General features: G+C 34.8%; 2 protein-coding genes and 1 long non-coding RNA gene across 4 annotated transcripts; all 3 read right to left on the bottom strand.

The window, feature by feature from the left end:
* Positions 1-15,088: 15,088 nt before the first annotated feature.
* Positions 15,089-30,748, bottom strand: LOC109162755. The gene is made up of 3 exons (XR_002051141.1): positions 30,415-30,748; positions 24,335-24,339; positions 15,089-15,101 (listed from the first exon to the last, which is right to left on the bottom strand). It is a non-coding gene; the product is annotated as an uncharacterized LOC109162755 (long non-coding RNA).
* Positions 30,749-34,657: 3,909 nt separating this feature from the next.
* On the bottom strand, positions 34,658-38,111 carry LOC109162600 (probable arabinosyltransferase ARAD1). 2 transcript variants are annotated; one of them, XM_019311280.1, is made up of 3 exons: positions 38,013-38,111; positions 35,829-37,177; positions 34,658-35,427 (listed from the first exon to the last, which is right to left on the bottom strand). In XM_019311280.1, exons 2-3 carry the CDS (start codon positions 36,804-36,806, stop codon positions 34,900-34,902), a joined length of 1,506 nt encoding a protein of 501 aa, XP_019166825.1. In that variant the 5' UTR covers positions 36,807-37,177; positions 38,013-38,111; the 3' UTR covers positions 34,658-34,899. The 2 variants fall into 2 exon arrangements, with proteins under 2 accessions (XP_019166825.1, XP_019166823.1); XM_019311278.1 differs by lacking the exon at positions 38,013-38,111 and having other exon boundaries at positions 35,829-37,361.
* Positions 38,112-64,851: 26,740 nt separating this feature from the next.
* On the bottom strand, positions 64,852-68,478 carry LOC109162627 (gibberellin-regulated protein 6-like). The gene is made up of 3 exons (XM_019311317.1): positions 68,267-68,478; positions 67,896-67,929; positions 64,852-65,336 (listed from the first exon to the last, which is right to left on the bottom strand). Exons 1-3 carry the CDS (start codon positions 68,363-68,365, stop codon positions 65,155-65,157), a joined length of 315 nt encoding a protein of 104 aa, XP_019166862.1. The 5' UTR covers positions 68,366-68,478; the 3' UTR covers positions 64,852-65,154.
* Between the last annotated feature and the right edge of the window lie 3,611 nt (positions 68,479-72,089).

Raw genomic sequence — 72,089 nt, 5'->3', positions numbered from 1 at the left:
CAAATCCAAAAATTACACAATATAACTCACCACCCCCAATGGTGTATTTCCGAACACTGTATGGTGTTTTTACTCACACCTAATGGTGTGTTTTTGGTGATGCGTATCTAATTTGTCTCTTTTTTTATGGTGTATTTTCCTAACGTTGATGGTGTATATTTGTTGAACTATTGGTGATGCCGCAACGTAAGACACCGCCGGACCTGAACTTGCATATATATATATATATATATATATATATATATATATATATATATATATATATATATATATATATATATATTATTAAATGACACCAAGAATCCACCTTGTGACTGATGTAATTTCTGTCGTAGTTGTTACATCAGACGCCACCGCCATGGCTTCGGTGGAGATGACTTGGCAAATCATCGTCGGGGCTCAAGGCTATTGGTACGTATGCTACTTTTAGTTGCCCTAGCTTTAATTTAAATTGGAAATGAATTGGAGTAGGAATTGTGATTTTTGCATTCAATTGGTGTTACACCGTTTATACTTTTGAAAGGAGCCTGCGCGGCATTTATTGAAAATACGTTGAAATAGAGTCTGGCGGACCAAAGTCCGAATACATGGGTGCTGAATAATTAACGGCCGAAGTAGCTAAAACATGTGCTAAATAATTATCTGATCTAGGAACAAAACTGACTGAAACATAATCAAAGGAAACCATTCGGTTTCTGCAAGTATCAATGGCATAGCCGAGGTACGAACGGGGTGATTCCTTGGCAAGTGTTAAATATTGTTGTAATGTCAGAAAATCCGTTAGGATGCCTACCGATCTCTCTCCACGATCCCATAACCAAGATAACACTTCCTTACACGCAATCGTTTCTGCCATAAGCGGGGATAAACAGTCTATCAACGGCGCCTGAAAAGCTGAGATATACGATCCGTGTTCGTCTAGGAGTATTGCCCCAACAGCGGCCTTATTTGTGGTATGGGAATACGCCGCATCAAAGAAACATTTATTCCGTATAGCTCCATGAGTTATCCGTGGCAAGGTGGCCATGTGTGGTGCGGCAGTCACGGCAGCAGACTGCCTTGCCGGCCCTTGGCGCTGTACGGGTGTTACCGTGGCCGGTCCATGCGGATGTGGCTGGGGCCGTACGCGGTCCGGGTGTGCAACTTGCCATGCCCGGGTCGCTGCGATTACAGCTGCAATTATCTTCTGTGGTCTGGGCAAACATGCATCCCACACAGCACCATTTCTCGCCCGCCATATATAATATAACAGGCCCACTGCAAAAATAGTTCCATCATCATCTAGAATGTTTAATATTTCATTAAACCAAACATGGAAAATATCTGTGATAGTATTGGGAATTGGAAGGTGAGATTGTGCCCAAATGCTCCTTGTATAATCACATCTGACCAAAGAGTGCATAACATCCTCATGCATAACCCCACACATAGCACATGTTGGGCTAATCTCCACTCTCTTTATAATGAGGTTCCTTGTTGTGGGTAGTATATCATTCAAGGCTCTCCATAAGAATGTTTTCCATCTCGGGGGTACTTTGAGCTTCCACAATTTGGGCCATTTATCAAACATCCCTGTCGTTTGAACATAATTCCCCACTATTTGTCTATATCCACTTTTAACCGAGTACTCCCCTGTTATATCACCATACCAATACCACATATCCTCATAATCCGGTGCCACAGGTATTTTCAATATTCGTGCCACATCCTCCGGAGCGAAAATATCTATTAAAATATCATGATCCCATGTCGCCGTTTCCTGATCTATTAACCCCATAACAGTTGCCTGAGCCAAGTATGGTGGTTTCTCAGTCAATACTTTCGCGTCATTTTCATCCTGTAGCCATGGATGATCCCATACAAGAGTAGTCTTCCCATCCCCAATCCTGCGCCTAACTCCTCCACAAATTAAATCCTGTGCAGCCATAATACTACGCCAGCAGAAACTTGGGTTATTTCCTATACAAGCATCAAAGAATGTCCCCTTAGGATAGTATCTGGCCTTAAATATTCTGGAAACCAACGATTCAGGTTTGGTGAGCAATCGCCAGGCCTGTTTTCCCAACATAGCTAAATTAAAGGCATGTAACTCCTTAAAGCCCAATCCCCCATACTTCTTAGGGATACATAATTTATCCCATGCCTTCCAATGGATGCCCTGGTCATCTTTAGATCTCCACCAGTATCGATTCATAGCTCTCTCAATAGCTGTGCAAATATTCATAGGTAGTAAAAAGACGCTCATAGAAAAGGTGGGCATAGATTGTGCCACACTTTTCAACAAGACCTCTTTTCCCGCCTGTGAAAGTAACTTCTTATTCCATGACCCAATACGCTGCCTGATCTTATCATCAATATATGAAAAAACTGCTCTCCTATTCCTCCCCACAAACGATGGAAGTTCCAAATACTTTCCAAAATTCGGAGCCTGCACCACTCCCAAGATACTGGCAATCTCCTCTCTGTGTTCATCCCGCGTGTTCTTACTGTAACAAATACTTGACTTATAGTAATTCACTGCTTGCCCGGACATTTCCTCATACAGCGACAAACACTGTTTAACCACCCAGGCCTCCTGCGCAGTTGCTCTAAAAAAGAGTAAACTGTCATCTGCAAAAAATAAATGGGATATAGGGGGGGCTCCCCTAGCTACTCTGCACCCATGTAGATCTCCCCTCAACTGCGCCTGTTGTAGCAGCAATGAAAGACCCTCAGCACAAATAATAAAGAGATAAGGTGACAGTGGATCACCCTGCCTCAATCCACGAGTCGGCATGATCTGCTCACTTCGCATTCCACCAACCTGTATACTATACGAAACTGAGGTTACACATAGCATTATCAGTTCCACCCACCTCTCATCAAAGCCCAAAGCTATCATCATACTACGCAAGAAGGGCCACTCCACCCGATCATAGGCTTTCGCCATATCCAGTTTCAAAGCCCCCCATCCTGTGATTCCACATTGCTTTCTGTTCAGATAATGCCCAACCTCAGCAGCAATCAAAATATTATCTGTTATTAACCTGTCAGATATAAAAGCACTCTGGGTGTCTGATATAATCTCCCCCATAAGTGGTTTCATCCTGGCAGCTATAACCTTGGCCATAATTCTGTATACCACATTACTCAGCGCTATTGGTCTATAATCCGAGACCAACTCAGGGGATTTCTTCTTGGGGATTAATATTATATTCGTATCATTCAGACGAGCAAGAAACGAGCGGGTATTAAGACAATTCACAATATGGGCCGATACATCACCACCCACTACATCCCAAAAATGCTGGTAGAACCCCGGATTCATTCCATCCGGTCCTGGTGCCTTGTCAGGAAACATAGAAAACAGTGCACTCCTAACCTCAGTAACATCAAAAGGCTGCAGGAGCGACACATTCTGCACGTGCGTTACACGAGAGGCTATACTTCCAAAGAATTCCCCATTACCACTTGGAGAGCCGGAGGTAAAGATAGTCTTATAATAATTGTAGACAACATTCCTCATGGCCTCACCCTCCACCCAATCCCCACTATCATTCATAATTTTCAAAATAGTATTCTTTTTCTTGCGATGAGATGCATACCTGTGGTAATACTTCGTGTTTGCATCCGCGTTCTTAAGCCAATGCTGCTTGGCCCTCTGCCTCCAGTATGCATCCTCCTGGGCTTCAATACGACACAGGCACTCTTCCAACCGCTGGAACTCAGCTAATGAGGCCGAGTCATTACACCCCCTCAGACGAAGTTGCTCCTTCCGTAAGTTCCTAATCCGCTCACCAAACTTATGAAACCGTTCACCTCCCCAACGCATCAAACGATTTCCACAGAGAGAGATACACTCCTGCAACCCCCTTCCTGCACCTTCACTCCATGCCTTCTCCACCACACCTCTACATCCTTCATCGTGGAGCCATGCCATCTCAAATCGAAACCCTCTCCTCAAACCACCCGTTCTTTCCTGAAGATTCAGAATCCCAAGGAAAAGAGCAGAATGATCGGACTTTCGGGTTAGAATATTCTGCAAACTAGCATCCGGCACATTCTCACGCCAACTCTGGCTAGCTAAAACTTTGTCTAATCTTTCCTCTATCCAATTTGGTGTGCCTTTTTCTTTTTCCCAAGTAAACGGATATCCCATCATGGGCATCTGCGCTAGGCCACACTCCTCTATAGTCTCACTGAAACCATGCAACAGTCTCTCAGGGTGAGGGTTTCCACCTCGCTTCTCAGATTGAAATAGTAAATCATTAAAGTCTCCAATCATCACCCACGGAAGATCCGACCTGCCAGCTAAAGATCGAATAAGGTCCCACGAGTCTCTCCTTTGTCCCCTCTGTGAAAAGCCATAAAATCCAGTCATTCTCCACTTTTCAAACCCCGGTATAGTCACTTCAACATCCACATAGTTTGTGGAGTAACTTATCAATCTCGCTGTATTATTTGCCCTCCACAACAGAGCCAATCCACCACTGAACCCAGAACTATCAATACAAAAAAGCCCATCAAAACCAAGCTTAACCCGAAGCCGCTCCGCATGATCCCGGTCAACCTTGGTTTCTATGAGGAATACAAAATCGGGTTTCTTAGAGGACACCATGTCCTCAATCTCGCGAACTATCTGTGGATTACCCAAGCCACGACAGTTCCAACATACGGTACTCATTGGGACCGGCGGACCTGATCCACAGGTCCCGCCATAAATAAAGAATCAGAATCCACAACCATATTCCCATTCAAAGCACTCACCTCTCCACCCTCCATCCTCCGTCTTTTCGGATCAACCCGCACTCCCTCTCCCTCACCACCAACACCCTCACCGCCCACTCCATCCACACTCCTATTTCCCGAAACCACCCCACCCGTAGCCATGCCAACCTCCACCCGAGACTGCCCATCCCCTCCAACCCCAACACCCACTGCCAATCTCCCACCCTCACCCCCATAGCCAATCTCCCGTCTCCTTTCTTGGCCCAGCCGAAACCATTTTTCTCCCAATTCCTTCGCCGGGCTCGAACCCCCCGCCCTCATCGACACCCCAAACGGATACTGTTCCGGCTTCAACAACGACCGGCGAGCTTGCAAACAAAACTTATCCGTGTGACCCATCCTACCACAGAAGAAGCAAAACATGTGGAGGCGTTCATATTTAAAATTAATCCATGTCGACGATCCATCCCTCAGAATCATCTTCATCCTCCGTTTTAAGGGTTTTGAAACATCATGGGTGATTCTAACTCTATAGAAGGAAGTCCATTGCCGCTCAAAGTTTCGTTCATCATACCGCAAGAAAACCCCAACATAGTCCCCAATTCTCTCCAAAACTTTCACTGTGCGGTATCCCTTGGGGATGTCCGAAACTTGTACCCATAAATCCACGGAATTCAGACTAACCTGTAGCGGATCATCACCATCGTTCAAGACTTGGCATAGCAGCGTCGCATTCTCAAACGCCCAAGGTCCCTCCTCCATAACACGCCTCATGTCCGGCTCATCAAAGAAGGTGAACAAAAACAAATTAGGCTGCACATCCGTTATCTCAATACCCATGAGAGGCTTCCAAGCCGAAGCCATAACTCGCTTCATCACCTCGGTTTTGAGAATTCTATCCGTTAAAAACCGACCAACAACGGTCCACGTCTGCCTCGACGCCGGCAGGGTTGGGTCGCCGAGCTCCTCATCCTCAAACCGGACGCCTTGCTCTTCTTCATCCAGCGAGATGTCAGGAGTATGTGTTATTATTTCCTGGACGTCCATCGAAGCTTAACCAACAACTCCAATGGCAGAAACGTCGCATGCACGTACGAGGAAACCCTAGAACGCAGGGAGAGACGGAGAAAACCCTAGGTCACAGGGAGAAAAATCTTAGATATATAAGTTTACACCGTTTATACTTATTTGAAGTAAAAATCATATATTTTGGTAGGGACTCATTTATTTTTAAGAGCGGGGCCACAAAAATCTAAAAAGACCGGCCCTGGTAGCCAATTGACTTGATAACCACAATGTTTCAAGTTTAATTCTTCGTGTATGGGAGTTGCTTATTGGACTTTTTTTGTATGAATTGATTAGCTATGACGATTACGATCACAAGGCGGGTTTCACCAAGGCGGGCTTTGTTTTAATCCTAAGCCCTTTTTATGTTTTTGTAGTCTTTTTGACGCCTAGGATCATCACAAGGCGAGCTTCACCAAAAGCGCATATTCAGATAATGACTACAAATTTTTCTATAAATCAAAGTTATATTATACTTATTACTCTTTATTTTATTTTGTACGTACTCTTTGTTAATATGACTAAGTGTCAATTGGTACCCAAAAAAAAAAAAAAAAAAAAAAAATTTCTCTTTCATTATATCTAACCCTTAATTCTTTATTTTTTTTTCTTAGATAAACTAACCCTTAATTCTAACAGTATTTTTAATTTTTTTTTTTTGTTAATCTTTCACTCATTTATAATTACTATAGAAAAATAGTTATATGATAATAGATTTTTTGAAAGCACAAGTAATATTTATAATTTATTCTCATAGTTCGCTATCCAAAAACTACAAGTGCATCACTCCATCTCAAGTTACTCTTATAGATTGGTTTTTGTCGCTTGCAACGACCATTAGTAAACGTTGAAAACTTGCCTTTTAATTTTCATAAAATTACAATCCCCAAAATTGGAATTTTCTCTCAATGGCACCCTTCTCTAGATCTACTATGCACAAAAGAGGAAATAAACACAAATTAACTCAAAATTAAGTCTAATAGATTTTTGTGTTTCAGTAGGTTGAGAAAATATATAAACAGATACTACATTGTAATAGAGCCAGTAGCATTCAAAAAAAAGTCTAATAGATCTAGAAAATATTGTAATTATGCATCAATAGTCAATACGGCAAATTATGCTGTGCAACCGTGTGTACCATGCATAATGCCCACTGTTGCAAAACGATGTCGTTCCAAATTTAAAAAAAAAATCATTTTTTATTGTCGTTAACGGCGTTAGGCGGTTTTCTTTCGCATTCAACATTTCATTCTCTCTTCGCAATCACACAGTTTAGAAATTATGAATCTACAGTATAGAAATTATGAATCTATAGTATTAGATTTGTGAACATGTGATAGATCAGAGCTAGCTATATTTTCTTAATTTTATAAATATATGTTCATAATTATAGTATATGTTTATAATTTTCGATGTTCATATTCCCAATTGTTGAACTCTGTATTCACGAATCACAGAACTATATGTTCATAATTTGATAACTATACAGTTTAAAAATTATGAATCTACAGTACAGAAATTATGAATCTACATTACAGAAATTATGAATTTGCAATATAGAAATTATGAATCTACTGTATAGAAATTATGAATCTTTACTGTATTTAAATTATTACGATTTAGAAATTATGAATCTACAGCATAGATTTTATGAATCTACAATATAAAAATTATGAATCTACAGTATAGAAATTATGAATTAGAACCGTGCGCACCTTACATGGTGCACACGATTGCACAGCATAAGGTTCCAGTCAATACCAAGGTCATTAATTAGAGAGCTTTTGTAATGATATTTTCAATCAGTTTTAACTCCGTAAAAAGTATAAGATTTAATTTTAATATATATATATATATATATATATATATATATATATATATACTAATTTTTTACGCGCATTGTGCGAATGGGGTTGTTATATCGTCGACCGCGGTGCACATGCACCGCGGTCAAAACGGTGCCGTTTCTTTAAATAAAGAAACGGCGCGCCGTTAGTGTTAACGGAGCGCGCATTGTTTTTTATGTTAATTACTGAAAAAACCCGTGTATCTTGAAATCAATTTAACACTAAGAATTCTACTTGATTTTATATTACGAGACAATTTCGCTGTTTAATTAAATCAATTTAATCAACATATAGATAACGAAATTGAAAGTGTAAATAAAGTAAAGACACAGTAGAATTGTTACGCAGTTCGGAGCTCCTTCTCCTACGTTTGCGGGGCAACCCACGTCTGCCCAATCCACTAGATGTTCACCACAGAGTATTACAAGAGGTAACTACAAACGGCTCATAGCCTTTACCACTACAACTCTTCTAAAACACCTACTCAGGACTGAACCGTGCATGCCATAACCATCTTTGGTGTAGCACTTCAGCTGTCACAGGTACTGATTTGTAGTACAGGTTTAAATCACAATTAATATAATCAATATTAAAGCAGTAATGTAGGAAGCTTGCAGATGAGATCAGAATTTCAGAATTGGCCACTTCCTCTTTCGTTTTCCCTTCCTTATATACTGTACGCAACTCCCATTTCACCAAGCCTTGATTGTAGCTTCATATGTGGCTTGAATTATTCTCAACCACTCATTCATTAAATGAGATCTTCAGACTTGCTTCTTTGTCCAATTCATTAACAATAAATCTCCACCACACATTTTAGCTTGGTCCAATAATACTAATTACAAATCAATTTTAATTAATATTACATATTAATAAAATAAACTAATAAATTAGCCAATCTAATGTGTACTATTTTGTACACTTACAATCTCCCCCTTTGGCAATTTATTTGGTAAAACAATAGTATCATTATACTTTGGGAAAAGGAATGAATATTTTATTAACATCCCATAGTATACGTACTGAACATATAAAGAAAACAAATGTGAAATTAAATTCTCTTAAGACTAGACCAAAGCTTATTTGTGTGTGGGATTTTATTTTGAATCTTGGTTGATGTTGACTCTCATACTTCATTCAATTAATAAATACTGAATCATGCACAAATTTGTATTGTATCAAACATACCATATATGTCACGCTTTCCATACTGTAATTTGAATTACTCCCCCTAACTTGGTGCTTTCCTTTCTTCATATGCATTCCAAATAAACCCAATTCATACCATGCAGTCAACATACCAAATATACCAAGACATTCATACTTTCATACTTAATTCATTCATAGTCATCCCAAAAATATTTATATAGTACCAAATTATTAATATACCATCCGAACCAGGGATTAACATCCATACCAAAATATATCAAAAACCAAAAAACTTACCAAATATCCAAACATTCCAAAATACTCCCCCTTTTCGCCAATACTCCACCTTTGTTTATGCCAAATAAATGACAAACAAACCGGTGAACATCATTTTAGTGGATTGGATTAACTTGCAGACGAGGTGCCCGGCTCAGATTCATCACTCTCAGAAATAGAACCAGTGCCAGCGCCAGGGTTAGATCGAATCCGAGCATAGATAGCCTTCATTCTGGCGATTTCCTCCAACTGAGCACTCAACAATTGTTCTAAGCCATCAATGGTTATTTGTTGAGAAGCAACCAAGGTTCGGACTTGTGCAATTGACGTTTGAAGAGTAAGAACAATTTGACGGCGATCCATGAACGTCGGAGGTTCCTTGATAGCTGTCGTAGGACGGGGATTCGGTGCAGAGGCAGTGTCAGCTGATGATGCAGGGGCAGACACAAAGGGCGTGGCAGTTGGTGCGCCGGTAGTGATCAAAAGCGTAGCTCTATCATCATAGTGATCCTTGTTCGTCAACCGATCATCATATTTATAGACTGAGGCATTAGCAATCACCTCCTCATCTGTGTAGGGCTTGAACCCGTGTTCCTGTAGAAGTCCAAAAATGAGACTAGGAAACGGTAGGTGTACCTTAGGTTCCCTATGTCGCACAAATTGAGCAAGATGGCCAAAGATGATTTCTCCAAGATTGAGTGGGAGCCGGTTCCTGATCTTGTAAAGAAGGGCAGCAAGCTGGTCAGACACAAGATGATGACGAACAGCCGGCATCCAATTTGTTGAGGCTAGCCGTAACAGAACAGAGTAGACCGTGGTGAGCTTTAAGCTTTCAAGTCCGGTGTTTGGCCAAGTGACGATCTTGTTGTGAGTTAAAGCAGCGGCTAGGAGATTAGGACTCGGGTCTGGAGCAGCTTAATGATTTGGAGTACCCAAATAGGAATTAATCGCTGCCGGACTTAAGGGATACCATTTATCCCGAATAAAGACTTGTTGAAATCGCGGTGACCCCTCCGAAAACGTATCCAAAGTTAAATTCGTGTAGAACTCGGCAGTTAGCCATCTGGAATACGGGCCAATATGGACAAGGGAGGCAAGTAGGTATTGATCTCGCAAAATAGGTACAATGTTGCATTTTTCTGTCAATTCCTCCACATTGATGGATTTCTCCAGAATAAAATCCCTAGTAGCATGAACATTCCAGTCAGAAATCAAATCTGGAGACAGTAAAATAGGATGATATTTCTTCTTGGGTTGTTTCATCTTTGAGCCAGAGCGGGCAGTAGCAGCTGCTGGAGCAGGGGCCGGACTAGGTACTGGGCCTGAAACTGATCTGGACCTTGTCATTCTGGGTGGCAATGTGGACCCTCTTTTTGATTGCTTGGACCCAGACAAGTAGACAACGTCCTCCAATGCTCCAATTTTTATTTTCTCGGCTGTACCTGAAACAGTAATTTTTTCTTTCCCTTTTCAGGAAGATTTGCCCACGGGCACAGAGGTAATGGGAACAGAATCATGTGAGGTGGGCACAGGGATGGGAACCTCTACAGATTTCGAGACTGGAATAGTTATGGGAATAGAAAATGCAGCACACGCCATGGGAGACACATATTGGTTAATATTTCGAATGGTGAAGGGAGATGACACAACATGCATTAAATCAGATAATGGCACAAGATTTTCAGGTAATTTATGTGAGGAAGAATCATACGGATCACCTTGTAAAGGAATGGAAGGGGCACACAAATCACTCGAGGTAGACACAAACTGATTTGGCATAGAGATATTGAAAAACTTTCTAGAAGCAAAAACTGATTCATCTAAAGGTGAAGATACTACCATGGTTTCCGGGGATGAGACCTTCAACTCAGATTGTGGCGGAGGCGGTTTGGTTGATTCGGCCGGAAAAGTCCACGGCTCCACAGATATGAACTTAGCTAGAGCTTGGATCTGTTTGATTTCCCTGTCCGAGAGTCCTTCAAGAAGGCCTGCATGTTGCTTGATCGTTGCGAGAACTCGATCCGTATCATCAGATGTAAGCGGAGATTCATCGTTGATGATGTGTCGAAAAAGCTCCAATCTTTCGGATTTGGTTGTGAAAATGGCGAAAGGATTGTCGTCTTCCATTGTTGAAGGTTCAATGTTTGAGAGTGGTAAAGATGAAGATGAATGGTGTGGGTTTGGCGTGTAAGAGCAAGAAAGTCAAGAAGGCTTTTTAATTAATGAGCTTCTTAAAAGTTGTGATGGATGGGATGAGTGATGTGACTAGTTTGTAGGGGTAGTAGTAGAGTCATACTAGGAGAGAGTGATGGAAGAAGTTTGAAATTAATATTTCAATACATATTATGTAATGGTGGAATTAATATATAGATAAATAAGGTAGCCGAGCCGGTTAAGGAAATAAACAGGTATATGGGCGAGAAGAATTAAAACTAAGTTGGAGAGATTTTAGAATTTTCCTGCAACAAATAACCAACAACTACGTTAAAGAAAATTAATTAGAGATTATTTGTTGTACCTGGTGTTGATGATTAAGCTGTAGGATTGCAAACACCAAGAGCAGCTCTAAGCAGTTCAAATCTCAATTTGTCTAACGGCTTGGTGAATAGATCTGCAAGATTTTTATCTGTTGGAGTATATTCCAAGATAATTTCTTTCTCTTCGACTAGCTCACGAATGAAGTGGTGTCGAATGGCTATGTGTTTCGTCCGGGAATGCTGGGCTGGATTTTTTGAGATGTTGATTGCGCTGGTGTTGTCACAGAACAATGTCATACTTTGTTGTTCTATACCATAGTCAGTTAACATCTGACGCATCCAGAGTAATTGTGTACAACAACTGCCTGCCGCTATATACTCAGCTTCAGCTGTGCTGAGTGAAATCGAGTTCTGCTTTTTACTTAGCCAGGCGACTAGATTTTTTCCGATAAAGAAACATCCGCCTGATGTACTTTTTCTGTTGTCAGCATTTCCTGCCCAGTCAGCATCACTATATCCTGCAAGATTCAGATTAGTATCGTTCGAGTACCAAATACCATAATTTATCGTACCTTTAACGTATTTTATAATATGTTTTACCGCCTTTAGGTGTGACTCTTTTGGATCGGCTTGATAGCGTGCACACATACCAACACTTACCATAATATCTGGTCGACTGGCTGTTAAGTACAGTAGGCTGCCTATCATACTTCTGTACATAATAGAGTCTACAGATGTTCCTTTTTCATCTTTGAACAATTTTGAAGTCGTAGAGATAGGAGTACGGGCATCTTTTGCAGATTCAAGCCCAAATTTGGATAGAAGATTTTTCGCATATTTTTCTTGTGAAATAAAAATCCCTTCTGTAGTTTGACTTACTTGTAGTCCAAGAAAATAGGTTAGTTCGCCTATCATGCTCATTTCAAACTCTTGTTGCATTACCTTGACTAGTTGGTCTGTCTCTCCTAGTTGTGTGGATCCAAAAACGATATCATCTACATACACTTGAGCAATTGTTATGTGTTTACCTGATCGTTTTATAAATAACGTTTTGTCTGATCCTCCTCTTTTGTAGTTGTTCTGAAGAAGATATTGAGTAAGTCTTTCATACCAGGCTCTTGGGGTCTGTTTTAAGCCATAGAGAGCTTTTTGTAATTTGTAGACATATTCTGGATGATGGGGATCTTCAAACCCTTTTGGCTGAGCAACGTATATGTCTTCTGAGAGATAGCCATTTAAGAAGGCTGTTTTAACGTCCATCTGAAACAACTTGAATTTTAGGGCACAGGCAATCGATAGGAGTAGTCGTATTGACTCTAGCCGTGCAACAGGGGCAAAAGTTTCGTCGTAGTCGATTCCTTCAATTTGGGAGTAGCCTTGGGCTACAAGTCGTGCTTTATTTCTAGCAATGTTGCCAGCTACATTGGTTTTGTTGCGAAAGATCCATTTGGTACCTACAACATTGACATTGTCAGGTTTGGGAATTAGAGACCATACCTTATTTCGTTCGAACTGCCCCAGTTCTTCTTGCATGGCCTTGATCCAGTGTTCGTCTGTTAGAGCTTCTTTGACATTCTTCGGTTCGATTTGTGAAGTATAACAAGAATATCCCGCTAATTGAAGGTAATCACGTTTCGGTTTACCTCTGGTTTTTACGCCGGAACTAGGATCTCCAATTATGTTTTGTATTGGATGAGCTTTCTGGATGCGAGTAGGGATATCAATGTTACCATGATCAGTGTCAGATTCAGACTCAGACTCAGTTTCTTGCTCTGGTTGAGTTGACATGGGAGATGGCATAGGAGACTCTGGATTAGGTTCTGGACAACTTGTGTCAGGTTCTGTCATTGGTCCAGGCTGAGACGTTGTGATAATATCACTTGGTTGATCATCGATTACAACATTTGTGGACTCCATAATGGTTTTGGTAACTTTGTTGTATACACAATATGCCCTGCTGTTCGTTGAATAGCCGAGGAAGATGCCTTCATCGCTTTTTGTTTCAAACTTTGCGACAGGTTTTCGATCCTTCAAGATAAAACAGCGTGATCCGAAAATGTGAAAATATTTAATGTTTGGTTTCTTACCTTTCCATAATGTATACGGAGTCTGATTCGTGCCTGGACGTAGATAAACCCGATTGATGATGTGACATGCAGTGTTCACAGCTTCTGCCCAAAATTTTTGAGGTAGTCCTTTGGCATTGAGCATAACTCGTCCCATTTCTTGAATTGTGTGGTTCTTCCGTTCAACAACTCCGTTTTGTTGAGGTGTTTTCGGAGCTGAGTATTCATGTGTGATTCCTGTTTGGTTGCAGAAGGTATCGAACAGATTGTTGTCGAATTCTCGTCCGTGATCACTTCGGATTCGAATGATGGGCTCATTTCTTTCTTTTTGGAGTTTTAATGCCAAAGTTTTGAAAGCTTCAAGGGTCTCAGACTTGTCCCTGAGAAAGGTAACCCAAGAAAAACGAGAATAATCATCTACACAAACGAGTATGTATTTCTTACCTCTAACACTTTCTGTTTGAGTTGGACCAATGAGATCCATGTGGATCAGTTCCAAGCAGTGACTTGTGTTTATAGTGTGCGGCGCTGGATGAGAGGATTTGGTTTGCTTTCCTGCTTGACATGCACCACATATGGTTGGTTTGACTTTCAGCTTGGGTAATCCACGAACACCTTCGATTTTCACAAGTTTGTCAAGAAGTCTGTAACTTAGATGTCCTAGCTTTTGGTGCCAAAGCTCAGTTTCATCTACATTGATCCTGCAACACAAAACATTGTTAGTAAGAATATAGCAATTGTCAGTTGACCTTGTACCTTCCATAACACATTGATTTGCTTTGTCTAGGACATTGCAACTATTTTTGTTGAAGCTCACGTTCCAGTTCTGGTCACATAGTTGACTTATACTTATAAGATTTGCATGAAGTCCTTTGACTAGTAGAACTTTCTCCAGTTTTGGCAGACCAACTACGTTTAGCGTGCCTATACCAGTGACTTGTCCTTTTATACCGTCGCCAAAGGTAACTTCACCTTTGCTTGTGTTTACGTTACTCAGAAATTTAGCATTTCCCGTCATGTGACGTGAACACCCACTATCGAAGTACCATTTTTCTTCTCGGCCTGTACTCTTAGAGTGGAAAGATACGAATGAGATATAATCTGTCTTTTTCACCCAGATTTGTCTTGTAAAGGGTTGAATGTTCTTGTGTTTGAATTTCTCGATTCTTTGATCCTTGTAGAAGTAGTAGCATTCCGGTCTGGTGTGACCCCATAACCTGCAATAATGACATACTGGGTTATAGGATTTATAGTACGGCTTGAGTGATCTTACTGTACCAACGCGATGTGTCGTTGTGCTAGATTCTGGAATATCTCCTCGACCAGGACCTGACGCTTTGACAAACACTGTTTTATCCTTTGAGCTGTTTCCTGTGAATCCTAGACCAAATTTTGTAGATGTCTTTCTTCCAGACTTAAGGATCTCATCAAGAGTAGACGTGGTATCCATCATTTGGATTTGGCGTTTGTAGGTGTTCAGCTCCTGCTTCAAAGTCTGTACCTCTTGTTTTAGTCTTTCTTCTCGGGCCAATGCCTCTTTGAGAAGAAGATCCCTGTCAGCTATTTGAGTTTGATACACTTTCTTTGTGTTTGTTACAATCCCTATTTCACTAGTTAATCTACGATTTTCTTTTCTTAGTGCTGCCCATTTGGGATACAATTTATTAAACTCAATTTCAAAAGATGATTCACTTGACTCTAAATCTTCTGCAGAATTATACTCGCCTCCTTCTGAGTCAGCAACATCTTCATGACACGGTTTAGCAGCCATATGTGCAGTAAAGGCAACAAAATTCCCAGAAATTTCGTCTAAGTCAGATCCTCCTGTTTCACCGTCCGAGTCATTATCACTCCAAGTAACTGCTGACATGGATTTCTTGCGTCGAAGATAGGTGGGGCACTCTGCTTGTACATGTCCGAAGCCCTCATATTCATAGCATCTGATCCCTTTACTGGTGGATTTCTCTTTGGACTGTCCTGGACGTGAACCAGAAGACTTGAAGGTTGATGAACCGGATTTAGAACTCGCTTTAGATGATGACGCCCCCTTTTGCATATTTTTGTTTCGTGAACCTTTTGACACCTGTTTCAAAAGTTTAGAAAACTGTTTAGTAAGAAATACAACTGGATCATCACCTATTTCATCTAAGTCAGGTGCACAATTATTTTCTTCAGCGGTAAATGCTACTGTTTTTTTTTTTGTGATCTGTTAAGATTTCCATCTCATAAGTTCTTAGATTCCCCATTAGTTGTGTTACAGTTTTTTTCTCCCAGTTGTCATGTTCCTGGATTGCTGTAACTTTCATCCGGAACCGAGGTGGCAGTGATCGTAGAATTTTTTTCACCAACTTTTCTTGAGCGAACGATTCTCCGAGGACCATAGCTCGATTTGCTAGCTCTTGCACACGAGTGTGGAAGGTCACGATGGTTTCATCTTCATTCATTTGGAGCTCCTCGAAGTCTGACTGTACCAGTTGCAGTTTCGATTGTTTTACCGACGATGTGCCTTCATAGGTAGCCTCTAGTGCTTCCCATGCGCCTTTAGCTGAATCATGGCCTGCAACAATAGGGAATTGACTTTCATGAATTAGCCCATAAATAATATCTAGTGCCTTATCGTTGTGTCCAGCACTTGTTTTCTCAGTTTGGGTCCATTCATTTTCAGGTTTCGTCACTCGAGTTTCATCTTCACTGCTACTGGCTTTGGTTGGATGTTCCCAGCCTGTTACAATTATACACCATACTGCTTCACCTTGTGCTTTGAGATGAGTGCATGTGCGCACCTTCCAATACGCATAGTTGTCACCGACTAGCTGGGGAAGAGCTTTAGTGTGCTCCATTCTGTAACACTCAATAACCCGTGAGATCGAACAATTTAACAGAATTAGAAATAATAATACTAACCGCTGAAGGATTGAGATCAAGGGGCACGGAGTAGCCCGATCGTCAGACTAATAACTTAAGTCTGGAGGCTCTGATACCAAATGAAAAGCCCGTGTATCTTGAAATCAATTTAACACTAAGAATTCTACTTGATTTTATATTACGAGACAATTTCGCTGTTTAATTAAATCAATTTAATCAACATATAAATAACGAAATTGAAAGTGTAAATAAAGTAAAGACACAGTAGAATTGTTACGCAGTTCGGAGCTCCTTCTCCTACGTCTGCGGGGCAACCCACGTCTGCCCAATCCACTAGATGTTCACCACAGAGTATTACAAGAGGTAACTACAAACGGCTCACAGCCTTTACCACTACAACTCTTTTAAAACACCTACTCAGGACTGAACCGTGCATGCCATAACCATCTTTGGTGTAGCACTTCAGCTGTCACAGGTACTGATTTGTAGTACAGGTTTAAATCACAATTAATATAATCAATATTAAAGCAGTAATGTAGGAAGCTTGCAGATGAGATCAGAATTTCAGAATTGGCCACTTCATCTTTCGTTTTCCCTTCCTTATATACTGTACGCAACTCCCATTTCACCAAGCCTTGATTGTAGCTTCATATGTGGCTTGAATTCTTCTCAACCACTCATTCATTAAATGAGATCTTCAGACTTGCTTCTTTGTCCAATTCATTAACAATAAATCTCCACCACACATTTTAGCTTGGTCCAATAATACTAATTACAAATCAATTTTAATTAACATTACATATTAATAAAATAAACTAATAAATTAGCCAATCTAATGTGTACTATTTTGTACACTTACAATTACCAACTGACACTACAGTATATCTAAACCGACACTGCCTAACGTATTATTTTTATATTATCAAATAAAACTGCAGTTATATCAAAATGATACTGTAGTTGTGGTGAAATTAAACTACAGTGTATATAAAATGAAACTGAATAATATTTTACATATTTGAGTGTATATTGTACAATGAAGCTGTAATTATATCAAAATGATCATGTAGTTATGTTTTAATAAAACTATAGTGTATATAAAATAAAATTAAACAATACTTTCACATATTTGAGTCTATAAATATCGAATGAAACTGTAATTATATCGAAATGGAACTGTAGTTGTGTTGAACTGAAACTGCAGTGTATACAAAAAGAAACTGAATAACAGAGTTACTTTTTGCGAAAGGGTGCGGAGCGGTGGGAAACGGATGCCGTTTCTTTTCATTAAAAAAAACGACGTCGTTTTGATGTGCAGTGCAATATAATTTGTCGTGCGAATGTACTAATGACCAATGTTTATATTTAAATAAGTATTTCAAAGTATATCAAAGTTATAAGATTATATAGGAGAAGTTCATACATAGTTAATTAAATGTCGAATTTGTTTATTTAAATATATAATTCAAAGTATATAAATGCAAGATAATAATATAGGAGATTCATTATAATTGTCACTAAAATAAATGTTTGCAACTTTGTAAAATTGATAGTCTAAATACTTAGTCTATAAACGATATTCTACTTTTGGTTTGAATTTCTCCAAGTCTTCTGAATTCTCTTTTTGGTAGCATTGTCATTGTCTTCATCTTCACTATTTGTCCTTTTTTTTTTTTTTTTTTTTTTTTTTTTTTGGTAGTATGTCATTTGCAATTGGGTTACTGGTGGTAGCGGCATAGATGGCAGCGTTATGCAATGGAATTATGGTGTAGGAAACTATGGATTTGCCTTGTGTATATGATTGGGATCTTAGTTGTACTATATATGAACTCTTAATCTTGAAAGGGCATGTTAATATTTTGCAGTGGTAGTTTTTCCCTACATGTTTTATGTGGACGTATTGAATAAAATATTAATATTTACTATATTTGTATAAGGCTCATGAGTAGTATCTCTTCTTCTATTTTTTTAACTTGTTTACTTGATAGTAACAACAATAACTTTGCAGGTAGTCCGAATACTAATGCTGCAACGTGTCCAGTTTCATCAACAATTTCCACATCCATTTTGCACTTGTTCATTTTCAAGTTCATATTTTAAGAATTAGTATGAATGGATGTAGAACTTGATGATTTGTGTGTGTGTGTGTGTGCGTGTTTTTTTTTTTTTAATTTTTTTGTTTTATCGAATTGATACTAACCTTGGAGTTAAATTGTTTGTCAATTAATTTGTGCATAAACCTTTTTTAAACAATGGCTACTTCGTATATACAGTGTGTTTTTGTTGTCAAGGTTGATGCTGATTTTGCCTTTAATCTAAGCAGGTTGAGTCTAAAAGATGAAATGAATTATAAATTTATATTAGTTCTAATATATTTAATGAATGCACAATAAGTATTTTACATATACAGGATCAATGAATTCAACAATGGTAGCTATTTTAAAATTTCTTCATTTTCTAGATTTGCCAAACTGATTGCAGCATTGTTGTAGTCTCATAATCTTTTCAATGCATCAAGTGTGTTACGATGCTTTACTGCCCTACATTGACAATTTTAATAATGAGTTTTAAATGTAGCTACGTAAGATAATGATCTAATTAACATTTACATATTGATAGGGATTATACGAACGGACCGTATTAGGTCGCTCTAAATACCTGCTTGGTACCCAGACGGGTCGCCAAGAGGAAGTATTCCCGACCATTTACTGACTCGGCCGGACCTACCGTAGAGTGCCGATCAGGACTCAGCTGATAGCCCCGCCTTCCAAGTATCGGATCATTCCTGATATTCTTAGGTCGGGAACAAGGTGAACGACCTGGGCCCCTTTGCTTCGTGATTAAGAATGGGAACTCTATCAACATCACCCGAGGGCGGCAAAAGCAAGGAAACCAGGAATCCTAGGGCGCATGGTGAAATCCGCAAGGCCTCCGGTCTGTCCCGCTGCATGGAGAACATGCGTCACTCATGTCGAGTTTTCAGCACGTGTTCCCTTCAATTCCCTATAAATTGAGCATTAAATGCAGGGAAGATGGACTTTTGGCAATTTCTACCTAGCTTTAAGAAGCTTGGAAGCCTCGGACCTACTGTCACGTAACCCGAGCTTGAGGGCTTAAACCAACAAGCAGACCAGAACAAGATCTTCGTATGATCCGACCCCCGTACTTTACGGGCCGACCTATAGGAATCATCGTATTTACTACATCATACATTATTATCAGTATAAAAGCGTACTAGTCCTTTAGGTGTTATGCTCAAGTTCATTTGGTTCAACCACTATTGTTGAATGAGTTCTTGTGGATAGAGAAATTCCTAGTTTAAGGAAAAAGATTAGATAATGTAGTAAAAATTTAAACATTTTAAATCATCTTGATATTACGGGGTAGTTTCCCATTTCAATTTATTGAGTTATTTGAATACTCTCTTTGTCAGCAAATCCTCCCAAGTAGTTATTATGATTGATTTCAAATTATTTTATTTTAATTTTTTTTCATGGTATTAATAAATACGGAGTACTTGGTAAACAAATATATAACATTGTTTTGTATTATAACTTTGATATTTAATTACAAAATAGTGTAAAAAGAATACAAATGTAGTGAATATAATCATTTAATGAATTTGGACGTAAAGAATCTTTGCATTTGACAAAATAAAGACAATATAAGTAATGAAATTATTTTCTTATTTAATTTATTGGTAATGATTAATTTTTTTTATTAAAGGCATAGTAGACAGTTAATTCTAAATTAAAGAAATGCATATCTATTATTTTTGGTTGTAGCTAATAATTTATTTATTAATTTAATAGAGTAATAGAGTGAGGAACATACTTTTCATTAACAACAATGAAGTCATTGATTTTTTTATTTCCATTAATTCGTTGTTAAGACAAATTGTTTTAGGAGTTTGTCAATGATAATTACAACAATTACTGTCAATAGAGGATGGTGATAAATAATTTGAAATATATGGTTACAATATATATTGTTATAAAGATATAGTAAAAATTAACTTACAAATTTCTTTAAAGTTTTCATGCATTGATAAATTCAATTGGAGCTAGTAGGGTGTCATTATTGTCAATTGTTTGGACAATGGTCCTACCGTGTAAAGTCTAGACATAGTTGTATTTCTGATCGACAACTTTGTAGTTATGTCGCGCAGGTTTGACAATAGCATTGGAAATAGTATACCAGGAGTTGGTCTGTAGAGTGATATCATACATTCCAATGCCGTGATCAAACACTGTTGCTTGAACTCGAATTCCATACATTCAAATATATCATTTATGATTATACCATTCAAATAATAATAATAATAATAATAATAATAATAATAATAATAATAATAATAATAATAGTAATAATAATAATAGTAATAATAATAATAGTAATAATAATAATAGTAATAATAATAATAGTAATAATAATAATAGTAATAATAATAATAGTAATAATAATAATAGTAATAATAATAATAATAATAATAATAATAATAATAATAATAATAATAATAATAATAATAATAATAATAATAATAATAATAATAATAATAATAATAATATTTGCGGTGAAAGTTGCGGATAAAGGAGAAGAGAAAGTGGTTTTAATTGGAAATGGTAAATTATGCCATTTCTTTAAAATAATAAGGATAAAGATGGAAAAAAGCTAGGAGCTTTTGTTAAAAAAAGTTACTGGCTCTATTACATTGTAGTATACACAAAGAACCAATAACGCCTCCACTGAGGCTCAAACTCATAATCTTTCAAATAAAAGTTCAACCCAGATACATTAGACCACATAGTCCTAGTAGCTTAAAATAATCTATAAGCTCCTAAATAAGGCCAAACAGAGCCATAACCTAAAGAATGGAATATAAATAATGGAGCCTGAGATACTGGCTCAAAACAACAGCCAGAAATAATAGGTTAAAAGTTAAGATCACATACCACTAGACTAGACCAAGAGAGTGGTTGTGAACTAATGGATCATCCTTAAAGAGATGAAAGGGTGCCTATTTATAATGTATATGCCCCTCTAGATGCTTGACAAATGTACGATTACAGATTGCTTTAATTCTTGAGGACACACGTGTCCCCCACTACCTAGATGCCAACGATCTTGGAGCGTTATGCTGTGCATCCGTATACACCATGCATGGTGCATCCGGATGCAAAAACGACGTCGTTTTGACACTAACTTTAAAAAAAAAAAAAAAAAAAATCAGAATTGCATAACTACACATCCATAATTTCATAACTATAAATCCAAAATTGCATAACTACACATCCATAACTTCATAACTATAAATTCAAAATTGCATAACTACACATCCATAACTTCATAACTATACATCCAGAATTGCATAACTACACATCCATAACTTCATAACTATAAATCCAGAATTGCATAACTATACATCCAGAATTTCATAACTAAAAATCCAGAATGAATGAACTAAAAAATGAATAACATAATGTTGTTGCTGAGAATCAGAACTGATTTTTTTTTAAGTAGGACGCGCGTTTTGATGCAAAACGACGTCGTTTTTGCATCCGTATGCACCATGCGTGGTGCATAATGCACATCATAATTTGCCAACGATCTTTGCACGGGTAAGTAGAACATCATTCTACTTTCTTATACATGAAATCTTGAGTAACTTGGGTTGTTAAGAACTTGTGTTGTTATACTTGAGGTTGTGGGCTTGAATCCTCTAACGACACCTCTTTTGTTTATTTTGTTCTATGCTTCCTTCTTTTCTTGGCAATAAAAAATAAACTCCCATTGAACTAAGATCTATCTAGTAAAATGTGTCCCAGTAGGATCCCAAGGAATCGTAGCACGTTTTATCATGGGAAACCTAGGCTACAACGCTCCTAGCACTTGTGGGAGGTAGCAAATAAGGTTTTAAGGAAAAGAACCTTGTGTTCGAACTCGTGCTAAACGTATACCCAAACACTCAACCTTTTCCTTCCCAATTTTCTGTTTTCCCATATAATATTAATCTTTCCGTAGGATTATTATTATTTTGGGATTTTCCAACTTATTACCCAACACCACTCCCCTACAAAGTCTGCAAAAAATGAAAGAGACTGCATATAGCTCAAAGATAAGCCATCTGGTTTTTACTCTCAGCTTTTTGGATCAACAGAGACGACATCAATATGTCATGTCCCATTACAGGAAATAGCCAACAACTAGCTCGCAACTATAATGAGAAAAATGATTAACGCAATCTTTAACCCAATATTTATCTTGAAATCGGATAGATATGAAATGGGATGCTAACTCTTTACATACTTTACTAAACCAGTTGGCTCCATTGTTTGCTCAGATCACTTGTCAGTTGTCACAGGTGGCTTTTGGCTGGTAAATTCTTAACAAGATCAGATATGATTCTTAATCATGATAATTCAAAAAATTATCACTCTTATTAAATGTGTCTCTCTGTGTGTGTATAGGGACTACTACTTGTTCAGTTCTGCAAGGCTCATCTTCCAAAGCATGATGAGATGATCACTCTGGTAGATGAAAATGGCGATGAAAGTGATAAAAAATACATGGCTATGAAGATAGGGCTGAGTGGTGGATGGAGGGGTTTCGCTCTAGACCATGAACTGGTTGATGGTGATGCACTGGTTTTTCAGTTGATTGAACCAACCAGGTTAAAGGCAAGCAAATCTTAATCCCTCCTAATCTTTTTATTTCTTTCTATCTTGCTCTGGATTGATAGTTTGCGGGTTTTTACCTATAACTTTGACGATTTAGGCTTTCATGGTTAACTTCACTTTGAATCTCCAGGTTTACATCATTAGGGTAAATGAATCGGAAGAAAATGGTGCAGAGTAGTGTTGTGTAGCAGTAAGAACCAAATGTTAAGGGTTGAGTGCAATATGAATTTGAATATAAGTTAATAGTAAAATATAATATTTCAAGAGTATGAGTTAGAACAACATATTTTCATCCCTATAGTGTGTATACGGGAAAGGTTTTGGTGTCTCCTCCTATGGAGTGTTTGGTTGAATCGAATTGAAAATAAGTTTCTTGGAATTGAAATTTGAAGAAAAACTATTAATATGTTGTTTGGTTTATGGGAGAAATGTTTTCTAATGAAAGTTGAATTTCTCAAATATGATATTTTTGTGTGAATTCGGATATGAATCAGATCACTTATATTTGCCTTTAAAAAAGAATAAACAAAGAAAAATTACTATTCTATTCCTGTTTTAGATGGCAGAGACTGGGAGGAACTAAAGGAAAGACAGCAGAAGGTAATATTTCGCAACTCGAACGACCACGGATGGTAATTACAGAAATTAGGGACTATAGGTGGTGAAACCACCAAACTCAAGGGACCTTGGTTGATGTTTACTCTTATCCTTCAATATACAATAAGGCTACTTATACTATTATACTAACTAGCATTTTTACCCGTGCGATGCACGGAATGGATTTGTTATAATATATTAAGAATATTTGGATCGATATACAATTATTTAAATTATAACATAAAATATATAGTGTAATTGAAGATATGGTTTGGGTCATTTATGTTTGTTGATGTTATCATTGCTTGAATTCGAGCAAATAATTGCTCAATTAATAGCTAATGTCTAGATGTACGCATGCAGTGTTATAACTTTAGATATTTATATATCATTGTTTCTGATTTTTATAAATTGGGCAAATGTGCTTGTTCTCTAGCAACTTAGTTATAGTAATCAATTGCTATCCTAATTCATTTGTATAATAAGAGATATTTTTTGTCTAGATATATAGCAATTATATCATTTGGGAAAACAAATACATAATATATCATCGATTGTATTTACACATTATTGAAAAACTCTTTGTAAACAACATTGGTAGTCGTAACACAATCTTGTCCATCATTGTCTAGAGCTAACACCTTCAGGCCATCAGGATGGGTGACTCGGGAGAAAGCCATATACAATTGTCTGTGATTAAAGACTGATTTTTTTAGCAATAACCCAACGTGAGTTAGTGTTTGGCCTTGGCTTTTGTTGATAGGCATGGCATATGCAAGCATCAATAGGAATTGTTTACGTTGGAACTTGAAGAATCTCGTATTAGAAGGAGTGAGAAACATTTGGGGAATACGAACTTTGGTTCCTTGATGTGTCCCATTAACTATTCTTGCTTCGACAATGTGATCTGTCAATCTTGTGATTATGAGCCGCGTCCCGTTACAAAGACCAAGAGAGTAGTCTATGTTCCGCAATAACATAACAGGTGCACCGACCTTTAATTTCAATGAATGATTAGGAACACCCTAAAATCTCAAACTATTTAAGAATTCAGTAGTGTGTACTTCTGATAGATTTTCACCGTATGATTCTGCCTTACACAAAGAGTCATAACTTGAATATGTTCGAACTTCTGTAGTATTCATGTCGCACATGTACTGATTAATTTGATCAATAACATCTAAAGTCGGTGAGAGGATCGCTCGGCTTTCTAGGTGCAACTCATCAAGCATGCCATATCTCGCGCTTGGAAAGGTGCTTCCACTATAGTTGTTATGGGATCGGGTCCACATTTCAACAGAAACCGTGTTGGAATATCGATCTCAGACAAATTGTGTTGTAATCCCATCTCTGATGTCTGCAATCCATTTTGAAAACCAATCAACCGTCTGTCTATCTTTCTCTAAAGCTAAGCTCCGTAGTCTCAAGTTTTTCATGAGCCTCAATACCTTGCAATTTGTCTAGAGGTGTAAAGAATTAATAGTTGTTCTGCCAATTACTGGTCTCGTTGCTTTCGGAATAACTGTAAGAATCTATCTAAAATCACCACCCAAAACTACAGTCTTTCCACCAAATGTCTTTTCAGCACTACCAGATATGGCAAACCTCAATAGATCCCTCATGGTTTTGTCCAAAGACTCAAAACAGTGTTTGTGCGTCATTGGTGCTTCGTCCCATATGATCAATTTGCTCCTTATTATAAGCTCAGTAAGGTCACTGCCTTGTGATATATTGCACGTGCAATCTTCATTCAATGAGAGTGGTATAACAAATCTGGAATGCGTCGTCCTGCCTCCCAGCAAGAGCAAAGATGCTATTCCACTTGAAACAACGTTGATAACAGTATCTCTGCGGCTCCTTATCTTTGAGGATAACATTCTCCACACAAACGTCTTGCCTGTTCTTCCGTAACCATACACAAAGAACAATCCACCTCCATTAGAATCAATAGCATTCATCACAAAGTCATAAACATTCATTTGCTCGTCCGTCAAATGTGTTACCAACGTTTCGTGCTCTCTCTTCAACGATTCCTTGTCATACGCCAACTCTTCGGCTATCAACATGTTTTCGATCAAACCCATGATGCTTTCGTCTGGAATTGGCATTTCTGGAAAGTCCCTAGAGCTTTTCCCCCACAAAGATAGAAAATTCTCCAACTCCACCAGAGCGAACTATTTCTTATATGAATCCGATAACACCAACTCTTCATAGTCCAAAAAAAAAAAAGAAACAAAATAAAAATAAACAAATGTGTTTATTTATAAATAATGATAAGCAAATAACAAAGTCGAATAAATAGATTAGAGCCCAATAATATATATTAGTTAATGTACACTAATCTATACTAATATGAATAGTAAATAATTGGTAAAAAAAAAAGTAATAAAGATTAATTTTTAACAAAATTTTATATGAAAATTAACTAAGAGGGGTGTATTCAATCATGACTTTCATAGAGTTTTAAAGACTTTTATGAGCTTTAAAAGTTTGGAGGTATTCAATTCAAACTTTTAGAAAGTCTTTACAAGTCAGGTAGTATTCAATCAAGATTTTTAAAGAGTCTTTAAAAGTCGTGTATACTCGATTAAGACTTTTAAAGATTCTTTAAAAGTCATGTGATATTCAAAAAGTTATGAACTTTGGTAGACTTTTCGTTCTCAAATATGAATAGTTGAAATCCAACCATCAACCCCAAGATTTCAAAATTTTCTTTCTAAAAACTTTGAATGTTTTTTCTCTCTATTTAAACTCTATTTTTTCTTCCTATTTAAACTTTATAAACCTATCTAAATTTAACAAAATTATTTTTTCTTCATTATCCTATATTTTCCTCATACCCAAACTCTATCAATTTTTCTCTCTCCTAAACTTTACCGTCTTCCTCTAAAAATTCGAAATAATATTATTTTTATTTCATTATTGCTTGTTTATATTGATTTTTATTTTTTCTATGAATTTTTTATCCCTAACTCTCTCTAATTCTCCCTAAATACATGAACAAAGCAAATTTTTCATCGTTAAATTTTTAGTATATGTTTCATAATATATTAATATTCATATAAATACTTATATCTTTTGATTTTTATTCTTTTTATGTTTACTTTCGTAATATATATATTTTTCCTTTTTTTTTAACAACAGGTTACTACGAATAGCGAACTACTGTTCGAAACAACAACTTGGGGTTGCAAACAGTAGCACATTGTTGTTGTTCACAGTCTCAAATTGCTATTGCAAATAATAGTTTTTTGCGTGTAGCCTAACAATATATCAAGTATAGTTTTTTATATATGTTATTAATATTAGATTTTTTATTTTATTTTATGCAACTTGTAATTATATTTTTAAATATTTTATTTGATCAATTCTTTTATTATAAATTTTATTGTTCAATATTGTTATGAATTTCTAATGTAAATTTTTTTTGTTGATGATTATTAATAATATATATAAGTAATTAGCATATAAGTCTCAGCATACTATGGATAAAAATAATAATGTTGAGAATGTTGATGTGGGTGAAGAACTATATAATAAGAAGAATTTTATAATATATATTATAAATGTTTTGTAAGAAAATTATATAAATAATAAGAATCAAAATCATTGAAAGTTTGTAAGGATGTATTCAATTTAGAATTTCAATGACTTTTGTAAACTTTTTAAAATAAAAAGTCGATAAAAGTCTATGAAAGTTTTTTATATAGACTTTTATCGAGTCTTATAAAGTTTTAAAAAGTTTTGAACAACTCTATGAAAGTCAATCAAAGTTTATTAAAATCTATCATTTTAAAAGTCTTTAAAACACTACAAAAGTCATGATTGACTACACCCCCCTAATATCTAATGAATTGGAAAAAGAATTAGTTAATTAATGATATGAAAAAAGAATTTCGTTGGAATTTTAATGAATTGGAAAAAGAATTAGTTAATTAATGATATGAAAAATTCTAATATATGAGATTATTAGTTAATTTCCATATAAAATTGTAGTCAATATATACTATTAATTTTGTGATACGAATGAGATTCTAATATATTACTTACCGTACACTAATCTATATACTAATATGAATGGAGCAAATACCAATTTTAGTCCCACTAGTATTAGAAAAATGACGGTTTTGGTCGACATGTTTAATTCTTACCAATTTCATCCACGATTATTGTTTTAGTACCAATTTTCATCCACGACTATTATTTTAGTACCAAAGTTCATCATGTCGGTCACCCCTCCATTTAAGACATGCCGAAATCTAAAAATTTTAAAGGCATTTTCGTCCTTTTCAACTAATTAATATTCCAATTTGAGCATGAATAAAGGGATTTAAGCCCTAAAATCGATCTCAATTCGCAGTTCTCATCCTCATCCTACCTTAATTTGAGGAGGAGAACTGCGAATTTGGATATATATGATACAGAGTATTTTAAGAAAATTTCAATTTAATACTGTTGTATTGTATTATGAATACTAATATTTAATGTAGAATTGTAGTACGAATAGGAAAGTAGAAAACAATATATTCTATTAGGACTAGTTTATAATATTAGAATAGGAATTTGAATGGAGAATTGATACTTGAATTAGTCTATAATTATGCTTCGTTTGTACTAATTTCTAAGTGAACATCAGGTGTTTATGCGCACATAAAGCATATTTCAGGTGTTGATGGCTTGAGGAAGGGAAATGTAGATTGAGGCATACAAGAGCTTAAAATGAGGACAAATCAAGATGATATTAAGGCAAGGTGGACAGGTGGTGCACAAATGGAAGGCACGAGGATAACAACGACCAACGGAGCATCGGAGCGAAGGAGAAGACGCAACAAGTGACACTTCGGTTAGCTTTTGGATGGTCAGGTGTCACGCTATTGGTCACGCCGTGACCCGCAGCGTGACAATCTAACCATCTGAAAGTAGTTTGCACGTCACGGTGAGGGTCATGCCGTGACCTTCATCGTGACCTGCAGACTACTTTGCGGATCCTAGGCGTCACGATGGATGTCACGCCGTGACCTCCATCGTGACCATGCAATCTGAAGGTGGTTATTGCGCGGTTGCAATAGTGTAAAAGGGGGATAGGCGTTATTTTGGGGGTATCGAGTAATTTTCTAAGTCTTCTTTTTAGGTTTTCTCTCTACAAGTCCATTCTAGAACATCAATCCATTGTAATCCATTAACATTTTGGGAAGATTTAGAGGAAGTTTATCATTTGTAGTCACAATTCCTACTTCAATTTCATATTACATACTACAAGTTCTATCAAGTTAAGTTCTCAATTTCTTACTTTTACATTTCACATAATTTGTAGTTTGAATTCATTGCATATTACTTTATAAATTGCTTTTAGTTTATCAATTACATTATGAGTAGTTAAACTAGTTAGGGATTTAGATTGAACTGCTTTGTATGAATGCCAACATGAATTGAATTGCCAAATCTAGGTTTTTCTATGCCTCTAGAATGAATGTGATTGTGAATTTGGAGAATTGTATGGACCCTTGTTTGGTTAGGGCACTACTATGCAAAAGGTCGTTGGATTTGGTATTTCACCTATGAGAATAGGGATTCACCATAGCCAAACCTATCACATTTCTTACTTACTCTTGAGAAAAGGGAGTTGGAAGGAAATGAGCCCACAAGATGTTTGATTAATTGCCTCACCTAGTCTAATTGCTATGAGAATGAGATCAGAACCTTGGTGAGAGTGCAATGTCCACGAGAGTGGCATTAACATTGACTTAACTTCCTTGCATTCATTGTTGAACATCGTTTAGCCTAGAATCTTAGAACGCTAAGAAACATTCGTACATTGCTATTTGATCTAAGTCCTCTCTTTTATCCTTGACTATTACTTAGAAATTTATTTGTTTTATGATTGTCTTTATGCAAACAAACATTTCAATTTGGTTAGCTTTCAAACACTTAATGATATTGTGTTTAACCACTCTCTACTCAATTCCCTTATAGTCATTCCCAGAGGACGACACTCACTAAAAGATCACCGCTAAAATCAACTTTCAAGAATTATAGTACAAATAGGAAAACAGAAAATAATATATATATATATATATATATATATATATATATATATATATATATATATTCTATTAGGACTATTTTACAATATTTTTTTTGGTGAAGACTATTTTACAATATTAGAATAGGAATTTGAATGTAGAATTATAGTACCAATAGGAAAATATGAAACAATATATTCTATTAGGAATTGTATTATACTATTTTACAATATTAGGCAAATATTAATAGTATAGGACTGTTTTGGACAAAAAGTTAAAAGTGAGGATTTTGTTTAATTTTTATGTATAGTATAGATAGATGCTTATAATTATTATTAATATACCAAAATTATTCTAACAATATAAGGTAATGATTAACTGGTAATAAATTCCTCGCCCTAGTTGAAATTTAATATACTTATACCATGGCGTACCTGTGCTTTCATCTTGTTTCCCATGAACAATACTTGTACGGGGTTCTTTTATGAGCTGGATCGAATAAAATCCCTGAAAAATGTGAGACCCATGAGTAAAAGCACAAGACTCTAACCATCATGTGATACTTCTATAAGATTTTATTCAAAGCACAAAAAAAAAAAAAAAAAAAAAAAAAAAAAAAAAAAAAACATAATTTATACCTTTGTTTTCAAACAATATTTCTTTACATTTCTTTTCTTACAAAAGAAACACCTAACAGCCTTTTGAATATGACCTGCTTGAATCTTCATTGGGGCCTTGTTCTTCTTCATTCCTCTTACCTAGTTTGAACGTAGCTTGTTACTATTAGAACCATCATGGAATACGAAATGAACAGAATTATCCTTCATTTCCTTCAGTATCCCTTCCTCCTGATGTAATAGCTAGATGTTTAAGTTCTAAAAAATCTCCACTTTTTCTTAAGGTTGTTATAGTTCACCTAGAGATGAGCAAACTTTGCTGGTGGAAGAAAAATAATGAAAAAGTGTACTAACCAATAATCAATCACTGATTCACTTCCATTCCCAACTTTTGTTAACTTTTGTGAAAGATTGGCTTGGAGTACTTAATGTTTTCCATAGTAATCCAAGATCTTGGTCTAATACGCCTCCATATGAAATTTGATTTGTTCAAAATAGTCTACTTAGTTCAACCCATGCATTAAACTTAACCATAACATTTCCAGACGCAAAAAGGTTAATCAAAGCTGCAAAAGTTCATACATACTTATCATTAATGTCGTGAGTTAACAATAACAGATTCAGAATTTTAGTAAATATTAAACTTTCAATATACAATGAAGTTCAACTTTAGATAATACTTAAACACACATAATGCCAAAATAAACACAATTCATTGGACAATCACAAAATACTTCAGTTAAATAAGTATGGTATCTTTGAATATACATATATCACTCTACCTAGATCCATTCATATGTCCCTTTAAATGTTAGACTATATGCAATGGCTCACCTTGGGTAGCAATATAATGTATAACTTCAATCATTCAAATATAATTCATTAAAGACATTCCTTAAATATGAATATTAAATTAAAATGTCTTAATCTTACAACTCACAAGAAACTCACTAATCAAACTTTAATGCTGCAAAATGTTACGTCAAGGAAAAATTTATGCTACATGTGCAATTAGCAATGAAAGATATACTTTTGCAAATGAGTCACACTTTTGTGAGATCGTCTCACAAATCTTAATCTGTGAGGCGAGTCGAATTTAAGATAGTTCTTTGTTACTTATCAAAGATATTATAATATTTATTACAGAAAATTTAATATATTTTTAAAATAAATAAATTGTTACTTATAATAAATAAATAAATATTGTAATATTAATATATGAAATTGTGATTCTATTTAGGATAAAAATGATTGTTACTAATGATAAATATTGTACTTATAACTAAAATTGTGATACTTACAAAGTGTAATTCTAATTTAAATATTATAATATTTATATGTGAAATGTTACTTAAGATAGAAATTATAATACTTATTTAGAAAATTGGTAGCAGATAGTTGATTACATGCAAAATGACTTTCTCAAAAAGCTAATTCAAAAAGCTGCTTTGAATAGCTTTTTGAATTTTAGCGTTTTAGAGCAATAACATGTTATAAAAAGATAATTAATTAAACACTCATATTGACTGTTTAACCAAGTCAAATAGTAGTTAATATTGGCCCCAAAATTGACTAATAATCTAACTATGTTACCAAACAGGGTCATCTAGTAGAGTTAAAAAAAAAAAAAAAAAAAAAAAAAATTGCAATCCAATAGAAAGGGATGATCGATTATTGGTCATCTAATCATCCAGTTGTTATACCATGAACCAGGGTCCACCTTGCAATATAGACCCAGTTCTAAAATACACAATTTACATACTGAATGTACACAATTTACATATTAAAGGTTCACAATTTACCTTTTACAAATTATAAAATTTAGTATGCAAATTGTATATTTTGAATCGAGTCCATCTTACAAGTTGTACCTGGATCCACAGAATAATTTGCCCCAATCATCACACTAGTCCACCTCATAGTGGATGTACTTAAATATAAAGACTTGTTTGTTGGTCATCTCTATCCTTAATATGTTGGTAGCTTGTAATAAATCAATTTCTAACCCAGCCATTTTATATCCTCTTTTCCAACAAAGTGTGACCAGCCCATGGAGAATTGCCCATCATAAGGCTAAAAGCAATACCTCCATTATAATTAAAACCCAAAATCCACTCCCATGAATTGGGCAAATTATGTTGTGGAATCGTCTGGACACGATTTCAAAATTGTTGTAATTGTGAATATAGGATTCAAAAATTATGAATATAGAATTTTATAGTTATGAACATAGAATTCTGTAATTGTGAATATATAGTTTAATAATTGTGAATATGAAGTTCAAAAATTATGAACATAGAGTTTTATAATTATAAACATAGAGTTCAGTAATTATGAACATAGGGTTCTGTAATTGTGAATATAGAGTTCAATAATTGTGAATATGAAGTTAAAAAATTATGAATATAGAGTTTTATAATTATGAATATAGAGTTCAGTAATTATGAACATAGCAGAGTTCTGTAATTGTGAATATAGAGTTCAATAATTGTGAATATGAAGTTAAAAAATTATGAACATAAAATCTTATAATTATGAATTGACCGTGAGCCACAACGAGCCTTTCCTGAAAATAGGTATCTGTTGTAATTCACAACAGGCGCCTAAAGTCGTTTGCTAATCAGAAAAGTTTTGACTTTTCTAAATATTTAAAATATTTCAATGTTTGGTGCAATTCTTGCCTTACGAAAGTTTGGGTCAGTAGTAATTACATTCTATAATATTAAGAAAAGTAGATCCTGGGGGTAATCTCAACGTAACTAAGATGGCTAAGGATACGAACTTGTAACCACAAGGTCACGAGTTTAAATTCTACCCATCTTGGTTTGAGCCAGTCATCTATGGTTGGTTTGCCTCCTTGTAGTCCTTAACCGACTAGGGTCACAAAAGCAGGTTTTACCTAGTGCATACCCACTGCTGCTGGAAATCTTGCGCCCTAAACCAATTAAACTGGTTGAAACTAGAAAAATAACAAAAGAAAAATATGAAAAGATAAAAATGTCCTTACTAAAAATAGGAAAAGTCATGAAAAAGACTAAAAGTATCCAAAAAATAATAGTCTGAATATTAAATGACAAAAAACGATAGTAAACTAAATTTGGAATTGCCACAAAAAAATAAGAGACCTCTAGTGAAATTAACTCTATATATTATATGGGTAATACTTGCGCGAGACCGCCTCACGGATCTCAATCTGTGAGATGAATTAGATCTTTGATTAATGAGTCAAACCATTAAACTAATTAACCAAAGATCCGACCTGTCTCACAGAAGCTTTTGGCTTTGATTATATATATGTTCAACAGGTTGTATTTGGCTTTATGCTCCCATTTAAGTAATGCTTGAATAAAAAAAGAAAAAAACATAAGTAAAGTCAAATGTGAATGGTCAATTGTGTAGTCGTGATTTTAAATTATTATTTCAAGTGCATTTTGGATAATTAAATTATAAATATTGTTGAGTTTATTAAATGAAACAATTGTTATTAAATATTCTAATTTAGTAAGAAGGAATGTTTTTAATGGATAAAAGGAATATTTTAAAATTTATATGGTATGTCCCTAAAATAAAAAGTGAAGGATCATTTAATAAAGTATACACAAATTAAGAAAAGAGTTCCATCCCAACATGATCGAGCATCTCCAAAGTGCACTGCAATGGGAGAAGACAGTATCTTTCGTGGGAATCTTTCACTCCTTCAAATTAGAATTATTTAGAGCAAGTCTATTAGTGGTTTTTACATGGTTTTTGCATAGCTTTAGTCTGAGTTAGAGGAGAGAGGTGAGAGGAGAGAGAATGAAAATGAATTACTGTAAATTAAAGTTTTTTATGGGACCCATCGCTTGAAAAAAAATTAAAAATATTTAGTGTACGCACGCATTGGGCGCACCATTAATAGGAATATAAGCCGAAACATCTCCCAATTGCGTTTCAACTATAGGTAAGGCGGTCATACTCCCCTCCCCTAATTTATAATTTGATTTAGCAGCTCTTTCCAAAAGGCATGCAAATAAAAAACATCTCCTGGATAAGCTTCGCGACCGGGCCGTCTGCGTAATAGAAGAGACATTTCGCGATAAGCTTGAGCTTGTTTGGAGAGATCATCATAAATGACTAAATTGTATCTTTCACGATACATAAAATATTCAGCCAGAGCTGTTCCTGTGCGAGGTATTGTAATGTAGCAGGGAAATCTACCGAAAGAGATACGGTAGGACCGTTCCAATTAAAATAGGTTTTGTACAATAACTTAATTTGACCCCTTTTTCAAAATTCAACTCTTGATCTGCTCTTAATAAAAAAAACCATCCTTTTTGCTCCCACTCATTTTTATAAGGGGATTGATTTGAGGTTACATCAAAAGTTTGCATTCAGCCATGTCTAATGAAACAATGAACTATACTTTGATTGTCCTATTGCTAGCTAGTATATATGAATGTATATTTCTGTCAAGACATGTTCTAACAAGTAAAGCCTAACCTAACCTGGACCTGATCATATCCCAGCATTACCAGAAAACGATGGCCCGGGACATCATTTTCGCCTGTTCTTTAAAAAGAGCTGTGATCTGAGGTATCTATACTCACGGGGCACTTGTGTTCTTATCGAAGATACCTTTCTCGCGACCGCCTGCCAAATCATGTCGACGGCATCATTAGGCTGGGATGGGTATTGGTACTCGAAGTGCTCGGTGACCTCCTTTAGCCTTTCCCACATCTCGGTCCACTTCTCTTCGTTAATGCCTCTGAGGAGATTCAGGAGATGGCCTTTCCTCGTGCTCTCGGAAGCTCTAACGAAAACGCAGAAGCTCGTGTAGTCTAGGACGTCTTCGTATGGAAGCTCGATAGCATCGCTGATTATCACGGGGACACAGTGGCTAGCAATGGCGTCGAAGAGGCGATTCGAGGACGGGGTGTCCCCGGCTATATTCAAACAGAACTTCGATGAGGCCATTCCCCGTGCTGCTGAGCTCACGCCGGTTGATCGTACGCTCCCAAAGGCGAAATGCACGCCTTTTTCGCCTTTGAGAAGGTTGTACAACTTCTCCCGAATAGCTCCTCCCTGGCAATAAGCAAATGGTAATACATTTCTTGCATATATATCAAGTCATTTTCTCGATCTAATTTCGGGGGAAGCCTAAATAGGAACAATAAGCAAATGGTAACACATTTCTCGCATATATATCAAGTCATTTTCTCGGTCTAATTTCAGGGAAGCCTAAATAGGAACAATAAGCAAATGGTAACACATTTCTAGCATATATCAAGTCATTTTCTCGATCTAATTTCGGGGGAAGCCTAAATAGGAACAATAAGCAAATGGTAACACATTTCTCGCATATATATCAAGTCATTTTCTCGATCTAGTTTTCGGAGGAAGCCTAAATAGGAACTTTAGTGTCATATTTCACTAGATAAGGTAAAAGAATAGTGATGTAAGGTAAAAGAAGATAAGAAACTTACGGCTTTCCTATGTATTGCACCTTGGAAATAGACCAAAATAGGGCGTTGAGCAAACCCGGGGGAGCTAAAGCCATCGATCGTCTTTACTATGTGCTTGTAAGGAGTGATCACATCCTTTGCAACGTTCGCTACATGAACCGGATACCTTCCAAAATCCGCGAGCACAAACCTAGCAGACCGGAGCTTCTTCCTCGCGGTCAACATACTATTCGGGTGGTGAGCGAGGACCAAATGGTCCCTCCCGCCAAACCTCTTCCACTCGTCTCTGCTCTGCAAAAACCGAACCACTTTGTCCTGCAGCATCCGGTTGATGCTGAATTTTTCCCTACGATGAACCCTCGAGTTGCGGTTGTAGCTCAGAGACGAGAAAAACGGGACGAACACCACGTTCGCTTCGCTCGAGTTCCACACTCTCACAGCGGTGCAAGGCCTAGCAATGCTCGGGACATTCGACGATAACAGATCAAGAGTCAGCCAATACTCGACACTATGCTGCAAATTTAAGCCCCCGGGGTACCGTGGCACCTCGCTCGGGTTACTAACATCGGGCCACCACGAATCGTTCCCACTTCCATTCCACGGTTTCCACCCCAATTGCCCGAAATGAAACTCGGGAGGCAAGTCATACATATACACTCTAAGACGAGCATTATTCACATCACACCTTCTATCCCGCCCCCTAATCCCCGAGCTGTTCATAGAACTCGAATCTTCACTAACCACAACTAAGCTCTTAACCTCTTGTCTAGGCATGGTTTCAGAGGGAAGCAAAAACGTTTCGACTTCTGCACTTATAGCACTGGATTTCCAGTAACCCGACGTACTATTAACAAGAACTATATTCACAACTGGTCTGGGAAGGAAAAAATCGGAACTAAAATGGAGGGACAATGTAGAGATGACCATTAGACACATTGATAAGACTATTAGACAAGAAAGAAACCTCAAAGTTAACATTTTTTCAGACTTTGCAGACATTTCTAATACACCAAACAATATTTAGAACACAGAGGATTTTAATTCTATCCTGTGACCAAAAAAAAAAAAACAGATTGATTATAAAGATTTTCAATTTCTTTCCCATAAACTGTGAAAAGTTATACTTTTCTATAAATAGATTCAAAGAACAGATTTGAGGTAATTTTTCTTAACAGTAGCAGCAAAATTACCCACTTCAATAAACCCCTCAACCATGCAGTAGAAACTACTTTCACCCAGAAGGATTTGTAATGGGTAAAATTGGTTAGATTGCTATTTTTACTGCAATTTCAACTCTCAAAATCAGTAAAGTTTATATCTTTACCAAAACGTATGCTCTTTAACCCTAGTAAAAATCCCCAGTAATCAGCCTGCAAAATAAAACAGATAGGTAAACGATAACAATTACATACATATAATCTGTAGTATAAAACCTATATACAATCAAATAGAACACAGAAGTAGAGACCTATACAAATTATAAGTAAAAAGAGTCCTAATAAGCAATTTGATGATGATGATGATGATTACAAGACTATAGAAATTATATTAAAATTAAAATTACTATTAAACACAAAAAAAAATTATAAAAGTAAAGAAAAAAGAGTTGATCATGAATAAACAAAATAGATAAAATGGGCCCAGAGAGTAATAAAACAACAAGAATAAATAAAAGATAAGTAAAATGGGACCCAGAAAGTAATAAAATAACTATAACAAATAAACAAAACAGGTAAAATGGAACTAGAAATAAAAGAACAAGAACAACAAACACAAACTCATAAATATAGAATTAAGAGTGTTAGCTTATAAAACTAGAATTGTTTTTTAATTCATTAAAGAAAAAAAAAAGCAAAATTCTGTCATGATTGCTGGGACTTAAAGGAAACTAATCTGAGTATTTAAAGAAGCCAAAACTTAAATTTCAAGGAAAAAAAAAAAATCTGACCAAAATCAACAAATAATTAGCTCTAAAATCAAGGGAAAAGGAAAACATAACAAAAAAAAATATCAAAAAGAAATCTTTTTCATCTGAGTTTTCAAGAATGATGGTGGCCATGAAAGTTCCAAAACGTGTGAAGAAACAAAGCCAATTTCTTCTTTTCCTTGTTTTTCTTTTGGGTCCCCTTTAAAGGGTAAAATACAAACACAAAAATTTAAGAAAAAAGAAAATAAAAGAAAAGAAAAGAAAAGAAAAGAAAATACCTGATAGCTGGATTTAATGCATTCTCATAAGGGCTCTAAAAATTTGCAGACTGAAAGATTTAAGTTTCAGACGTGTCGGGTTTTATACAGAAAAGAATCGACGTAGAAATTCTCAAACCAACAGCCTAATTTCAGATACTACTGAGCTTTCTTGATTACAATTAGCCATTTTTTAAAAATATTTTTTTTTAATTAAATTTACTTTTATTTTGACTGGTTGAATTGATGTGACCTTAGCGATATTCATGTATCTTTTTTTTTTTTTTTTTTTCGAAAAAATATGTCATCTATTTTAAAAAATCATTTGACATTTAGTATGATATGGGTAGCGCAATTAACGAACCAAATACGAACAAACATAAGTTGTTCGTGTTTGTTTATTAGGATTTTTATTATTTAAGAGATTAATGTCAATTCAATTTCTTAAGTCAAATAATTGTTTACCAAAAACTTATTTAATTAATTAATCAACTAAAATTAAGAGCTCAATTGTTTACCAAATTAAACACTCCATAGTTAATCTCAAAAGTCAAAACTCATCCTCCCCTAATAACACATTTGATTCATAGAATATGTCAAAAATCAAATAACATTTTTGGAATTAGACTTATTCCACTATTTGGTGACTTTTTTCTTACGAATATTATTTTCAAAAATAAACTATTCCCCTTGTAAAGAAAATAACTATTTCAAAAAGGTGATTTGACATTAGGCTATTCTTAAATTCTCAAAAATAATTTATATTTTTGTAATACTTAATTTGTCATTAACTATTGTTATGTATTAATTAGATTAGAAATTATTATTATTATTATTATTACTAGTAATTCACCCGCGCGATGCACGAAAAAAATTATGTTATTATAAATATAAATAAAAAATAGAAAAACTAAAATATTTTAAATTATTTAATATAATAATATTTTTGATCTTCCATTGGTCAAGTATTTATTATTTTTATAGAATACAAAATTACAATTAAAATTAAAATTATAATTATAATTATAATTTTGTATGGTTAATATAATCTCTAATTATGTGCATATTCAAATAAACTTATAGAGATAATTTACATAATTATATTGATTTATTCTTAATTGTATTTCATCTATATTATAATTTTCACAATACAAATAATAACTAAGATACTTACATTTGGAAAGCAAATTTCGAATTTTGTATGTGTAAATTTAAACTCTAATTGAACACATTTTTTATATGATTATATAATATATAGCTATTTTATTTTTCAAAAGTATATTTTTATATGATTATTATATAATATATAGCTATTTTATTTTTTAAATGTTGTGCTTTTTTTTTTTTTTAATAATAAAGGATGTTGTGGCATTAATTGTAACATTAATTATTTCCCAAACCATATAGCTTTATTATATAAAGGATTATTATTATTATTATTATTATTATTGTTATTATTAATATTGTTATTATTGTTATTATTATTATTATTATTATTGTTATTGTTATTGTTATTGTTATTGTTATTGTTGTTGTTATTATTATTATTATTATTATTATTATTATTATTATTAATTATTATTATTATTATTAGTAGTAGTAGTAGTAGTAAACGTGGTTAAACCGTTTAAGTACTTATTTGACCCTCATCCTATATATAATAAAACTTGTAAAGAGATTGATCAAATAAAAATAGAAATTCTTATAATAACGGATGTGCACCATGCAAAACTTGTCAAGCTAGTGAATCCAATAATATGTGAAAGTGTACTTAAGAACGTGTACAACATATGATATATAAAAATACAATTAAAGAACAGATGCACTTACTAATGATTTTGTAGTTTAGTAGTACGAAGTGACTCTCCTAAATAAAATCTTGATTCATCTCAAATCATGTCATGAATTCGATCCTCGGCGGGTAGTATTCAGTCTTTGTAATTAGGTGCAAAAAATAATGCCGTAACACCAGTGGCAGACTAATTAAGTATTAAGGAATTGAAAAATCAATCTGGGGCATCGGATGGGATTACCTTTCAAGGATGTTGAGCCGTTTATTTTCATTTCGTTGACAAATACAAAATAATAATAATAATAAAAATAAATTAATAATTAATAATTAATTAATAAATAAAGAATGACAGAAAAAAAAAAAAAAAAAAAAAAAAACAAAGGAAAGAATTGAATACATTTGATTGGAATAGTCAACTGGGTTGATTCCGTAGGTTCAACTAACCACCAAACCAAACCAGCTTGGTTGGCATAAATGGCCGTACACTCTCGTTTTTTAAAAGATGTCTGGAGTTCCTGAAAAAATCAATCTAGCTATAGTACGGGACTAAATGTGTCTCCTACAGTTAAGGTCTGCTTAGGACACGTCATGATCTGACAAAAAAATAAATAAATAAATAACCACCAAACCAAAGTGGAGGAGGAAGTTAGATGTTTTGGGGTAAAAAATGAATGGAAATTATTAGTTAGCTCATGCAAATCAGATTCTACATGTCATGGGTTTTGCATTCGGATGATGTTATATGTGATAGAGTTAATTAATTAAAGGAATTTAAAATACTAAGCTACACAACTGAATTTTATTTTTTCTTCATATTCTATGAATTAAAAGTCAAGAAATTGTTTTTCCACCAACTAAATATGAAAATTCACAATTGCAATGAATTGTTAAAGGAAACAATTTCTATATAAACCAAACATATAGTAAAGGTATAAAGTATTTTGAAAATGTACATGTTTAGTGGTTTTAATTAGTAAAAGTAGATATTATTTTGCAAAGAATTTTTTTTTAAAGACAAATAAAATGAGAAAAGGAAAGTATAGGCTTATTGGTGAAAAACTCAACAAATTATGGCAAATTTTACTGTGGACCATGGTTCATGTAGCAGTGTAGACCATTTTATAAGCTATATTTTAGTTTCATTTTGCACATACACTAGTTTTATTATAGTAACACTAAAGAATTATTTTAATTACACTTCATGTATCTGCTATCCAGTTTAATTTTATACACACAATAAGTTCATTATACCAACATTAAAGTATCATTCTAATTCCAAAACACGTTCACTTGACAATATACACATCTGTATGACCTTCTAGTATTCAATTGAAGGAGTATAGTGTGAGATTGTTGTTCTAAAAGGATTAGCAATAGATGCAAGCTTATGTATTCTCAAGCACGAAGTATTATCAATTCCATGAAAATCTAGCTCTAGCAAAGATGGATTATGCAAGCAACAAATACAGATTAAGATGAATAACAAGAATGTAAAAAGCGGAGGAGAATAAGAAATTGGATTAGGTTAAGGCAATGTGACCAAATTGGGACCAAGAGTGAGAGTCAATTGACTTGATGCTGGATGTCATTTAATTGAGAGAAAGCATTTCTCAATGTCATTCCACATTCTTAAGACACACAAGGACATTCTCATGACTCGTGAGTGTCTAAGAAGCATTTTATTAATTACATTGGTCTTGACATCTCATACTCCTTTTTCCTCAAAGGTGAAGTAAGGCTAATCAACCCTTGAGCCTAGATTAGGTAATTACCTCCTAATCGAGACTCAATCATGTTGATAAATATCATCAAAACCAAGTCTCATAACTTTTAATCAACCAATTCAAAGTCACATCGTCATGAATTGAGTCTAATCTACATTCTTATTTTCTTCTTAAGATGACTACTCACACATGATCATAGTAAAAATAACAACAAATTCAAGACCAAAGAACTAATCCATAACAAATCACAAAGTAATAGATCAAAATGACAATGCACTAAGCAAAATTGCAATGAAATGAAATTGGAATTGACTTATCTATTAAGGGATGACACTAGTACAAAAAAGAGCAAATAAATATAACTTTAAGCTACCATTTTTCAAAGAAAGGTAATATATTGTTAAAAAACAGGTGGCATAATCGTAAATAAATTAGCAAGAAACCGCAACCCTTTTTAAACCAAAAAAAATGCGATTTTAAAAAAAACCGCATTGACTTTCCGCGACCCTCTCTCCAAAAAAGGGTAGCGAAAAGTTGATCTCATAATTTTTTTTTTAAAAAAGTTATATACTTTCTGCGACCTCTTTTGAAAAAGGGTCTCAAAAAGTAACCTTGATTTTCTAAAACAAATCTAGATCTTGATTTTTTCTTTTATTCTTCACTCAATATCCTCTCTTCTATCTCTCGCCCTTGACCACGGCGACCACGTCCACTGCCACCGCGTTGCCCACTAGACCGGCCACCACGCTAGGTCGCCATAGCGACCGGAGCAGCCACCTCACCACCGTCATCGGCATAAATAAAGGTCTGAGAGACTAGAAAATCCAAGAGCTCACTCAGCGATACCGGAGCACCCCTAGTCAACGAAGCAACCAGAGGTCGCTATATGGTCTTAAACAAGCTCCCCGAGTCTGGTTCAATAGGTTACAGTCTTTCTTGGTCTCGGTTGGTTTTACTCCATCCAAGACTGATGTTTCCTTGTTTATTTACAAACGTGATTCTGTTCATTTATATCTTCTTGTGTATGTAGATGAAATTCTAGTCATGGGTTCTGATTCCTCTCGTATTACTCGTCTTCTTGCAGAGTTGGCCTTTGAGTTTAATTTAAGATTTGTGAAATGGGGGCTCCGTCTTTTTTTCTTGGCATTGAGACGATTCCATGGCATGATGGATTACTTCTTTCTCAGCAGAGGTATATGCGGGATATTCTGAAGCGTGCATGTATGGCGGATTGCAAGGCTTTAATTTGGCTACTCCTGTTTCATTTTGCCCCTTAGATCTCTCTCTTCCTCATTCTCTTCTCCTCTCTCTCTTCATTTCGCCCCTCATATCTCTCTCTTCATTAGTAAAGTACAACAATTATTTTTCTCGTTCTATTGTGTACTTTGTTTTTTTTTTTTTATTTATTTATTTTGGATAATGATAGTTTGATTTGTGATTCCTATGGAATTAAAAGGGATTCGAGATTAGTAAATTTGCACAACTATGAGTTTTTTTTAAAAATGAGTATTTGTGACCCTTCTTACTAGAAAGGGTTGCGGATACCTATATGTGTGTGTGTGTGTTTTTTTTTTTTTTAAATGAAGCCGAGACCCTTTTTCAAAAAAAAAAAAAAAGAAAAAAAAAAGAGAAAGATGTCGTGGATTCTCAACTTTTCACGACCCCATCTTATGTCTGTAAAAAGGTCGTGGATTAGTAGTTTTCTATTAGTGTAAAATTTTAAATTTAAGTCTTCAATCCTTGCTTTCAAAGTGTAAATGAAACTTGAATCTAACTAATGCTTGTATTGAAAGTAGAATGGAATTGGAATTGGAATTGAAATTCTCAAATTGAAGTTTAGGGTTCTAAGGATTAGAAAAATTAATTAAGTATGCAAGTTAAATTCTCCAAAGAAAAGTAACTTACAAAAGTGCAAAAGTTTTCCAAATAAAAGTTGACTTCTCCCATTTAAAATTTTGAAATGCACTGCGTCACGAGGCGTGTCACGTTGCGATTATCCTTGTAATAGCCTTGATTAATTTACAAGTACTTGTGTGTCATGAACCCTCTCACGTCATGATGACCGGCGTGATATAGCAGAATACCTCGCAGAAGATTTCGATGTCACGATGCTACTCGTGGTACCATAAGTTTCCTTTCATGAACCTTGTCATGAAGTGAAGAGGCTCGTAATAATAGAGCTAACTTTCTGAAGTCTTTCTCACGAGTTTTGTCACGTGTGTGACATCTTTACATGACAGTGTCTTCTAGCTTCCATCCTATTTTTGTTCATTTTTCTCCAAACTATCCTTGTATTTGTCATTTTTACCTTCAAAACACAATAATGTTCTTAATTACCTCGCCCCACACACTTTATCACATAATTGGACATTTTAAACACAATTAAGAAAATTCTAAGTCAAAATTGACCAATTAATATGCAAAATAAAAATAGTACAATTAACCACCTATCAAGTTTCATTTTATACATACAATAGATTCATTATAGTAATACTAAACTATCACTTTAATTTTACTATAGGTTCATTTGAAAATATACATACATGTTTGAACTTTGCTATTCAGTTTCATTTTATACACAATAAGTTCCTTATAGCAACACTAAAATATCATTTTAATTCAAGAAAATGATCAAATCAGCCCATGAACTTTACATAAGGGAATAATATAATGAAGCCCCTGAACTTTAAAAAATGTGCAATTAAACATTCCAACTTATTAAAATCAGTTAAAAAATAAAATCAGTTAAATAAATCGTGTTTACTAGTAACCAATAATAGTCTACCAGTAAAATTGCTATTGGTGACCTGACCACTGTTCACCGCCGTTGTCAAAAACAAAATTACAAAATTGCCGCCATTTAAAAAAAATGATTGTCTGGTCGCCTTTCTCTTGAAGGTCAGAAGAAGGCCTGGTCGCCTTCCTCTTGAAGAAGAAGCAACACCGTCGTACGTCTTCTTCTTCTTTAGTTTCAATGGCCACCGTTCACCCGTTGCCGTTCATCGGAACCCTAATGACCACTTATTCCAAGTAGATAACCACCTATTGGGTTTAGATACACTAAAATAATAAGTTTGAGTATTTAATTGCAACTTTTAAAGTTAAAGGGTTTAATTGCTCTTTCTTGTAAAAAAATCAAGGGTCTATTATTTGACCAAATTCTCTTTTAATTTGTAGATATATTGAATGACATATATATATCTATATCATAATCTCTATCTCTATATATATTAAAGCAAAACAATAGGAGCAAAAAATTCCCGCCCAAGAGGAACGGTGCCATTTAAGTATAATAACTATTGTGCTGATATTTTGCATAAAAGCTCGGTAAAAGAGGTGTCCTTTCCCATCTCGATTACATTTACTGTTTAACATACTTGGGAGACCCATCGTTTCTCATCGTTTTGGTTATTAATCATTAATATTTTACAATGTATATTCAGCATATGTAACTGTATAAATAGCTTATATGGCAGAGTATTGGAGACGCTAAGGGAATCTGTGGAGTCCGAGCCAGGCTTTGGGGAGTGTTTGTCATATTAGAGAGCACAGAGCAACATAAGCTCTCTGAGGCTGCAATTAAGGGAGAAGCAGGAGCTTTGGCAGGACTACTGAATAAGGGGATCTCATTTGCGGATATATAGCAGGTAAGCCTTCCACTTCTAATTTTCATTGAATAGCGAATGAATGTGTTAACTCATACTGCTCATAGTGTGCACCAATTGATTGTATAAATCAAATGGGAATGTGGGCGTACCATTGACTGAATCTACAAAACCTAGCAATAATAATTCATACCTGCAAACTGTTTGTGAAAATGTCAAGGTGAATTCTACAAATAATTTGGTCAGAGAAGGGAAGATGCTACAATTAACAAAGAAGCATGTGCTGAAAAAAAACACATTTCTGCAAATAGAGGTAAATTCCAAATGCATACGTGATTTCAATGCTTAATTCAACTTATATGTTATACTTATTTCAATTATGGTTGTTACCTCTTATTGAAATCTTCTTTATCATTTTACCATTTGTATGCTGAAAAAATTTTCAAACATAGAATAGATTGTGTTTATTTATTATACTTTGAAATGTTGTAGGAGAAAAATATTCATAGAATGCAAGTTCCACACAATCAAGAAGAACAATCCTGTCTTCCCAGATAAGTAAGCTGCTGGGAGTAATATGAGGACAAGTTCGAAAGGCAAAATGTACACCAACAGTGGCCAGATAAGAAGTTTTTTAAATTATCTAAATTAGTTCTTATCTAATCCAAGTGTAGATTAGATCTATACTGTATTTTATATATTAGCAAGCAAATTGATGTGTGTTAGTAATATATGTTATATTGTATAGTCAATAAATTAGTGGCTAGAGTTTAGTTGACTTAGCTTAGCTATTCTATAGGAGACTATTATGTGAGTCTCTCCTATAGGACTCTCCTATGATGTCTAAATTAGTTCTTATCTAATCCAAGTGTAGATTAGATCTATACTGTATTTTATATATTAGCAAGCAAATTGATGTGGAATACAAATAAAAGTTTGTAAAGAAACAGGTAAATCACAAATACAAATATTTCATGAGTGATAGAATTAACACTTAAAATCACATTTGAGCAACCAATTTGTAAAAAGAAACACCTACTACATGAATCTTTAAATGTTAAATCGCACATACCTAATGTGAAACACCTACTCCCAATTGTGGATGAATCTGTTCCTTCTTCCATCTCTAAGCTGGGGATGTAGTTCAAAAACCAATTTAGAAATTCGTAGGATATGTGTCAATATATCAATATATAGTAGTAAAAACAAAAAATAAAAAAGAAAGCCAACTGCGATTCTAAGATGAATCATCTAGAATCGCACAAATCTCTCGGAGAACAACTATGAAGTACAATCAAAGTTAAAAATCATGGAATGGAGAAGCTAATACTAATTTAAAGTCTCAGATTTGATGATATATCAAACATGCATCTATCTATTTTGAAGATATGAGGAAAATGTAGTTTAAATTACACATGCATATGTAGTAGGTAATGATTAAAATAGGTTTAATCAAACTTAGCTTTTAGATTCCGAGCATGGTGAGTATCTGTTCTCCCAAGTTCTGTATTGATGCAGTTTTCTTGAATTTCTTCTTGATTGAGAGAACTCATACTAACTATAAAGAGTACCAATATATGAGAATGTAAAAACAAGCCTTGATCCATCTATAGAACATGTCCAGCTGACAGAGATCAAATTGAACCAAGTTTCTGATCTCAGTTGCAGAGGAGAACATTGGTGGGCTGAGGAAGACGACTCAAATAATTAGAGGAGAAGAATCTTGAAAATTGAAATAGATATCTAACTCTACACTTTATACTTACAAGAAACAGTAATTACTTAAGAAGAGAATGTAGTCACATTCTGTGTCAAAAGTATGTAGGGAGCAAAATTATAAAGTGTCATCAAGTCTATAATAGTATATATTATACTATGAAAGAAAAGATGAGGTACCATATTGATATCAGCAACCCAGTCTGTAATAGTGTGTACTGTGAATGTAAAAGTAGAAACTTGGAAAAATAAATTGTGCCAAGTTTACATCAACTTAAATTTCAAAATACATGTGTGATAAATAAACAGATCAATACATCCTACTACTACTCAGTGTTCCGTACGCATGCTGTGCTCTTCAGCATAGACAACTTACGGAATATTCTGTATATAAAATCAGAATTTGGCAGTATCATTTAAAAAAAACTACAAAGGGATGTTACTCTGAACTGCATGACACACAGTAAGCATTTAAATACTGAGTAGAATAATAGTATGAACTATGTTGCAAAGGTAGAAATCAAAATGGTAGTGTGTCATAAAGACTCTAATAGTATATCTTCAAAGTACAAACAATAGAAATTGAAACCAAAACTACAGTTTTCTACTTGCAATTCAATCGTTCTGTGATGGATAAGTGATTGGATAGTAGCAACCCAGGCTCATTGTGATTGGGGAACATGAACTTCAATTTAAAGATACACGTGATAATTTCAAAGATCCATATTCAGACTCCTACTCAGTGTTAGGTAAGCATTCTGCGGTCCATAGTAGACTCCTAATAAGTATCATTTGCAAAAACTAGGAATGTGATGTTAGTAAATAAGCAGGACACACAACAGACAAAACATACAAGTATCACATATATAAAGTAGATGTGAAACACTATGCAATTAGATGTGCGACAAAAGAAAGTACAAGTAGATAAAATTTAACCTTTTCTTTTTGAAATATGGCGTACCAATATATTAATTCAAAAATTGAATGATAGAGTCAGGAGGGATTAAATCCCAGTACATAGAATGATCCTGGTCATGGGCTAATCTAGCTAGAGTATGCGCATGTAAATTTAAAGTTCTTGGAATAAAACTAAGCGAACAATTAACGAAACTACTAATAGCTATCCTGCACTGCTCAACCAGAATTCCAACATAAGATAAGTTCGGTGTCGTTACTGCATGAACCGCATTCTTTAAGACAAGACAATCCGTAAGAATATCCACCTCGTTCTCGTTTCGGTCTTTAAGCCAGGACAAGGCTTCCTTGCATGCTAGTGTTTCTGCCATAAGAGGAGTTAAACACCCCGGGAGTTTTCCGCTTGCCGCTGCTTTGAACAAACCATTCGGATCGAGCAAGACCGCCCCATAGGTTGCATTTCCCGTTCCCGGATCGTATCCGGCGTCGACGTAGCACGCCGTCCGCCCGGCTGCCACTGTCCGCACCCCGTCGGCCGGTGCCGCCGCTGGGCGAGAATGAAGTGCCGTGTAGCTCGCCTCCCCCGCAGCTGCACGGCGCTACACCACCTCCGGTCTCCGTACCGCATGGTCCCAGACCGCCTCGTTTCTGGCCCTCCATAAAAAATAGAGGACCCCCACAACGCGTCTGACCTGTTCGCCTGTGAGCATATCCATAACAGTCATAAGCCAGTTCGGGAAAGATGTTGAAAAAATATTCATAATAGGCAATCCCGAAATATTCCATACGGCTCTAGAATATTCACATAAAACTAATGAGTGCATAACATTCTCATTTGTAAGACCACACAACATGCATGTTGGGTTCACATCTACCCTCTTTATAATCAAATTTGTTGTGGTTGGGAGTATATCACACACCGCTCTCCATAAAAAAGTTTTCCACTTGGGGGGGACTTTCAACTTCCACAATGTAATCCATTTATCAAATTCTCCCAAGGTGTGATTAAATTCTCCCATTAGACGCCTATAAGCATCCTTTACAGTGTAGCAACCATTCGCATCATTATGCCAATACCATGTGTCTTTATAGTCTGGGCTCACAGGTATTCTCAATATACGATCCACATCCTCTGGTTCAAATAAATCTGTTAAAATATGGGGTCCCATGTTTTTGTTTGCTGATCTATTAAACCTGCAACAACTGCATCCCTTAATGGTTCAGGCATTACTGTTTGAACCAATGGACTAGGATTATCCTGCAACCACGGATGACCCCATATCAAAGTCTCCTGGCCATTTCCAATTCTCCTGCGGACGTGGGCAATAACAAAATCATGAGCAGCCATAATACTTCGCCAACAAAAGCTGGGATTATTTCCCACCGTTGCATCAACAAAAGAAGTTTTTGGAAAATATCTTGCTTTATATATTCGTGCTGCCAGAGATCCTGGATTCGTTAAGAAACGCCATGCCTGTTTACCCAACATTGCCAGATTAAAATTCCTCAGGTCTTTAAACCCCAATCCACCAAACTTCTTAGGGATACACAATTTATTCCATGCTTTCCAGTGGATTCCTCTGTCTGGCCCTTTCCCCCACCAATACCTATTCATGGCCCTTTGTATCGACTCGCAAACTGATTCAGGGAGCAAAAAAACACTCATTGAAAATGTAGGCATAGACTGAGCCACACTTTTCAAAAGCACCTCTTTGCCAGCCTGTGATAACAATTTCTTGTTCCACGAGAAAACTCTCTGTCTGATTTTATCTTCTATATAAGAGAAAACAGTCCTTTTATTTCTCCCTATAAAAGAGGGTAATCCCAGATATTTTCCAAAGTTTCTTGCCTGTTCCACGCCCAGACATTCGGCCACCTCCTCTCTCATCTGTTCCACAGTATTCTTACTATAGCATATATTAGATTTATGATAGTTTACCAACTGACTAGATAACTCCCCATACCTTTCCAAACACTGCTTAACCACCATAGCTTCCTGGACATTTGCTTTAAAGAACAACAAACTATCATCAGCAAAAAATAGGTGTGATATTGGGGGGGCTCCCCTAGCCACTCTACAACCGTGAATAGATCCTACTGCATGTTCTTTCTGCAAAAGCATGGATAAACCTTCAGCACAAATAATAAATAAGAAAGGTGAAAGTGGATCTCCCTGCCTGAGACCCCTTGTTGGTTGCACCTGACCTCCACTCTCGCCATTGATCATCACACTGTATGATACAGTGGTAACACATGTCATTATCAGCTTAATCCACCTTTCATCAAAACCCATCACTTCCAGCATCCTTTTCAAGAATGGCCACTCTATCCTATCATAGGCTTTCGCCATATCTAGTTTAAGTGCTCCCCACCCAGCCACTCCACACTGTTTACGATTCAAAAAGTGGCCCACCTCTGCCGCCACAAGTATATTATCCGTTATAAGCCTTCCTGGAATGAAAGCACTCTGAGAGTCCGAAATCAGATCCCCCAGCATAGGTTTCAACCTGTTAGCAATCATTTTTGCCATAATCCTGTATAATACATTACTCAGGGCAATAGGCCTCAAATCCGCCACAGTTGTAGGATCATTCTTCTTCGGGATCAAAACAATATTAGTCGCATTCAAATCACCCGGGACTTCACCTGAATTCAAACAATTAACAGCAAAAGTAGACACATCCTCTCCAACTATATCCCAAAAACGCTGATAAAATCCGGGATTCATCCCGTCTGGTCCCGGTGCCTTGTCAGGATACATGGCAAATAAAGCAGTTTTGACCTCGGCCACATCATAGGGACACAACAATGCGTTATTCTGATCAATTGTCACACGGGGCCCAAACTCATCAAACAAAGGGTCCTCACACACAGGATTACTAGTAGCAAAAATTGTATTGAAATAGTTGATTACTACATTATTCATATCCTGTCCCTCCACCCATACCCCATTCTCATTCAACAGCTTAGAAACAGTATTCTTTTTCTTTCTAGCAGAAGCATACCTGTGATAATATTTCGTATTCGCATCTGCGCCACGAAGCCAATGCTGCTTCGCTCTCTGCCTCCAAAAGACATCTTCCTGGGCTTCTAACTGGGAGATCTGGTTATTTAACAGCTGGAACTGAGCCAAAGATGCCGAATCCCTCCTACCACGGATCCGCCCCTGCTCCCTGCGGAGTCGCCGGATATGGTCTCCAAACTTATGAAAATGGTCACCGCCCCAGCGCATCAGTCTATCCCCACATCGTTGTTGACAATTCAACAACCCCTCTGTCCTCCCCCCTTGCCAGGCAGTTTCCACCACTTCTCTACACCCCTCATCAAGCAGCCATGCCATCTCAAACCTGAACCTCCTCGGAACCCTTCCTCCTCCCCTTTTTCGTGCATTCATATCAAGAAACAGAGCTGAATGATCCGAGTTACTAGTAATTATGTTCTCCACACCCGCCCCTCCATGCACATCACACCACTCCATCGTTGCCAGTACCTTATCTAGTCTCTCCTCCAACCATTGATCCGTTCCACTATACTTCTCCCATGTGAACTGGTATCCCCTCATAGGTAACTGGCGCAATCCACACTCATCCACAGCTTCACTGAAACCCCGGAGAAAGCTATCTGGATGTGGATTGGTTCCCCTTTTCTCATGCTGGAATAAGAGATCATTAAAATCTCCTATTACAACCCACGGAAGCGGAGACTTCCCCACCAAAGATTTAAGCAACTCCCATGATTCTCGCCTTTGACTACTCTTAGGGAAGCCATAGAAACACGTCATACGCCATGTCTCTCCTGATGACATTCGGACCTCAATATCCACATGGTTTTTCGAATAGCCCAGTAGTGTAGCTGTATTATTCCTCCTCCACAACAAAGCCAGTCCCCCACCATTCCTCACACTATCCACATAGAACAAACCTTCAAACCCTATTCTCACACGGAGTCTCTCCGCATGATCTCGCTTCACCATCGTTTCCATTAGAAATACAAAGTCAGGCTTCTTACCGGACACAAGGTCCACAATCTCTCGAACTGTACGTGGATTGCCCAAGCCACGACAGTTCCAACTTATCGTACTCATGATGATGGGCGGGACTGGACTCCAGCTCCCGCCTTTCGCAAGTTTTTTGACACATCGGTCATAGCCACATCCTCTCCTTCCCCCTCAACCCCCCGGCGGCGCTTGACAGTTGCCACCACTCCCTCCACCCTCTCCCCAACCCCCATACTTCCCTCCCTTATCTCCCCCTCTTCCCGCCCCCATGCACCGCCACCTTCCACCCCCTCCCCCGTCTCTTCCCTCACCCTAGGTTTCGACTTTCCCCCAACCGGCACTAGCCAATTCTCCCCCACCGCCCTCGGCGCTCCCCTATTTCCTCCCGCCCGTAACCCTAAAAACGGGTGCATCTCAACCGGTGTCGGCCTCTCACGTGCTTTCAGACAGAACATGTGAACATGACCCAACATCCCACAAAACGAACAGTGTTTGTGCAGACGTTCATACCGAAAAGTTATCCAGCTTACCGACTTATCCCTCCTTCACCAACTTCATGCCACGCCTCAACGGCTTCCCTACCGCAATAGACACACGGATTCGGTAGAACGTAAGCCATGGTGCCCCTGCGAATCTCTCATCATGCTTCACAAACTTGCCTATAAAGTTCCCAGCCTGCTCAAGTACTGTATCCGACGTATATCCCATCGGCAATCCATGCAACTGAACCCACATATCAATTGAATTCAGCTCCACATCCCCCGGCACTGTTCCGGCCACCACCTCCCGGCATACCAAAGTATTATTCTCAAAACCCCATGGACCCCCATCCAAGACATAATCTATGTCCGTCCTATGATAAAAGACAAACAAGAAAAGTCCCTGTTGGATCTTCGTAACCTGCACCCCCCTTACCGGTTGCCATACGGATGCCATAACCTGCTTCATGAAATCCAGTTTCACCAGCTTCGTAGTTAGGAACCTCCCAACAACAGCCCATGTCTCCTCATCATCATCCTGGAGTTCCCCGACTCCTTCCCCCTCCGGCACGAACTCGTCCCGTTCGTCCTCCAAGTCAAACCCTTCCCACCGTGCAGTCAGCCTCTCAACGTCACTGCTGTCTTCCGCCATGCCTGCCCCGTGCTGCCTGCCTCGCTTCTCGTCAGAAAAGAAGCCGACGCTCCTTGTCGGTGAAGAACCGGCGTTACACACCGTAGAGATCCGATCAGAAAGCGCAAAGAAACTAGGTTTCCCTAGAGAGAGCCAAAACCCTAGTTTACCCTAGAGAGAAAACGTTTTTTTGATAAAATTTAACCTGATAATTCAACTTGGATAAATTTCAATCATGCACATTAAAGGTGGGACAAAACTTTTAGTATCATACTATCATTACTAAGAAAGTCTAATGCTATGAGAAATTCCACCAAGAAATTGAAAGTATTTTGTAGGTGAGCAATTCCACCAAGAAATTGAAAGTATTTTGTAGGTAATCGGAGTATAAAACGGCCACTCCAGCAAATATACCTCCAAATAGTGAACATACCCACCTTTGTAAGAAAGTATTGGTTTTATATATATGTTGCCCAACTTATAATAATTTATAATTTTTTCCTAAAACAAATAATAATAATTTATAATTTTATATCAATGATTATTAATTTTTGCCTTTCATTTTTTGGTTTGAGAACTTAGGTCATTCATCTAAAACAACTTATGCATGTAAAGCAACTTTAGAAATTATTAGCTATGGTTATATTTAAATATATTCACTTAACCAGTATAAGTTTCATCCGGACATCGCACGGAACAATTACTGTGAAACAGGAATTTTTAGATATAGCTATAGATCTAAAAGTAAATCTCATATATTTTCAGATCTGTATATACCCAAGCATATTAATACGAAAATTAGTCATATTTAGAAACATAAGACCTAAACAGTTAAGTATTATCATAAATGGAAATCAATTAGTCTATTTCATGAATTACCTGTAAAAAATTAGTACAGAGATCAAACTAGGTCAGTACATTTTTTTTTATTCAATTTGCAATTTAAATATAATTTTATAATTATTATTTACTCCTGTATAAAAATAATAAATTAAATTATAATTAAATTAACTTTGAATTTAACACAGTTAGGAATAATGAACTCAACTTATAAATCTTAGAAGTTAATTTTCCAAATTGAGTATGCTGTGAATTAGTGCATTTTTAGAAAGATGAGCAATGGTACAAACTTTAAAAATGAAGTCAACTTAAAAATTAGGCACAAATCAATTAAGTAAAATCCATTGCATTCAAAAAAAAATTGATGAAAAATTGGTAATTTGTACATGGTTTTTGTACATGACCAGTTGTATGTGACTGCATCTAGGGTTAACAGTCTGAAATTATTGATAGTAAAAGACTTAAGTACGACTATTACATCAACCACTAATGTTGTATATCATGAAGTTTTCAATAATTTTTAATTTTGTAAAGGTTTCTTTTTTAATACCATAACATTAATTTCAACTATTTATAATATACCATTTACATCTCTTTTTTTTTTTTTCTCTTCAATTTCCAAACACAATTAATTTATATATTATAAATTATAACCTCATTATTGCACATAATTTGTAATATAACATTCATAAACTTAATACTTTTCAATTTATATACCGTGCAACGCACGGGACAAATACTAGTATATATAAAAGAAACTCTAGAAGAGGAAAGAGAAAACCCGTGTATTAAAGATCAAAATGAATTTTGCCTTAATACTTTCACATACTACACACTAGCTATTTATATTATAGTGCAATAAATTAAACAAATTCCCTACAAATGAGCTATTAGTGAATTACAATAGCCGCACATTAAAACCACTTTCTTAATCCACTAATTTTGCCCAAATCATCCATCCGCTAACTACTTCTTATTTGGTTTTTTAACTAATATAATAATAGTATTATTATTCATTTATTCTCACCAAAAAAAATAGTATTATTATAATAATAATTATTATTATTATAACATTGCCTCTCTTAAACTAAGTTGGATAGATTGGTCATCCAAATTATTTTCTTCAATCTAATGAATGTCTCCATCTTCAATGGCTTCGTAAAAATATCTACAACGAACTTGATATTCATTGAAATAGTAATCAATGTATGTTAATTTCTTTTTCTGCAACTAACTCTCTGATTTTGTGATACATGATATCAATGTGCTTGCTGCGATCATGAAATACTAGATTCTTCGATAACAAAATTGCTGACTTGTTATCACAGAAAATAGTTGTAGGTGCATCTTGCTTATGTTGTAAATACTCTAAAATTCTCCCCAGTCAAATTGCTTGAGTAGCACAATTTGTTGTTGCAATGTATTACGCTTCTGTGGTTGAAAGTGCTATAATATGTTGCTTATTTGAAAACCAAGAAAATATAGCAGAACAAAGATAGAAGACATATCCTAATATGTTTTTTCTAGTCTCAATATCTCCTGCCCAATAACTGTCTATATATCCAACAAGTTTCACAACTTCATTAGTAGAGTAAAAAATTCCATCATTACTCGTATCTTTAACATATCTCAGAATTCGCTTTGTTGCAGCCCAATGTTATTCTTTTGGTTCCTCCATGAATATGCTAAGGATTCCAACACCGAAAGAAATATATAGCCTTGTAGCCACCAGTTACCTCAAACTCCCAATTAAGCTTTTATAAACTGTAACATTCACATTCTTACCACTCTCATCTTTGGACACCTTCAATTTTTCAACTACCAGTGTTGAAATTAGTTTGGAGTTTTCCATTTTGAACTTTTCCAAAATATCAACAACATATTTCCATCTAAACAAATTCAAGACTAATTAACACATAAGGCCCATATTAGTAATTTCAAATCACTTAATGAGTGCCTCCCAGAATTCTGAGATTAGTTTCACGTTGTTTTCATTAAAAATCAAATCATCAACATAGAGACAAATTATAACAATATCACCAAAATTTGTGTACTTAACATACGAAGTATGCTCAAGAGAACATCTCATAAAACCACTTTTAATAAAATAAGAGTCAATGTAACCATATCATGCCTAGGCGCTTGCTTTATGCCATATATATAAAGCTTTTCTCAATCTGTAAACCTTATTTTCTTCTCTTTTCTTCAAAAACCATGCAGATTGCTCAACATATATCTCTTCTTCAAGAAAACCAATTGAAAAGCATACTTGACATTCATTTGATGCAATTTCCAATTATTTTGAGCAGTAAGAGAAATAAGCATTCGAAGTCTCTAAGTTTACTTACCAGAGCAAACGCCTGAAAATAATCAGTACCTTGTTTTTACCTGAAACCCGACCTTTGCTTCCAGCCAGGCCTTAAACCGGTCAACTTCACCATTCGACTTAAACTTTGTTCTGTACTGTACACCCACTTTACTCTAATTGGCTTCTTTCTAGGAGGCAATTTTGTTAGATCCCAAATACCATTCTTTTCAATGGCACAAATCTCTTCATCAATTGCCTTAAGCTAATGAGTTTTTGTAGCATAATCTTCGAAGGATATAGGGTCACAATCTGCAAAAAAAAGGACAAATTGAACAATAGTTAAACCGAATGATATCATTTTTTAATACCGAAATATTGAAACCGAATCTCAAAACGCTCACCGTACCCTACTACAAACCAAACACTGGAATTTAAATTACCACTTTATTTCCACATTATTCATCCCCATGAAATGACAATTTCTTTCCCACTTAATTCTCTTCCTCCAACCAAACACCCTGTTAAGGATAAATGGAGTAATTGTTTGTACTTTTAATAAATGGTTTCAAAACAAAAGAGCTGCAAAATGCATTAACACTTTTAAAAACACTCCTGAACAAAGCTATATTCTTCTACCCCTCCGACTTTATTTTCTTTTCGTTTGGTTTGCTAGAAAATATTTAAAGGGAAATGAAATTGAAATTTTATGGAAAATAAATTCCAATAAAATAGATTCCATTGTTTGATTGGTGTAAAAGAAATTACTGGGAATATGAATTTTATTATTTGGTTGAGTTTGAAATAGTAAGGAATAATGAGTATAATGACAAATATAACCCTACACAACAATAATAATATAATAATAATAATAATAATAAGAGTAATTAATAAAGAATAGTGAGGGTAAAATTGTCATATTAGTTTTTCATGGAAAACTTTTTCCATGGAAAACAAAATACCTAGAATGAGCTAGGAATTGGTTTTTCTCATTCTTACCGCCCGTTTGGTTCGCTGGAAAATATTTGATGGGAAATGGAATTCAAATTCCATGGAAAACAAATTACCAGGAAAATAGATTCTATTGTTTGGTTTGTGGAAAAGAAATTACTGGGAATATGAATTCTATTGTTTAGTTGGGTTTGGAATGGTAAGGAATTATGAATATAAAAACCAATCTATCCTTAACAATAATATATACATGTGTAATGAATAAACTTTGATGAGGGTAAAATAGTCCAATATTGTTATACTTTCTTCTCAAATCCTTTGGAAAACAAAATACCAATGTCTTGCTAGGATTTTGTTTTCTTTCAACTTTAGGAACTCAAATTCCAATGGAAAAGATTTTCCATCCAACCAAACAACATAAAACAACATTTTCCTACACTTTGAAAATATTTTTCATGGAATTTGACTTCTATCCAACCAAACACCTTGAGGAAAATTTTTTCAATCAAAAATATTTTTCATCCAACCAAACAACATAAAACATCATTTTCCTTCACTTTTAAAAAAACATTTTCCATGAAAAATGTTTTCCATCCAACCAAACACCTTTATACATAATTAGAAAAATAACCATATACCTTTCTCATTCTACAATCTTTCTTAGTCTTTTCTTGAGTCTGTAGTTATTTGTTTCAATTGCATAATTAGATACACTACTTCCAAACATTACATGTTATTGAGACTTGAGAGGGAGAAAAGAAAGCAAATTTATTAATTAATGCTGTAAACATTGAAATTTTAATTTGATGAGTTTATGGGTCCATGAAATTATTATTGGATCTTGTTTGGAGGTTGATTATGGACATTTTATTTTAATAATGTTAGTTAGACTAATATTTCATTTAATTAGGTTAATTAAGTTACCCGGCCCAACAAAATTAGTCCAATTGACTAATTGAATTTGAGTTGATGGGTCCTTAATTCTTATTTATTTGCTTGATTAAGCTAATTAGCTCACAATCGTTATACCCTGCACCACGGTGTACATAGCACTGTGCGTCCCGCGCCTCCTAAAACAACGTCGTTTTGATAAGTTGTGTGGGGAGTCGGCGCGACAGAGTGTATGTGTATTATGTTATATAATTATGTACATTATGTTATACAATTATGTACATTCTGGTATACAATTATGTACATTATTTTATACAATTATGTATATTTTTTATACAATTATGTACATTCGAACACGCGATTTTTTTTTTAACAGTTAAAAGTTTATGTACATTCTCATATACAATTATGTACATTTTAGTATACAATTATATACATTTTCATAACATGATTTTTTTAATAAGTTAACAACAAACACGAAAAGGAAAAAATTTCAAAAAAAAAAAAAAAAATACAAAACGACGTCGTTTTGAACTAGGGCACACAATACAATGTGCGCCCTGGTGCACGATATAAATTGCCATTAGCTCACCAATCACGCCATGAAATGAAAGCATAGCCTGTTAGTCCGTTGTACATGGAGGCAAATTATGTTTTCGACCATGAATAAATATTTATTTTTAATATATTAAAAATATATTATTTGTGTATTGAAGATTTGTTATTTGATAGTATACTAAATAATGAATTTTTAGTATTTAAATGATATATCTTTAAAAATGTATCTTGTGGCAGTAGTCTAGTCTAGTATAATAATTGTGTCCCTGGAGTATCCGGCCAGGAATGCACGACTAATTTTAAGATAATATTTATTATGTTGTGAATTCAAGATGATTGAATTTATATACAAGAAAATATCATGAACTTGAACACAATAATAGGTCGATACTTTTAATTTGGATAAATCTTGATATCATCTTAAATATTTTTATTTTTGGATCCTGAGGAGGGAGTTCATACCTTAATGACGCCATTCAAATATGTATGTGTCTCTTTGTCACGTTGTTCTCCATTAGTACGATTTCAATCCCTGAGGCTACTCATTAATTTCTGCCCAAATTTCCACTTGGCTTATCGCTCTTTTCGCAAAGAGATCGGCATGCCCGCGGAGGGGGGGGGTGAGGGTGGGGGGTGGGGAAGTGATCTCCGTAACAAGGCCCGCATCATCATCAGTTCTTCCTCTTTCTATATATCTTGACTTCTCCCGTAGTCAACGGCTTAGTACATCAGTAGTCTTTGCGGTCCGCTAGTTAGCAATCGTTATATCCTACACCACGGCGCACATAGCACTGTGCGCCGCACGCCTCCCAAAACGACGTCGTGTTGGGAGGCGCGGTAGGAAGTTGCTGAGATTATGTGTATTCGTTCACAACGTTATGTGTATTGGTTCATACAGTTATGTGTATTTTTTATACAATTATGTACATTGTTTTTATACAATTATGTACATCCGAATCAGAAAATTTGTGTGTATTATGTTAAGAGTTGATGTGTATTATGTTAAAAGTTTATGTTTATTATGTATTATGTTAGATTATGTGTATTATCTTTTAAAAAGAGTATGTATATTTTGTTATAACATTATGTGTATTCATGTATAACATTATGTGTATTCAAGTATAACATTATGTACATTCTTGAACAGCGGGTTTTTTTTTTTAAAGAAAAGCCTACTGCCATTCACTGGGGCGGGAAATTTCAAAAAAAAAATAATTAAAACGACGTCGTTTTGCATCTGGGCGCATAGTGCAATGTACGCCGTGGTGTAGGATATAAATTGCCGCTAGTTAGTAGTGATAGTCCACTTCTTGTGGTTTCGCATGGTAGTTGGGCCTCTTGGTCCGAACTCAATCCATTTATTTATTTAGTACATTTGTAGCTTGTTTTTATTATTTCAAAGGCCTTGGGCCCTGTCAATTCAATATGCTTTTCGTACACATGATTCGATATCGATCTGGTTTTGTGGTGTGCCCGGTCCATTTAAAACCATCATAAACAATATAAATTTGAGGTATTTATGTTTTATTTATTTTTAAAATTTATTTTTGAATATTTATGAGTATAACATATTCTTGTGCATCGTATGGGTGAATAACTAGTTTACATAAAAGATATCAGAACACTTTTGTTAAAAATCATTGTCATTGTACTATTTTCTTTGTGCATATTTTTCTACTACAAATATATTTGTTATTTATTCAATCATAGCCGATAAGGGGTCCTTTACGGCAAATTATGCTGTGCAACCGTGAGCACCATGCAAGGTGCACACATAATTGGATTCATAATTTTTATACTATAGATTCATAATTTTTATACTATACATTCATAATTTTTATACTATAGATTCATAATTTTATACTATAGATTTTATGAATCTATAATTTCTGTATAGATTTTATGAATTTACAGTATAGAAATTATGAATCTATAGTATAGAAATTATGAATCTACAATGTAGAAATTATGAATCTATAGTACAGAAATTATGAATCTATAGTATAGAAATTATAAATTTATAATATAGAAACTATGGATTCAATTTCGTATGCACCTTGCATGGTGCACACGGTTGCACGGCATAACGATGGATCCTTTACAACACACTTTATTATTCCGTCTATTTCAATTATTCATCGAGTTAATACCCAAAATCGTCCTCGACTATAGTGGTTTTTCTCAATTTCGTCCTAAACGACTTTGGTGACCTAATATCGTCCCAGACTTTTGTGTTTCGCTCAATTTAGTCCTCCATTTGTTATTCCGTCAAATTGGTATTAAATTAAGGGACAATTCAGTAATGTCAATATTGATCTCTCTTTACTTTCAACTTGTGAAGTGCGAAATTCCTCTTTCTTGTACGAATTACACCCAGAATTACTCCCGGACCTGCAAATCAAATTTTATATTCACAGTTTTAAGAGTAATTCTGGGAGTAATTCGTAAAAAAAAAAGGGATTTCGCAGTTCACATGTATATGAGTAAAGAGATGCCAATATTAAAATTACTGAATTGTCTATTTATTTAACACAAAATGGACAAAATAACAAATGAGGGACTAAATTGAGCAAAAACACAAAAGTCTGGGACTAAATTGAGCGAAATTCAAAAATCTGGAACGATATTAGGTCACCAAAATCGTTTAGGATGAAATTGAGAAAAACCACTATAGTCGAGGACCTTTTTGGATATTAACTCATTATTCATCGGTTGCCAAAAACAAGCATTGTAGCTAATTTAATATGATGGGCCTAGACCAATAAAATCATTACTCATAATGGTGCTATATGAGCGTTGAAGCTTTGATTTCCTATGATATAAAGAACTCACAACGAATGTATTTGAGTATTCAAATATATTATTCTCGGCAAACTTAAATAAAATGTGTGCATTTAAATTTTATTTATAGAAGAGTTGGCAAAGTTTTGAGAGAGTAAAGATAATATGTAGGAGTTAATTGGCAAACTTGAACAAAATGTGAATATATCAAATTTTCAGATGTTTCAAATGTTTTAGATAGAGCAAATATTAATTTTTATCCCACGAGTATTATCAAAATGACAGTTTTGGATCACATATTTAATTCCTACCAATTTTTATCCACGATTATTGTTTTAGTGTTAAAATTCATCACGTCGGTCACTCATTCGTTTAAGACATGTAGAAATCTATAATTTTTAAGGGTATTTTCGTCATTTTCAACAACTTAAGATCCCAAATTGAGCATTAATAATAAAATTTAAGCCCTAAGATCGATCTCAACTCGCAATTCTCCTCCACATCCTACCTTAATTTGAGGAGGAGAACTGTGAATTCGAATCGATTTTAGGACTTAAATTTCTTTATTCATGCTCAAATTGGAATTTTAATTTGAAAACGAGACAAAAATACCCTTAATAATTTCATATTTCGTCATATCTGGAACGGAGGGCTGATCGGCGGTGTGATGAATTTTAGAACCTAAAACAATAATTGTGGATGAAAATTAGTACTAAAACAATAATTGTAGATAAAAATTGATAAGAATTAAACATGTGGACCAAAATTGTCATTTTACTAATACTCGTGAGACTAAAATTGATATTTGCTCTTTTAGATATATAAAATTCTTCCATTCAATTAAAGATAATTCAAATTTATTTTGACCCTATCCAAATCAAAAATGAATTTAACTTAAATTAATACTTCAAAATAATTATATAAAATTCCAATTTTGTTAATTTTTCTAACACCTACCCCTTTTCTTAAATATTATACATACAGTTGAAGGCCTGGGCGGGGAAATGGCAACCCCAAGCCCGATTCCCCAACTAGGGAAAATTCGTTTGATTATAATTTATAGCCAAGTGACTATAGAATGCAAAAAGTAGGCTAGTTGCAAAGAGTTTAAACTATTATGAGTATTTTTCTTAAAGAAGAAATATAATACGTAGTAGAAGATTAAATTAAAGTCAATTAAATAAGTTGTCAAGTTGTAAAGAAATTATGGTTTAATGGTACTCGGGTTAGACTTTCATATGGGAGATTGTGATTTCAAGCAGGTGGTAGTTAGTAGATACTACATTGTAACATGCTATTTAATTATTTACTCATTTTTCAAATATGATTTAGGTACATAATTTGTGTTCATAAGCATAGAATTTCACAACACAGTACAATGCATATAAATTCATAACATAAAACACAATTACTAATTTTTTTCAGGTACAGAATTCATACTTTTATAATACAGAATTTCGTAACACAAAATACAAAAACTTGTAGCATAGTACACATTCAAATGCACCAGGATTCACACTGCATTGTGGATCATGGTCTATAGTATAACTATAACAGCACGTTTGGTTCACAGAATGAATTTTGAGGTAATAGGAATGCTATTCCATAAGGAATAGAATAGGCAAGGAATAGAATAGGATTTGTATTCTATTGTTTGGTTCGCGGAAGGAATAGACTTTAGGAATTATATTACAGTGTTTGGTTGATTTAAGGAATAGAAATGAAATATGTTTTAAAAGACATAAATACCCTTATAAAAATATGTGATGGTGACGGTGGTGGCGGTGGCGGCGGCGACGATGGTGGTGGTGGCGGCGGCGGTGATGGTGGCGGCGGCGGCGACGATGGTGAAATATGATAAATTTATATATATGATTAAAAAAATTAGGTTAAAGAAAGGGGTAAAAAAGGAAATAGATTCTAAAATCTATTCCTGAGCGTTCAGTAATAGGCTAATACTAGGGGGGCCCTAGTAATAGCTATTACCTTATTTGAGGTAATAGGCTATTACCAGGAATATTATTCCTGGTAATAGAAATGGTTACCAAACAACGGAATAGGCCTATTACTGGGAATGCTATGTCATTTCCGGCCTATTCCGTGAACCAAACGGGCCATAACTCCTATAAGGATTTGTAGATAAGGGGTAGCCTGCTTCCTCCGTCTTCGTCACCAATCATTATTATATTGACCTTGGTCCACACAGATGTGTGGACCATAGATAAAAAGTACATTTTTAATATACTAAAAGTACATTATTTGAGTACTGAAAGTACATTATTTTATATACTATCAAATAATGTACATTCAGCACACAAATAATGTACTTTTAGTATATTTAAAATATACATTATATTCATGGTCCACACAGCTATGTGGACCATAGTCCACAATAATTTGCCATTTCATTATTGTGTGGACCGTGGTTCAGACTTGAGTGGACCATAGTCCAAAAATGCATAAAGTACATAATCTAATTCATAAAATACATTATTCTAACTCATAAAATACATTATCTTACCCAAGAATATTCATTATTCTAACATGCGTGCAGAGTAAGGAATTCTTTTAATTAACATAAAAACGAGGTCGTTTTGAACCGTGGTCCACACAGTCGAAACAATAATTTGCCTCCAACAAGGGAAAATGGTCAAAGTACCTGCAAGGTCCCTATACTGTAGCGTTTTGTTCAATTTAGTCTCTGTACCTTTATTTTGTTCAATTTAGTCCTTGTACTTTAAGATTTAGAATAATTAAGGACAATACTTAACACCGTTAATTTTTTACGTTAAGTTTGTCTACATGGCATTTGAATTGTCAGATGGTTTGATGTGGCATTGCCAGGTCAGATTTTGCAATGTGGCATAAAAGAATATAATTCTATTGGACAAAAATGAAGTAAGATTTGAACTCATAATCTCTTAATGTCTAAATTTAAAGAATAAGGACTCCACCACCAAGCTACACATTAATTTTGTTATATGTTAGTTAAAATTTGTAATAATAGTAAATCGTCTGCAAGTAGGCACCAAGTTCTCCACCACCAAGTTGTCCAGCAAAACACAACAATTTTTTCACTAGTCAAAGCAAAATAAAAACAAATCATGAACTTTTACACATTTTATAGGCCAAAAATGACTGTTTGACAAGGTATTTTGAATCAATGAATGTCTTTTCCTTTTTTATACTTTAGTACTTCAGAAGAATAACTATTATTATATAATTTTAACTAACATAAAACAAGTGTAGTGTGTAGTTTGGTGGTGGTAAGCAATTCTTTTAAACTTAACGGAAAAATTAACGGTATTAAATATTGTCCTTAATTATTTTAAATCTTAAAATACAGAGACTAAATTGAATAAAATAAAGACACGGGAATTAAATTGAACAAAATGCTGCAGTACATGTACTTTGTCCATAGAAAGTTCGTTTGCTTACAATTTCCAGTCAAGTGACTATAGAATGCAAATAGTAGGGTAGTTGCAAAGGGTTTAAACTATTACGAGTATTTTTTTTAAAGAAGAAATATAATAGAAGATTAAAATTGTAAAATTAACATATTATCTTAAAATTAAAGTCAATTAAAGAAAAAATTGTAACAAATAATTAAGCCAACAAATAAAAAACAAAAAACTAGATGTAACAATAATATAATAAATTCGGAACTAAAAATGAAATTTTCTAACAAAACATATATATCAAATTAATAACTAAGACCAAAAGCTGGTCCAACACAACATCAGCTCTCATCTTGGGTATTACATATTATTTTTACCCAAAGGAGCCATACAATACAATTAATACAAGTGATTAAGGGTCACATCAGAACCAATGACCTGATAATAATAATAATTAAAACAAAAGAAGAACAAAAAGTAAGTAGGAAAACACATATCCAAGCAAATTAAACTGCAACTATAAATTGCATGCATCAAACTAATTGGGGAAATCAATTATTAATTAATGGATTATGGATGATTAGGGGCATTTGGGTCCTCCTTCCTTGGTCTTCCAGTTGTTGTAGCAAGGGCAAACCCCCTTATTGCCATAGAAACCAGGGGGAACACAAAGGCACTTCTTGCAACACTTCTGGCAAAAGAACATGCATGGCTTGTGGTATTGTGTCTGGCTACATCTCCTTGTGCATTGTGGCAGACACTCTGCATATCCAAAACCCATACAATACTCAATACATGCTCGTTGAGATTAACGAGAATAAGATACAATAACAGTGATACAAAGTAGAGAAGACCAAATTTATGTGATTCGGTAATGTGTCTATGTTCACATCAGTGAAACTATTCTTTTATTAATTGTGATGATGATACAATACCTAAACATCTACCGTTGTACTATGGACTCGACCCAATCTACTCCATTCTAATTATTCTTTATATGAGACAAACTCAACCATGCTCATACTTAATTTTTTTTGTGTGTGCGCGCGTGTATATATATATATATATATATATATATATATATATATATATATATATATATATAATTCAATTCTCGTGTGGTGAGGTGTTTCCTATGCGGTTGTGCAGTTAAATCTGAGCTATTGATCTTGCCTAAATCAACATCCAGGATTAACAATGATTAAAAAAATGCGGTAGTAATTTGGTCATTTTGCATCTAGGGCAAATTTAAGGTGCGTGATTTTCCTTCTTAAGGTGCGTGTTTTTCCTTTTTAAGGTGCATGGTTTTTGTATTTAAGGTGCGTGGTTTTTGTACTGTGTGGCTTAAGGTGCATCAATTGTTGAAAAATTAAGTGTGTCGATCTAAAGCTTTATGTGCGTGTTTTCCTTCTTAAGGTGCGTAGTTTGTGTGCTTAAGGGCAAATTATATCGTGCACTGCGTATCAAAACGACGTCGTTTTGTTTAATGAAAAGAAACAGCATCTGTTTTCCACTGTTCTGCACCCTTCCGCAAAAAGTAACTCTGTTATTCAGTTTCATTTTGTATACATTGCAGTTTCGGTTCAACACAACTGCAGTTTCATTTCGATATAACTACAGTTTCATTCGATATTTATATACTCAAATATGTGAAAATGTTATTTAATTTTATTTTATATACACTATAGTTTTATTAAAACACAACTACATGATCATTTTGATATAATTACAGCTTCATTGTACAATATACACTCAAATATGACATTCAAAAAAAAAAATATACACTCAAATATGTGAAATGTTATTCAGTTTCATTTTATATACACTGCAGTTTCATTTCACCACAACTACAGTATCATATTGATATAACTGCAGTTTTATTTGATAATATAAAAATAATACGCGAGGCAGTGTCGGTTTAGATATACTGTAGTGTCAGTTGGTAATTAACATATATAAAATGCGCGCTCCGTTAAAACTAACGTCACGCCGTTTCTTTACTTAAAGAAACAGCGACGTTTTGACCGCGGTGCACATGCACCGCGGTCCACGATATAACGACGGGTGCTTAAGGTGCGTCAATTTTTTAAACTTAAGGTGCATCAGCTTAAACTTTAGGTGCATGGTTTTCCTTCTTAAGGTGCGTTGTTTTCCTTCTTAAGGTCAAATTAACTTTTTCTTCATTTCTTATTTTCTTTAATAACTTTTAATTATTTTTAAATTTATTTTTTTATGTTTAATAATACTTTTAATATAGTTTATAAATATATCAATTTTGTATACTATACTAAATTTTTTATTATAAAAAATTGAATTAAAAATAAATTCAGTCTAGACTCTCACAAAATGGGATGGATGAAGTATAATATTTCCCTTTTCTATAATAACTTCTGCCGACATTTTCACCCAATAAGTTATAACGTTACCCTAAATTTCTTTGTCTAGTACAAAAATACCCTAACCATGGCTTAATCTGACCGACAAACGCACTGGAACCGAGGACATTGTTTGTACATCTGTCATCTGTACAGTAGCCTATGAATCTACGGTTACTCTTTGTAATCTAGTGTAATTAATTGTATTAATTAATAAAAAATACTATATATATTTTTATTTTTTATTTTCAATTTTTACACTTGCACACAAATTTTTGATATAAACATTTATATTGAGACTCATATAAAAAAATAGTTTATTTATACCCACTGTGTCATACAGAAAGTATAATTTAAAAAGTAAAATTTGGGACGAAAGTCCATGTAAAATTACTTTTAATTTATTTTGATTGGTTGTGTTAGTTGTTTAATTTTGGTCAAATTCTGTTAAAGGACGGTTGTCTGAATTAGTCAACTTAGTAAATTGTGCAAGCATGTTCAATAGGCTCAAAGCTCAATACATCCTCATTTCTCGAAATGCTAAAACTCAACTAGTTTTGTTACCGGATATTTCGTAAATAATTGTTGATTATTAGCTATTAACTGATTGAGTTAGTGTATTTAATTAATTAATAGTATTAGTTGATTGTAAAAAAATATTTGATAAATTAATTATTATCTGATAGGTAATTATATGTAAAATAATTTTCTTTAAAAATTGTTCGAAAAAAACTGCTTTAATCAACATTTTAAAGCAATAAACTGTTACACATATTATAATAATTACCATGTTCCTATTATCTATTTTAGATCTTATTATAAGTATTCTCATTTTACATTTTTAATTTGTTCATTTTACTTATAAATTTTAAATTGTTAAACCAAACTAGAATTTTTCACGGCATGTTAAGGTAGATCGTATATAAGCAATGAAAGAAATACTTACGTGTGGGGTTTAAGCTTCCAGGACCATAACCTGACTGAAATAACCAAAAAAAAAAAAAAAAAAAAAAAAATCTCTTTCAGAACATGAAAATGCAAACAAAATAATAAGGAAAAAGAAAGAGGTTGAATTGAAGTGGAAAGTGAGAAGCTAAGAGAAATGAATTGAAGCATGTGCCCCATCTCAACTAAAAGCTTAAACTGATAGTTGGATTGCTCAACACGCCTCCTCACGTGTGCAGTGGGTTCCAAGCAACACGTGGACCATAGTTACTTCTGATATCAAATTGAAGTATGTGCTTCATCTCAACTAAAAGCTTAAACTGATAGTTGGATTGCACATTAATGACTATATGCTCAACAAAAGGCACTTACACCACCATTGTGGTTCCTGGTCTTTGAAGCCAGAATAGTGGCAGAAAGCATGGATATAACAAGGATCACCAATACCACCATTGAACCAAGCTTAGCCATTGCTATTTCTTGCTATATATATGTATATATATATATATAGAGAGAGAGAGAGAAAGAGAGGGAGAGAGAGAGAGGGGACTGTTTTGAGTGTTTGTGTAGAAAGGTTTGATGGGAGTGCAAGGGAGATTGCACTATAAATAGACCTCTTTGATGTTGTGTGTATAGTACCTTTTTCATTTTGTTTAAATTCGTTATTTATTTCTAATTTTGTTTTTAAAATTCTTAGATTTGATCCAAGTTTTTGGGCTTTATTCCACCAAGCATCAGTATCATTGCATGTGAGTTTTGGCTTTTATTCTCTTTTTAAAATGTATATATTCCTTCTCATATATCTATCATGGGTTACTCCAACACTGCATGAGATTCTCAGCTCGATAATATTCATTTCAACAGCAACCAGAATGATGTTTTTTTTTTTAACAAATATAAATTCACTGCTGGAAATTATGGAATTTCCAACCATTTGAAAGTAATTTTAAATCAAGTCGAAAGCAAAAAGTGGTCGGAAATAGCAACAAAGGTTTTTCCAGATACCAAAAATGATCGGAACAAGACTTTCGATTTGATTTAAAATCACTTTCAGGTGGTCGAAAATTCCATAATTTCCAGTAGTGATTGTTATTTATACCCATGCCAAAAGGTAAATGTATAAAGAAATTATTATTATTATTATTATTATTATTGTTATTTTGATACACTAGGTTTTCAATTTAACCCAGACTAATCTTAAGCTTCCAAAATTTCTGTCAAAAAATCGGAGAAGATAACACTATATATAGGTATTAAATTTTTATACCAAATTTAATTTCACTCACATGACACATACATATGAAATGAATGTGGTCAATAAACAAACTGAATGGTTTTAACATAAATTCTTGCACCGACAGGATACATTTATGTTTGAAAAAAATGTAATAAGCACTCCTCAATAGTCAATATTAATAATCACTCATCCACACTAGTAGTTATTTCTACATGAATTCTCTCCACCCAAAGTTAATAGCTGATGTGGGGAGGAGTTATTTTAAAAATATTTCTCCTGTAAAGTATGGTATATTTGTGGATCCACTGGTAAGAGAAATAATTAAAATATAGTGGATTAAATGGTGGATCCATCAAAAATTGAGAAATAACTCAAAACTGATGTGGAGAAGAATTTTTGTGATTGAATGAAATGATGGAGGATGAGGTGGATGCTAGGACCCACAAATAACTGAAAAATAACTTCAACTGATAAGGATGCTCTTGACTATTACAGGGAGATCTTATACGCATCCCCAGCTTAGTTAATTACTTACGTTGAAAAATGTTGAGTGAGGGTTGGATCGGATTAAACTTAATATTGATGGTAGTTATAGGGCAATCGTTATGCGTTGGACCCGTGTCCAGCATGCTTGCTTGACACGGTAACAGTGCCGTTAGGCACGGTTATCTCCTTCTTCTTCTTCTTTTATATATATATATATATATATATATATATATATATATATATATATATAAATTTCGGACCGCTTCGTTATAGGAGTATATGTTCATAATTTTATTACTATATGTTAATAACTGTACATTCATAACTCCATAACTGTACATTCGTAACTCCATAACTGTACATTCATAACTCCATAACTGTACATTCATAATTTTCGAAGCTCTATGTTCACAATTTTAGAGCTCTATGTTCATAATTTTATCACTATATGTTCATAATTGTAAGTTCATAATGTTAGAGCTCTTTGTTCATAATTCGATCAATAACTGTACATTCATAATTCCATACTGTAGATTCATAATCTCATAACTGTAGATTCATAACTCCATAACTGTAGATTCATAACTCTATAACTGTACATTCATAACTCCATAACTGTACATTCATAATCTTCGAAACTCTATATTCACAATTTTAAAGCTCCATGGTCATAATTTTATCACTATATATGTTCATAATTGTAAGTTCATAATGTTAGAGCTCTGTGTTCATAATTTCATAATTGCATAACTGTACATTCATAACGGCATAACTGTACATTCATAATCCAAAAAAAAAAAAAAAAGTAACGTCGTTAACAGCAAAACGCGCGCGATTTTTTTTTTTTTTTTAACTAAATGACGCGTTTTTTTTGAAAAACGACATCATTTTGGGCCCGTGTCCACAATTCATTGTGGACACGGGTCCAGGGCATAATTTGCCGTTATAGGGGGTTTGGATCGGATTGAAATGAGGTAAAATGTGAGAGTTTGATCTGAGAATTTTTGTGACAAATTAAAAAGGTAGAATCGCGCACTCTAAGCACCTCACATGATTGTGGAGGGATAAATTATGTGTGAGGATTTGATCGGAAACTTTTTAATTTGTGAAAAAAAGGTGGAATGATGTTAGATTTGTGCACAAAGAGATAAATTATGATATTCAACTGAACAACAGAGGCTAGATTTTTTCTCATTGCGCCAAGGAGGCCCACTCATATGAAAAATTGCTCCTATACTATCGCTGGTGAGAATTAGTACAGTCGTTGATCTCCTGTGACAAATTTTACCACTATGACCAGTTGATGAAGTTTCCATGCGGGTTGATCTTTGGATGTGTATACTCCTTGTTTAATTGGACAGAGAGTTAACAGAAAATGTAACAAAGGACTATTTTAGGTAAGGTTTTAGTTGTTTAGGGATTAAATCGAGTAAAAAACTTAACGTAGGTGCTTTTATGGTAATCTCAAAGCTTCAACTTATATTCATTGATTCATTCAATTTTATCGCAAATTAATAATAATAAAAAGTTTCATTCACTAGCATGATGTAAGAACATGTAATATGATTTAAAAAATAAGGAATAACGATCAAATAGGTCATCAAACAGCACACAATAATGCAATTAGATCACTGAATTTAAAAAAAAAAAAGTTACAATTGAACTCCTAAACTAACTCATTTCAAATAATTTGTCCAAGTTGTAGGGTTTTCTCCTTTCTAACAGGTCACCCATTTTAAAATAATTTTTAAAAAATTATTATTTTTTTTGAATGCTACTAGCTCTATTACATTGTAGTATATGTTCATTAAAAAATTAATTAATTAAAATAAACTTTAAAAAAATATATCGTCTCCCGCGCGAAGACGAAGAATGTATCTTCGTCTCCAGCCATGGAGACGAAGATCGCTTCTTCATCTCCATGGCAGGAGACGAAGAGACTCTTCGTCTCCGGCCATGGAGGCGAAGGGATCTTCGTCTCCGGCCGGAGACGAAGATCCCTTGTACGACTCTCGCCGGAGACGAAGATACAATTTTCGTCTCCCCTTCGTCTCCACGGCCGGAGACGAAGATACGTTCTTCGTCTCCGCACCGGAGACGATGTTTTTTTTTTTAAAAAGTTTATTTTAATTAATTTTTTTAAAAAATTAATTTTAAAGAATATTTTAAATTGGGTGACGTGTTAGAAAGGGAAAAACCTACAAATTGGACAAATTATTTGAAATGGGTTTGTTTAGGGATTCAATTGTAATTTTTTTGAGTTCAGTGACCTAATTACATTATTGTGTACTGTTTGACGGCTTGGCCCTTATTCCAAAAAAAAAAAAAAATTATTAAAAAAAAAAAAAACTCTACATGGATTCAGTGTGAACCTTATCAAATCAGAAAAGAATATACAGCAAATGTCATCTAGGTCCCATTGTAAGACGATAAAAGTGTATTTGGGACAATTTTTGGAGTGTTGGAAGCATT

Source organism: Ipomoea nil, unplaced genomic scaffold (genome assembly GCF_001879475.1).
Source record: "Ipomoea nil cultivar Tokyo-kokei standard unplaced genomic scaffold, Asagao_1.1 scaffold2957, whole genome shotgun sequence".
In the NCBI taxonomy this organism is placed as follows: domain Eukaryota; kingdom Viridiplantae; phylum Streptophyta; class Magnoliopsida; order Solanales; family Convolvulaceae; genus Ipomoea; species Ipomoea nil.
Note: the sequence above shows the minus strand (reverse complement) of the source record. Positions and strands in the feature narration are given on the sequence as shown.

Coding starts and splice junctions, on each gene's coding strand:
- LOC109162600 (XM_019311280.1), bottom strand. CDS start 36,806: ATGTCTGCAAAGTCTGAAAAAATGTTAACTTTGAGGTTTCTTTCTTGT. Junction 35,428..35,828: donor GTGCAATACATAGGAAAGCC/GTAAGTTTCTTA, acceptor GCTTATTGCCAG/GGAGGAGCTATTCGGGAGAA.
- LOC109162627 (XM_019311317.1), bottom strand. CDS start 68,365: ATGGCTAAGCTTGGTTCAATGGTGGTATTGGTGATCCTTGTTATATCC. Junction 67,930..68,266: donor CCAGGAACCACAATGGTGGT/GTAAGTGCCTTT, acceptor TGGTTATTTCAG/TCAGGTTATGGTCCTGGAAG. Junction 65,337..67,895: donor TGGAAGCTTAAACCCCACAC/GTAAGTATTTCT, acceptor TTGGATATGCAG/AGTGTCTGCCACAATGCACA.